General features: G+C 49.3%; 3 protein-coding genes across 4 annotated transcripts; 2 read left to right on the top strand and 1 right to left on the bottom strand.

Moving 5' to 3' along the window:
* Positions 1-8,972: 8,972 nt before the first annotated feature.
* SOX12 (SRY-box transcription factor 12) lies at positions 8,973-11,451 on the bottom strand. The gene is made up of 2 exons (XM_081194895.1): positions 11,309-11,451; positions 8,973-10,751 (listed from the first exon to the last, which is right to left on the bottom strand). Exon 2 carries the CDS (start codon positions 10,269-10,271, stop codon positions 9,297-9,299), a length of 975 nt encoding a protein of 324 aa, XP_081051021.1. The 5' UTR covers positions 10,272-10,751; positions 11,309-11,451; the 3' UTR covers positions 8,973-9,296.
* Positions 11,452-37,232: 25,781 nt separating this feature from the next.
* Positions 37,233-49,333, top strand: LOC308588228 (purine nucleoside phosphorylase-like). The gene is made up of 6 exons (XM_081196653.1): positions 37,233-37,385; positions 38,836-38,999; positions 42,605-42,708; positions 42,889-43,064; positions 46,135-46,325; positions 48,517-49,333. Exons 1-6 carry the CDS (start codon positions 37,363-37,365, stop codon positions 48,765-48,767), a joined length of 909 nt encoding a protein of 302 aa, XP_081052779.1. The 5' UTR covers positions 37,233-37,362; the 3' UTR covers positions 48,768-49,333.
* A 2,646-nt stretch (positions 49,334-51,979) lies between these two features.
* On the top strand, positions 51,980-65,871 carry LOC308588186 (uncharacterized protein C20orf96). Of its 2 annotated transcripts, none has more exons than XM_081196565.1 (11): positions 51,980-52,091; positions 53,526-53,630; positions 54,899-55,037; positions 55,229-55,356; positions 57,144-57,302; positions 59,176-59,275; positions 59,890-60,047; positions 60,160-60,261; positions 61,995-62,081; positions 63,423-63,541; positions 65,571-65,871. In XM_081196565.1, the coding sequence occupies exons 2-11, from the start codon at positions 53,571-53,573 to the stop codon at positions 65,629-65,631; spliced, it is 1,113 nt and encodes a 370-aa protein (XP_081052691.1). In that variant the 5' UTR covers positions 51,980-52,091; positions 53,526-53,570; the 3' UTR covers positions 65,632-65,871. The 2 variants fall into 2 exon arrangements, with proteins under 2 accessions (XP_081052691.1, XP_081052692.1); XM_081196566.1 differs by lacking the exon at positions 51,980-52,091 and adding an exon at positions 52,096-52,197.
* The last annotated feature ends 4,086 nt before the right edge of the window (positions 65,872-69,957 follow it).

Raw genomic sequence — 69,957 nt, 5'->3', positions numbered from 1 at the left:
ATGTAACATTCCCACACAACTGCAACGCAGAGGAATGAAACTCCCAACACTCCTTCGTGTGCCTCCTCTTCGAGAGGTGCGGAGGGTGGCGACACGAGAGCGGGGCCTTCTCTGCAGTGGCTCCCCGTCTGTGAAATGCTCTCCCCAGGGAAGTTTGCCTGGCGCCTCCATTATACACCTTTAGGTGCCAGGCAAAAACCTCCCTTTTGGACCAGGCCTTTGGGTGACCTGACATCCAACACCCTTCTAGAATGTGGCTGGTTTTTGGGAGGACGGTGTTACTGGGTTATTGTTTTTATTCTGATTTTATATATTGTGATCTTTTCTGTGAACCGCCCTGAGACGGTATATAGGGTGGTTTATAAATTCAATAAATAAAATAAAATAAATAAAGGAGAACCTGCTTGCCTCATCAGGGCCAAGGGGGCATATCTGGTCCGGAACCCTCTTCTCACACGAGCTGCCCAGATGCTCCTGGAATTCAGAGACATGCATAGCTGTCAACTTTTTCCTTTTCTTGTGAGGAATCCTATTCGGAATAAGGGAATTTCCCTTAAAAAAGGGAAACGTTGACAGCTACGGACATGTTGCCTTCATTACTGAAAGTGGTAGCTGTTGTTGAAGGGGTCGCCTTTACCATAGCTGTCAAGCATCCCTTATTTGGCGGGACAGTCCCTTATCCCAGCGCCATGTCTCGCTGCTGTCCCTTATTGATGATGTCCCTTAAATAAGCTACTGAAGGTAATGGGGCCCTTTCTATGTCCAGCTGTCCTTTGTCAACAACAAATTGTTGCTTTTTTGTGTTGAATATATGCTATATGGTAATTTATGGACCTAATAGGTATCTAAAGCATTTGCATGCAACAAAATATGTATTTTATCAAAGTAATTGTTGATCCCTTATTTTGGCTGCTAGTCCCTTATTTTCAAATCTGTAAGTTGACAGCTATGGCCTTTACGTGGGGGGGGGGGTGCGGGTGCGGCAGCGTGTGGAACCACCCAATTTTTAATTATTATTGTTACCATTCAGGGTTTTTTGCATGAGCACCGTCAGTTTCCTTCTGCGAAATATGCATTCTGCGGTCCCCATGGCAGTTCCTTAAGATTTCCAAATGTGCTCCCCGGCCCCCCAAGAGCTTGAGGGACAACCAGGGCTGGTCTACTTTGCAGGACTGTTGAGAAGATAAAATTGGCGAAGGAGCAGAAGGTCGACGTCCCCTCCCCTTCGATCTTCAAAGGTGAAAATCATGGCAACACAAGAACAGGCCTTTTCAGTGGTGGCTCCCTGTTTGTGCAATGCTCTCCCCAGGGACGCTCTCGCCTGAAGCCATCATAATATCGCTTTAGGCCCCAGGCAAAACCTTTCCTCTATAACCAGGACTTTGGCTTTTTAATAACCTGTGGCCTTTTAGAATTGGGTGGGAAGTTTTTAATATATTTCCTTCCCTGCCCTCCGGTTTTAATGCATCTATGTGGGTTTCAATTTTTTTGCAATTCGTGTTGCGTTGCAATAAGTCCTGCAGCAGCAGCAACTGGTGGTGCTTCCAGGCTGCTGGGGGAAGAGGCTTGCCATCATTTCCCTCCCGGACATTTGCCTTCTGCTGCCATCAGCCTCCTCTAGAGTAGGGCTAGGGGAGCCAGCTGCGTGTCCTGTAGTTCTCCCCTCTGCACTGCATTGAAGCAAAATTCCTTGGTTTGCAAGACCCTTAACGAAACCTTTAAAGTCGGTTAACTCTTTCTTTTGCTTTTGTGTTTGTAAGCCTAGATTGTTGTTGTAATACTGAATTTATTCTGTGTTTCCCAAACTCTTGATTCCTGGTCATTTCTGAATAGGCTGACATGCAATGCATTTCGTATAATTTGATGTGGTTTTTTTGGCTGCAAGCCACTTTGGACACAGCCGATTGTGGGGAAAGCAAGTAAATTCAACCAACCCATTTAATAAATGATAAAATCATATTTTTTTTAAAAAAAATCAACAGCCGACACAGCAGAGCTCCAGACCAAGAACACACTTTATTCCAGGGTTACAACCACCATTTCACCATTTCCCGAGCTAGCCACAGAACCACACGAATGGCTCAAGTGCCGTTAACGTCCCCCTTTTCCAAAAAATTTCTACAAGCCTATTTTTTTTCTTCTTCCAAGACGACGGTCACTACTAACACGACATTTACCAAGAAGGAAACCCAACAGCGCTTTCTAGCACCACTTTGCAGGTGGGACGTGATTATTATCATCATCATCATCAATCATCACCATTATTATTATTATTCATTCTGTTGCTGCACCTGCGGAGAAAAACTGTCAAGCATTGGGAGAGGTTTAGAAGAAAGGGGTGGGTTGGGGGTGCGCTGCCCCCCCTCCCCAGGCCCTCTGCTGGCCACAATCTGTGGAGTTTGTACCTGAGAAAGAGTTTTATTTTTATTTTTTTATTATTATAATATCTTATTTTTAAGTCTTCGACAAACCACACACCCACGCACGCACACCCACGGAAGCAAAATTACAGGCGGCAGGACTGCGGAGGAAGGGGGGGGGGAAGAGGTTATTCACAGCGGAAAGGAACCGGCGGGGGAACAGAAGCAAGCTCCAGACATCTCTAACATCGCACACATTTCTTCTTCTTCTTCGTGTGAATTCACCACTGAGCACCATTTTTTTATTTTTACGTTCTCCCCCTTACAGACACAACACCCCAACCCACCCCAACCCGAGAAAGAAAGAGAGAAAGAGAGAGAGAAAAATCATATAAACTGCTCCGAGAGAGAGTCAGGGCAAGAGGAAGCATTGGAGAGAGAGTTTGTGCTTGGAAGTCAGAAGGAAGGGCGGCAGGCAGGTGGGCAGTCGGCTTACGGACCACCTGCCCGGCCTCCCCGGGGTTGTAGTTAGAGACGCAGCAGGTTTTGATCCTGCCGGACTCTGGGTCCTGAGGAAGGTTTTCTATATTTATTTTTGCCTGAAGACATTTGTAAACTCTTGAGTAGCACTTGAGGCCAGGCTGGTCCCCATGGGCATGGGGTAGGGGGCCCCTGCGGGCAAGGCGAGAGAAACGCCCGTCCGAACTGAGGACGGGCGCGAGACAAAAAAAAATAAATAAGGGGTTTTTTCGGGGAGCAGACACTGGCAAAGATTTCGGAGGAGCTGGCATGGTGGAGGGTTTTCTGCATGGGGGCGGATTCTGCACCCCACTGTCCCCTGCTTTGAGAAAACCAGAGTTCTCGACACCTGAGGCTCTCCTTGGCACGGGCGAAGCGCCAACCAGAGGGCCCTGAATGTCAAAGTTTCCTAGCCAGGGCTTTGCCCCAAGACACGTGACGAAAGACATGAGTAGCTTGAGGCATGGGCAGAGTGTTTTCTGCACCACGCTGGGTGAGGAAGTGGTGGCAGGGCTCCCGGGTAGAAATCAAGTGTTTGTCAAGCTCCAAAACCTCTCCGTATGACATTTGGTACGGCTCCCTGTTTCTGGGAAGGAAATAGCAGGTGGGACTCGGGTTCAAGATCCCAGTGGTGCAGCTCCATACCAGAAGAACGTGGGCTGAAACGGAATACGTACTTCACAGCCATCTCCCCGGTTGAGCTTGGGCAGGAACAATTACCAGCACAACCTGGAGGTTTAAACCTGCAGCCTTCTGCACTCAAAGCAGTGCCTTCCCTCCGAGCCCCTGCTCTGCATGCAGAAGGCCGTAAGGGTCACTGCGACGCATGCAATTTGTGCATCCGCGTCATCTCTGGATTTCCCACCGACACCGGGGGAAACCAGAAGGACTGCCAACTTTTCAACCGCCTTTACGGGGCAGCGCGATACGGGGATTGGCTCTCCACGCTCGGAACAGATTCTGGCGTCTAAACAAACACAGGAAATGGCCTGATCCTGGGTCAAGCTATGGGCACATCTAGGCTGGCGCAGGAACACACACAAGAAGGAAGTTGCCTTGCATCAGACCATTGGTCCATCTAGACCAGTATTGTCCACACTGACTGGCAGCTGCTCTCCAGGGATTCAGCCTCTCCCTACCTGAAGATGGTTTTGGGGACTGAACGTGGTGACCTTCTGCATGCAGGGCAAATGCTGTACCCCTCAGCTAGGACCCTCTCCAGAGTCTTCCCCATCACCTGCCATCGAGTCCTTTTTTAAACGGAGGGCACCAGAGATTGAACTTTGGCATGCAGGCCAGGCACGGAGGAGCATGTGGGGGCAGCGATGGGGGAATCGGACCCACAGGAGAGGATCTTGGCAACTCCACAACTGCCCCCCACGGGGCTGCGTCACGAAGGGTCCACGGACCCCAGCATCCCCACGGAGGCTGCAAAGACCCTGGAACGCATCTCTCAGGCGTGGCTCTACCACTCCGATTGCAACCTCAGGAGTGGAGGCCTTTGGGCTGTTTGGGCAGCAAGCTCCATCCCCAGAATAGCAGAACTTTAGAGTTGGAAGGGACCCCGGCGGTCATCTAGTCCAACCCCCTTTCAATGCAGGAATCGCAATGCAACAGGGAAACGCACAGCTGCAGAGAATGCAATCTGGCTTTTCACATGCACTAGCCAAGTGAGCGAGATCCAGAGCAGCAATCAAAGGGACTCAAATGCAAATCCTGACCAAGACAAGTCTTAAGTAATAATAATAATAATAATAATAATAATAATAATAATAATAATAATAATAATTTATTATTTATACCCCGCCCATCTGGCTGGGTTTCCCCAGCCACTCTGGGTAGCTTCCAACAGAACATTAAAATACAATAACCTATTAAACATTAAAAGCTTCCCTAAACAGGGCTGCACAATTCAAAGTGTTGGTGCTGACCTTTAAAGCCCTAAACGGCCTCGGTCCAGTATACCTGAAGGAGTGTCTCCATCCCCATCGTTCAGCCTGAGGTCCAGCTCCGAGGGCCTTCTGGCGGTTCCATCACTGCAAGAAGCCAAACTACAGGGAACCAGGCAGAGGGCCTTCTCGGTAGTGGCGCCTGTCCTGTGGAACTCTCTCCCACCAGATGTCAAAGAGAAGAACAACTACTAGACTTTTAGAAGATATCTGAAGGCAGCCCTGTTTAGGGAAGCATTATTATTATTATTATTATTATTATCATCGCCTACCTCACAGGGTTGTTGTGCGGCAATAAAACAGGAGGAAGAAGAACCCCATGTGCCATCGCAAAACTCCTGGGATGGAAGGCAAGATAATCACTTGGCAGATCCAGAGCTCTCTTGCAGAGAGCCAGGACAAAGCAAAGCAGCCACCTTTAAACCTGCAAGTAACATTCAGACAATCTAGCATCCGAATGATATTTTGCAGTTTACCTGAACTGCATCAAAAAAAAATTCATCAAAAAAATCTCCATCCTTGGAGGCTTTTAAGCAGAGTTTGGGTTGCCATCTGTCAGGGATGCTTTAGCTGAGATTCCTGCCTTGCCGCGGGTTGGACTAGATGACCACTGGGGTCCCTTCGAACTCCCAAGATTCTACGATTCTGTGATCTCTGCTGGTGTCCAGATGAGGATAAAGGGATTGTCCCAAGCGCAGCATTGGTCCTTTGGGAGTTCCTAGAGCTCTGGGAATGCGAGGGGGCTTTCTAAGATTAGCAAATATAATTAGCAAAACTCGCTGTGTCTAAAATAAACGGGGAATGGAGATTGCTCTAGGGAAGGGATTTTTTTGTATTAAAAAAAAAAAAAACCAGCCCTGAAAACTAGGCTCAGCTGTTTTGAGGGGTGCAGGGAGACAAGAAGAGGTCTGGGATCCTGCAAAGGCAACAATCGGTGGCTGAATTTCAGCCACAGATAAGGCCTAGCCTCTGCTTTCAGCGCCAGGGTTCAGCAATTGAGCTCTTGCCCTCATAATACATTTCTGAGCTGCCAGTCCGTGCAGGCAGTATTGAGGCAGATGGCTTCAAGGTCTGACTCAGTATAGGGCAGCTTCCTTTGTTCCCACATAAATGAGACCCGAGCAGAAAAATGCCCTGGTGGATTCTGCCTCATGGGGCTGCAAGGGACACCAAAGGTCATCTAGCCCAACCCCTTGCTATGCATGTTCATTCGCATTTGCGCATGGCGTTTCTGGGTGCCCTAGTGCCTTGCAGAGAGTAACAGAGTGAGGCAGCTGTGGAGGGCAACAGCTTCTGCCTTTCCTTACACTCCCAGCTGCCCAAAAGTTGCTCATTCATTGGCACAATTTATCCCCATTGCTGAACACAGGCTCCTGAATTGCAGGCGGACGCCTCCTCAAGTGCCGTGCTTGAGTGCAGATTCCTGCCTTGCCAGGGGTTAGACTAGATGACCGTCAGAACCCCCAGCCAACTCTACAATTCTATGATCCCGGGCCTTGCAGAGGGAGCAGCCCTTTTGGATAAAGCCCATTCGCCAGGCGGGCGGCAGGTCCTGTACAATTTGTAAACCAGAGCCTCGCTTCCAACGGCAAGTGGCTGATTCCATGAATGGCACCTTCCTGCAGCATTCCCCAACCTGGTGCCCTCCAGGTGTTCTGAACTACAACTCCCAGCTCTCTGAGCACCAGCTGGGGAAACAACTGCTGGAGCTTTTGCTCCCCGTGGACGTTTCCACGCTCCAGCCAGTTGCACACATAAAGTTTAAATCATGCCCCACACACTTTGCAATAATGAGCTGCAATTCCTGTATTGCCGGGGTTGGACTAGATGACCCCTGGGTCCCTTCCCACTCTACAGTTCTGATTCTATAAATGTGAACATAAAACTTAATGCCGGTCAGAATGTCCATTTGGCTGGCAAATGCTGTGCTCTCCCCTAGCCAGAAACATGCACAAATTTAACAAGCCCAAAGAGGTCCAAAATGTGGTTTACAATGCCTTCCAGGTGTTAAGTCAAGTTTCAACCCCAATTTCCTCATCTAGGCCTGCCTTCCTTCCCCTAAGTAGCCTCTCCCCCCAGGCAGATAACCTCCACATGCTGTATGTACAGCAGACCACAACTCCCATCAGCTCCAGCCAGCTGCCCTAGAATAAAACTACAATTCCCAGAGTTGCTTGCTGGAGGGAGTAACCCTTTCATAAGTCACCTTAAATGTGCAGCGCAGGGAACGCCTGTATTTGGGAATGGGAAAGTGAAGCTGGAGTTTTGCGATCTGTAAGGCTAAACTGGGTTAATTGCCACGGCTTGGGAATCACAGTTCTGCAAAGCTCCGGGCAAGACCCAGAGGAAATGGATTTGTATCCTCAGATAACTAGAATCCCTGGAGTTTACTGCAGAGGGGATGTAGATCAGGGACAGAACACCTGCTCTGCATGCAGAAGGTCTCGGTTTTAATCCCTGGAAACTGGGCTGGGAGAGAGAAACATGTGTCCGAATCAGGAATTCAGACTCATGAGGACTGGGGTCTTGACTTGTTTTAAAAAGAGAGGCCACAGTTCAGTTGCAGAACACCTGCTTTGCATGCAGAAGGTCTCGGGTTCCATCCACAGCAGGGCTAGGGGACGTCCCCTGCCTGTCACCCAGGAGAGCTGTTGCCAGTCAGTGTTGGCAGTATTGAGCTAGATGGACCAAGAGTCTGACTCAGCGCTAGACATTCCTCCCTACGGAGGGGCTTCAGCCAGGGCTATGGGTGCTGCTGTGTGCCCATCTTTCCCCAGCGACCACAGAACAAATCTGGCTGTCCAAAAAAGGCACCGAAAAATGCCAATGTCGGAGGCACGCTTCCCTGCCAAGAAACCTGCCTTCCCTCCCCAGGTGGAAGGGGCAGGACCTGCCTCGCTACTTCCACCGGGAGCGGTTGCCAAAGGGCACCTCCTTCCACCTCGCTGCCCAACCACAGCCCATCGCCGTGTCTCCCAGGCAGCTTTCAAGGCTCCCTTGCCAGCCGTACCCTCCTTGCAACGAGCCGGCTATGCCTTGAGCCCGTGGGATTTCCCTGGCGTGGGCACAGGGAGGTGGGAAGGTGCTGGCATCACAGAGGGACCCAACCCAGGCAGAAAACCTCCTTGCTGCTAGCCAGCCACCGAGACTTCGACTGCCCTCCTTTCCGCCAGGGAAGCCGCTGGGTAGCCTCTGCCGACAGCCAGCAGGGAGGCTGGATTTGACCTTCGGTGAAAGTCACGGCCCCCTGCAGGTTGGGGGAGTTGCCCTCTGTCCGTCTCAGGTGAGCCTGAGCTTCCCATCCCAGGGACCCCCCACCCTGAGAGATTCCCTGGCGCTAGCAATCTCCTTGGCCAATGCCCAGAGAGGCTGGAACGTGGCAACACAGAGGGAGTGGCAAGGAGGGAAGGATGCCAACAAGACCCCCGGTCTGCTTTGGACGCAGCACGCAAGAGGAAGGAGGGACCCACAGCTGATGCCCGTGGCATGCGCCTCTAGGGGGAATTGGGGAGGGTGGCATTTTTGGGTGTCGGTGACAGGAACCGGCTGCCCACGAGAAGAGGGCATGTGCAAGCATCGGATCCACGTGAACACCACGTGGGCGCCGCCCGGCTGTGCTTTTCCCCAACCCGGTTCGGGAGCGTGTTTTTGTGCGGAAAAGAAAACAAAACAAAAAAGTTATTGTGAAACGAGGACCCGGAAGCCCTGCCCACACCGGGTGCAAGACGGGCGGCAAAATGTTCCTGAAAATCTCTCTGAACGCGACGCGATCCAACGTGGAGGATCTCTTTCCTGGGAGCCATTTAAAATGGAACAGAAGGGGGAAAGGGTGGGCAGTTGGGGGGGCGGGTGTCAGGTAACCGAAGGACAGAATACACACCCCACCCACACACCACCACCACCCGGCTGCCCACCGCAAGACAAGCGCTGAAATGGCACGGAAATCAACGTGGAGAATTGGAAGCTTGCAAGAGGAATAAGGAACCGAAAGCAAGGAGCGTGGGCAAGGATAAGAAGAGGAGAGGAATGGATCGGTGTGGAAACTGAGGGGGGGGGCGACCTCCGCCTTGGATGGCGGAGGAGCTGGGAAGCAGCTGCAAGGAGGAAGAGGCGGGGGACGGGGGGGAGACGGCTGGAGAGGCTTGCAATGGGGGGGGGGAACCTGATTAGACAGTCAAATTTCATGGGTAAATACACACTACATCGAGCCCGGATCCCTCCGTGGCTTGTGGGGGGTGAGAGGAGATGAGGAGCCCAGCCCCGGCACGCCATCCCTGCCGAGCCAGAGCGTGCCGGCAAAGTGGGTGTGTGCGGAGCGGGGGATGGGCTGATGGAGAGCTCGCCTTTGAATGCAGCCAAGGCAAGAAAATGGAGATACCTGATTCCTGCATGTAAACAGCTGGGTTTCTTTTTCTTTTTCTGAGACAACCTGATTGCGGAGAAGTGAGAGTTTACCTGGCTAAGGGATTCAGTACGTGAAGACTAAGTCTGAGATGCTCGACATCAGCCAGTCCCCAGCGATCATCTCAGTCACCTCCGGGGTGCAATAATCCGGGAACTCAAAGTGAGACGTGGCGCCCAGGGGGAAGAGGTCCAGGTCTTTGTCGAAGACGGACCAGTCCGGCGTCCCGCAGGGCGTGTTGGGCTGGGCTCGGGCGGGCAGGAAGCTCAAGAGCTCTTCTTCAAACTCTTCGTCCGACGAGGCGAAGGAAGACAGCGGGGACCGGGTAGACGCTGGAGAAGGGGTCTCCGAGGACCTTGCCTGGTCCGAAAAGGACTTGGCAGCAGCAGCAGCACCAACCTCGTGGTCCTTTGGGTCGCCGGAACTGCCCACCCACGCTCCTTTCTCGCCGCTCGCCGGCAGCACGTGCCAGAACTCTTTGCCGGGAGTTTTTGGGCCGTCGTCAAAAGGCGCCTCCATCAGCCGCGCTTCCAGCGGGTCGTCATCCAGCTCGGGCGTCGAGCGTCCCTCCTGGCTGCCGCTGCCACCCTGCTTGGGGGGCTGCCTTCTGCCGGACGCCACCCTCCCGAGGACGGAGGGCTTGATCTTGACCGAGACCCTGGGGCGGGACTTCGCAGTGCCCACCTTGCCCTTCTTCCTGGGCCGGTACTTGTAGTCTGGGTAGTCAGCCATGTGCTTCAGTCGCAGCCGTTCTGCCTCCTTGACAAAGGGGATTTTTTCCGAGTCCTGCAGGAGCTGCCAACGCCGGCCAAGGCGCTTGGAGATCTCAGCATTGTGCATGTCCGGCCATTGATCCATGATTTTCCGCCGCTCGTTCTGGGACCACACCATGAAGGCGTTCATGGGGCGTTTGATGTGCCCGCTGGGAGTCTTGCACCAGCCCGGCTCCCCTTTGGCATCCTTCAGCAGCAGGGCATCCTTGGGGCACACCTCCCGCTTGCCCTCCGACCCCCGGCTCCGCACGCTCCTCTGCTGGACCATCCTGCCCCCCTCGTCTTCCACGTTCCAGGCGCCGCTGAGCCCCGGGTTATTTTCTCATCATCCGGCGAGGGGTGGGCGGATCTGCCGCTCGCTCGTCCGGGTGCAAGAGCTCCTCTCTCTCTTCCTCCACGCCCACCCTGGCTGCCGGCGAGCTCTGCCTGGGCGCCCACACCCCCCTTTTAACTCAGTCGCTGAAGCAGCTGGCTGGCAAATTGACAGAAGTGGTTGTGGCACTTCGGTTGTGGCACCTTCCGCAGGCGCCAGACGAGCGGCGAAGGGAGCCGGGCCGGCGGTGGAGAGAAAGAAAGAATGAAGGAGGGAGAGAGGGGTGATCTTTGGCAAGAAAAGCCGGCCGGAGGGCAGGAAGGGGTGGGTGGACGTCCGCTTCAGGCAGGCGAGCCCTTCAGGTGCCGAATCGCTCGGGGATGCGAAGGAGAGTCACGACTTTGCTGCTCGGCTGCTGAGCTTCCAGGGCAAGACCTGAGAACGAAGGAAGGGAGGGAACGGCAGAGGGTCTCGGTCTTTTGCCCCTCGGCTGCCCTCCACGCCTCTCTCTCTCTTTCCCCAGTCAGCCAGCTCACGCCCACCCCTCTCGCTGGCTCCTCTCGGCTGCCTTCTCTTATAGCCCATCCCCGCCGACAGCCCCCTCCTCCTCCTCCTCTTTCCCCCCTCCCAGACGGGCCCCTCCCCTCCTGCACAGTCTAGGGGCTGCTGCGCACACATTGCTCGCTCGGAGTAAACACCCAGGTGCTCATTCTGTCAATGGGAAGCCCCGCCCACCCGGGGACGTCATTGGTTGCGGGGCAGGAATGGAGGATTTGCATCCCCCAATAGGGGCGCAACGGGGAAGGAGTTGCTGGAGAGAATGTCAAAAACTTTCTCGCCTCCGCCACCATCCTAAGCACAGACCACCGCCCCCTCCGCAGCCCACCCGGAGCATATCTGTTACCTGAGACCGGACCCCCTAACAACGCTCTCTCTGCTTCCTCGCCCCCCCCCCCAGGATTGACCCAAGGCAGGGGGTTTAATCGCCAGACCTTTCCTGTGCCACTGTCTGGCTTTCTATTCCCGTCAAGTTCACAGGCAAACCTGGTTTGTTTGCTGGTTTTTTCCTGCAGGGAAAAGAGAAAGGAGTTTTTGCAAAAAATATTTCAGATTCCTCAGCATCAGGAAATTGTGCGCAAATATGCTGTGTGCTTGTGTGTGTGTTTGGAGGAATGGATCGAGAGAGAGAAAAAAGATGTTTTAAACATTGACCCAAGACAGCACGGGCGAATGCCAACTTTTCAACTGCTGCAAAACAATGCCTGCAGATGTGGCGGCTGTTAAAAGGCAGAGCTGCAGAGGTCAGCGGGAAAGTTGGCAGTCCCTGTACACCTGGGAGTTTTCAAGATAGTGTTTGGTCAGCTGGGCACTGGAGATTCAGAATCCAGCTCAGGGGCCGACAACCTCCCTTCCTACACCCAGTGCAAGACCCCAAGTTAGTGCTAGGATTCTGCGACAGGCACAAGGCGAGGGGACGCCAAAGGCCATCTAGCTCATCCTTGCTGCGCCCACAGGTCAGTCTATTCAACCTGCAATGTGACACGTGGCAATCACTTTCCTGCACGAGCTAATTTGGCATTTTTTAAACTGCTTGCACTTTCAGAAGAGCCATAGGTCACGGGCAGAGCATCCATCTTGCAAGCAGAATCATAGAAACATCATCATCTATTGTTTATACCCAGACCATCTTAGAGTTAGAAGGGGCCTGAGGGTCATCTAGTCCAACCCCCCCCCCCAATGCAGGAATCTCGACTAAAGCATCCAGGACAGATGACCATCCAACCTCTGCTTAAAAACCTTCAAGGAAGGTCTCAGGTTTAATCCCCAGGATCTCCAGGTATGCCTGGGGGAATCTCCTATCTGAAACCCTGGAGAGCTGCTGCCAGCCAGTGTAGACAATACTGAGAGGCCCCAATGGCCTGACTCAGTAGAAGGCAGCTTCTTATGCTCCTAGTAGTAGAAGAAGTTTGGCTTTGATATCCTGCTTTATCACTACCCAAAGGAGTCTCAAAGCGGCTAACAATCTCCTTTCCCTTCCTCCCCCACAACAAACACTCTGTGAGGTGAGTGGGGCTGAGAGACTTCAGAGAAGTGTGACTGGCCCAAGGTCACCCAGCAGCTGCGTGTGGAGGAGCAGAGACGCGAACCCGGTTCCCCAGATTATGAGACTACCGCTCTTAACCACCACACCACACTGGCTCTTCTAGTATGCTCCTAGAAAGCTTTACAGTTCACTTTGGTAATGGCACTCAACACACAACGCTGCGTTTTATAATCTCCAGTGCTCTAACCAGGGGTCAGCAACCTTTTTCAGCAAGGGGCCGGTCCACTGTCCCTCAGACCTTGTGGGGGGCCAGACTATATTTTTGGGGGGGAATGAATGAATTCCTATGCCTCACAAATAACCCAGAGATGCATTTTGAATAAAAGCACACATTCTACTCATGTAAAAACACGCTGATTCCTGGACCATCCGCGGGCCAGATTGAGAAGGAATTGGGCCACATCCGGCCCCTAGGCCTTAGGTTTCCTACCCCTGCTCTAACCGACATTATCCTAACAACAGCCCTGTATTACTTCCTCCAAGCTGCAGAAAGTGGCTGAGAGACAGCGGCTTTCCTATGGCAACATTTAAATGGCTGAAGGCATCCTGACTCACAGCTGCCGCTCTTAACCGCTGCTCTTCAAGCGCTCTCGCCGCAGAAACTAGAAATGGGAAAGGCAGCATAGTGTGGTGGTTAATGTGTCAAACTACGACCTAGGAGACCAGGGTTCGAATCCCCACTCGAAGCCCCCTGGGTGACCTTGAGCCAATCCTTGCCCCTCTCAGCCGACCCTTCCTCACAGGGTTGTAGCAGGGGTTAAATGAGGAGTGGGGGAGAGAACCCCGTAAACTGCCTCGGGCTCCTTGCAGGAAAAGGGGAGACGTAAATGCCACAAATGACAACATTTTGGAGGTCCCAAGTCGCAAGGTGGTTAGATTGGTCTCAACTAGGGCCAGGGCCTTTTCAGTACTGGCCCCGACTTGGTGGAACGCTCTGTCCCAAGAGACCAGGGCCCTGCGGGACTTGACATCTTTCCGCAAAGCCTGCAAGACAGAGCTGTTCCGCCTGGCCTTTGGTTTGGACTCGGCCTGACCCTTATGTTTCCCTCCCCTTCTGGTCTTGATCTATGGGCTACTTTTAAAATGAGGCTGCATTTTAAATTGCATTTTAACCTGTATTTTAAATTGGTGGTTTTTAAAAATTATTTATTTATTTATTTATTTATTTATTTTAATTATTATTATTATTATTATGTTTTTACTGTAACTTTAATGGTGTTAGCCACCCTGAGCCCAGCTCTGGCCGGGGAGGGTGGGGTATAAATCAATCAACCGAAAAAACAAACAAACAATACAGAAACAGCTCAGTTGGTTACAGTGTGGTACTGATAATGCCATGGTTGCAGGTTCGATCCCCTTATGGGACAGTGGCATATTCCTTCATTGCAGGGGGTTGGACTAGATGACCCTTGGGGTCCCATCCTTCCCGCTCTACAATTCTACGAAACCTGGCGCTCCCTGGATGTTGTGGACTACAACTCCCATCAGCCCCCTCTTCCAGCCATTCCTGTTGAGGGAACCTGGGCTAGATAGACAAATAGGTAAAGTTAAAGGAACCCCTGACCATTAGGTCCAGTCGTGGCCGACTCTGGGGTTGCGGCGCTCATCTGACTTTATTGGCCGAGGGAGCCAGTGTACAGCTTCCGGGTCATGTGGCCAGCGTGACTAAGCCACTTCTGGCAAACCAGAGCAGTGCACGGAAACGCCATTTACCTTCCCGCTGGAGTGGTACCTATTTATCTACTTGCACTTTGACGTGCTTTCGAACTGCTAGGTTGGCAGGAGCAGGGACCGAACACAGGAGCTCACCCCGTCACGAGGATTCGAACCGCCAACCTTCTGATCAGCAAGTCCTGATCACACCCCTTCGGATAGACAAATAGAATGACCCTAATCTAAGGCAGGCTTCCTTTGTTCCCAGGGTTAGTTAAGACAAAGACAGAGAGCCAAGAATCGAAGAGCTCCAAGTTCGGCAACCTTTACCATCACTGTCTCCGTTCACAAAAGTATTTCCCAAGTCACCCAGCACCTGTGCAGCCATCAGACTGCGGCAAAAGCTGTCAATTTTGACCCATAAGACTCTCTGAATGGTTATTTTATATTTTCATTTGTTTGCATTTAAATGCCGCCCCCTTTCCCCCCCCCAAAGGAGCTCAAGGTGACACGAATGGTTCTCCTCATTTAAGCCCCACAACAGCCCTTTGAGGCAGGCTGGGCTGAGAGGCAATGGCTGGCTTAAAGTCACACAGTCTGATTCATGTCCGAAGGAGGATTTGAACCCTGGTCTCCCAGGTGGACACTCTAACCCAGGCATCCCCAAACTCGGCCCGCCGGATGTTTTGGGATTACAATTCCCATCATCCCTGACCACTGGTCCTGCTAGCTAGGGGTGATGGGAGTTGTAGTCCCAAAACATCTGGAGGGCCGAGTTTGGGGATGCCATGGACTGCAAGAAGATCAAACCTCTCCATTCTGAAGGAAATCAGCCCTGAGTGCTCACTGGAAGGACAGATCCTGAAGCTGAGGCTCCAAGACTTTGACCACCTCATGAGAAGAGAAGACTCCCTGGAAAAGACCCTGATGCTGGGAAAGATGGAGGGCCCAAGGAGAAGGGGACGACAGAGGAGGAGATGGTTGGACAGTGTTCTCAAAGCTACCAGCATGAGTCTGACCAAACTGCGGGAGGCAGTGGAAGACAGGAGTGCCTGGTGTGCTCTGGTCCAGGGGGTCACAAAGAGTCAGACACGACTAAACGACTAAACAACAAAGCTCTAACCACTACACCATGCTGCCTCTGAAGTTAGGCTTGGGGTCGTCAATGTGACATCTTCAGATGACCCTCTTGCCACCCACCAAGGCCCTTCCTGCGTCTCCCATTTTTTTTAAAAAAACTAGGGAGTTTGGCTTCTTTTAGCTGTTTGGTTGGGAGGGCTACCTGTTTTTTGCGGGGGCTGGAGGTCTGGTTTTTTTTCTCCTGTGCTGTATTTGTGTTGGGGGAAAGTGTAGGTGTTTGGCTTGTTTGGGAGGGGAAGGTTCTCAGCATTGCCAGTTTTTCTTCTGTGAAATGGGTATGTTCCTGGTGCCCACACCAGATTTCCAAAGGTGTCCCCGGACTGGAAATGGCTGGGACCCCCCAACACCCATGTACCTGTGAAAATGCCTCTACCTTGCAACCTTTATTTTCAAAACCAATAAAATAAATAAATTGCTTGCCCCATGTCTCCAGGCAAGGAGGGGTGTTAATGGCCCCAGAGGGGACTTCTATTCAGAGTCCCTCTGGGTCATTGTGTTTCAAATGACCCCCCATAAAAACAACAACACCAGACCAGCCAGCCAGATTCTTTCCTTCTGCAAGGCTAGTATAAATCACAAAACCTTACCTGTTCTTTCTGGGTTCTGACACCATTCCGTTGGGTTTTCTCCCCAAAATGAAGCAGATAATATCTGTCTCCCAAACAGCATCCTCAGACTGGATTGTTGCAGCAGTACTGGGGCAGAGGGTGCTTGAAACAGCAAAAGAAAGAGGAACCTCCACTTTTAGTGGCAGTAGACCTCAATATACCAAATGCTATAGAACATGGGTAGGCAAAAACTAAGGCCCGGGGGTTGGATCCGTCCCAATCGCCTTCTAAATCCAGCCTGCGGACGGTCTGGGAATCAGTGTTTTTACATGAGTAGAATGTGTCCTTTTATTTGAAATGCATCCCTGGGTTATTTGTGAGACCTGCCTGGTGTTTCTACATGAGCAGAATGAGTGCTTTTATTTAAAATGAATCTCTGGGTTGTTTGTGGGGCATAAGAATTCGTTCATTTATTTATTTTTCAAAATATAGTCCGGCCCCCACAAGGTCTGAGGGACAGTGGACCGGCCCCCTGCTGAAAAGGTTTGCTGGCCCCTGCTGTAGAATTTGGGGGGCTACCACTTTAAAGGCCCTGCGAAGCTCACAAGCAAGGCTGTGTTGGGTGTTGCTGGAAACAAAATGCGGGGCTAGAGGGACCCCCTGACCCAGGGGGTGCCATCATTTTAGGCCCATGGGCACATTGGGATCTGGGTAAGATGTCCATGGTACCATTGTGCCCACAGGGACCGGGTTAGCAACCCGTACATTTCTGATCCATCAATGCAATAATATTCCCAACTGCAGCCTTAGAACCGTAGAATTGCAGAGTTGGAAGGGACCCTGACAATCATTCAGTCCAACCCCCTGAAATGCAGGAATATGCAGCCGGGAATCAAACCTGCAACCTTGGCATTATCCGCACCATGCTCAATATTGGAGAGGCAGAACTGGGCTGTTTGGGTCACTGGCAGAAACAAGTGATGCTCAGGGAGTGAAAGATAAGATTGCCACTTTTTTTTGTATCTGGAAGAGCTCCTGTCTCATAGCAGCAGCCAATCATATACCTCTGGCCCCAAAAATAGTGAAAATACTTGTTTACTCACACACACACACACACCCCTGGTAGATTTGGCTGGGGCACAGTTGACTCAGAGCTTCCCCTTCAATTCACGCCTCCTCTAAACTATAAATCTAAAGCCGTATCAAACCACTTTAAACCACCACGGCTTCCCCCAAGAGAATCCTGGGAGCTGTAGTTTGTTCAAGGGGCTGAGAGGGCATGGAGACCCCTTTCCTTCTCATAGAGCTACAATTCTCAGAGTTCCCTACAAGGATTGCTTGTTAAAAACCGCCCTGAATTGCAGCTGAGCTCTGTGAGGGGAATAGGGGTGTGTCCTCCGAACTCTCAGCACCCTTAAGATACTACAGTTCCCATGGTTAAAATGATAAGAAAGTGCTATAATTGCATTGTGCAGAAGGGGCCTCTTGTGGCAAAGTTTTTTGCTCAGCTGTGCCCTCGGTCTGCCTTTGCCAACCTGGTGCTACAACTCCCAGCAGCCTTAGCCAGGGTGCCTGTAGTCTGTCCGGGGGTGGGGGCCCCCACCAGGTTACCCTAGGCGGCTCCCCAGACATACCTCCATCCTTTCTTCTCTTCTTGAACCCTGAGTACCTCCAGATCTTGCATTCAGAGTCCTCTGGTCCTTGCATAGCTCTGTGCCCATCCTTGCTGCAGCCCAAATTGGCCATCCTCATCTGGTCGTGGTCAGCTCCCCCCATCAAACTTCCAGTAGAGTCCAGCAGGACAGTCACTGGCTGCAACTTTTGCAGACACCCCCCCCCCCAAAAGTTGACTTCTTACTGCAAGCCTCTTGCTCCCTTTGCAGAGATGTTTTGGGGAGTACGTGGCTCCTCCCCTTCTTCCTGAAATCTCCGCCCCCTTGCTGCCACTAATTCACCCCTGCTAGGTGCAAGACCACGGGGCAATTGGTGGCCAGCTAGCCACCAATTTGTGGCCAAATGTCTATGGCACCCAACCATGCTTTCAGACTGTTGGGCCATCTGCAAAAGCAAGTTGTTTCCCAGCTCCTTGCATTTGCATGCCTAAAGGTGTGGAATTGCAAATTTCGGGGGCAGGTTCTTACAGAAAAGCAGGGAAAAGGAGGAAGTTGCTTCTTCCCGTTGCCACATTTTTAAGGCTGCTCTGGAGATTTGGGCCTTTGTTCCCCTGTTCTTTTGTTCGCTGCAATTGATTTGCAAATCGCCGCTGAACCTCTCTCTCTCTCTCTCTCTGCAAGTGTCCTGCTAACCTTGAACAGAGTTTGGAAGCCTGGGACAGATGGGAGGACACCGGGTTGGCAAAAGCTAAGTTAAGGTCTCGTGAGAAGGTGTGCTTTTAGGTAGCACCTTGGTGTTGAGCAAAACTCCTTTGACTGGCCCAGCAGAGGAGCTCAGATGTTGCAAAGGACTTGAGCTCTGGTCTAGAATCCTAGCATTGCAGAGTTGGAAGGTCATGTATTCCAGTGCCCCACAATGACCCAGGCAGTCTGTGCAATGCTAAAATGACTTCCAGGCTGCGCACCTGGTCCTTCAGGGGCACAGTTACCCCATTCAGGACCAGGGAGCCCCCCCCCCATCCACTCTGGCCCCCAGAAACAACACTTCTGTCTTGTTGGGATTCAACCTCAATCCATTGACCGCCGAAATAAATACAAAAAATTGTCCAGTAGCACCTTAAAGCTCTTCTCGCTTTATTGGCCGAGGGAGCCGGCGTACAGCTTCCGGGTCATGTGGCCAGCAGGACTAAGCCGCTTCTGGCGAACCAGAGCAGCGCACGGAAAGGCCGTTTACCTTCCTGCCGGAGTGGTACCTATTTATCTACTTGCACTTTGATGTGCTTTCAAACTGCTAAGTTTGCAGGAGCAGGGACTGAGCAACAGGAGCTCACCCCGTCGTGGGGATTTGAACCGCCGCCCTTCTGATTGGCAAGCCCTAGGCTCTGTGGTTTAACCCACAGCGCCACCAACTAAATATGTTATGGGTATAAGCTTTCGTGTGCATATGTTATACCCAGAACATACATAGTTGGTCTCTAAGTTGCTGCTGAACAATTTTTATTTATTTATTTCGACTGCGTCATGCCAACACGGCTACCTACCTGAATCTAGAACCATTGACCGCCATGCATTAAATGGGCTTTCCCCAGGAATGCAGCCTAAGACACGTTTGGGACTGTACACCCACAAATCCTATGCTCCATTCATGATTATTCATGCCTCCTGCTTAAACATAAGCATATATGCCACCCTTTATCCAAAGTTCCCAGGCCAGTGTACCACATTAAGGATATGATTTAGTGAGCATAAAAAACCATAACACAGACCATAAAAATAAAATAACAGGCCATAGATTCTTTAATGGTCAAAGGCTTGGGTAAAGAGGGATGTTTTTGCCTGGTGTCTAAAGATATGTAATGATGGCGCCAGGCGAGCCTTTCTGGGGAGAGCATTCCACAAGCAGGGAGCCACCACAGAAAAGGCCCGTTCTCTTATTGGCACCCCTGAACCTCTCGGGGAGGGGGACATATGACAAGTGTAAGGTTGGTTCATATGGGGAGAGGGGGTGCTTAAGTTATTGAGGTCCTGAGCTGTGTAAGGCTTTGTGGGTCAAAACCAGCACTTTGAATTGGGCCCAGAAATTAATTGGCAGCCAATGTAGTCGGGTCAGGATAAACAAATAAGAAGGCAATTGGCCTTGCAGTTCAGGGGCCAAGTCCTAGCATGGTCATTGTGGGCCTTTCTGGGTCATTTCCTCTCTCAGCCTCAGTTTTCCCATCTGCATAATGGGGATAGGAGCTCCCTGCTGCACAGGGTGCTATGAAGCCCAGCACAGTAGAAGGCAACACAGCACACCCTGCAGCTTTTACAGCTCTGTATAACTGATGTCCCACTAGCGTAAAACTAAGGTGCAGAAATTGCTCAGGTGTCTCTTTGCCAATTGCCTTCCTCTCGGAACCCCAAGAATACCACACTGCTTTCTTTCTGCCTCCCTTGTGACACAGCCTGATGCATTAAATTCGCCGTCAGAACCACATCCCAAACTTTTTACCAAACATTGTGTTTTGAACCGGGGCAGATTTCTGGTTTCCGTCGGAAACCACCTCCAGAAGCTGCTAAAACTTGAACCATCCCTTTTTGTCTGCTTGTCTCTCCCACTTTACCAGCCCAACTCCACCAGATGTGTTTCAAAAACCCGCTACTCAGTGCATCTGCTGCCTTTGTAGCCTCAAACTCCAAATTACGGTAGCAACGGGGGCATTTTGTCGAACCCGTCTTGGCGGAGGCATGGAGACAAGGGGAAAGAAAACAGCTTGCAGTAATTTGTTCTTTATTATGCTTATTGTTATCTGGGTTTGAGATTCTCCTCCCAGCACCCCACAGGCTTCTTGAAGGAGACAAACAGAGGCAGAGATTACGCAGCACCGTGGAGATAGGAGCAGCAGCAGCGCCAGGACTGACAGATGTGTTAACATTAATCATGCCCAACTTAAAAGAGTTGCCTCCTTTTCGGTGATTTGTCTCCGGCTAAGTGTGCTGCTGGCTGCAGGGACGCCCAAATGGGGGTGCAGGGAAGGCGCCTGGGTAATGTTGCCTGAGTGACTGGGAGCTTCCTGGGGCAGGTGAGGCTGCCATTGGCTGTTCCGGAGGCGGAGGACTTCCCGGAGCAGGTGAGGTGCTTATTGGTCGCCTGGGCGACTGCAAGGATGCCGGCTCGGGGGTGCTTCTGATTGGCTGCCGGGCTGAGTGATGGGTTATCCGACTGTCTCATCCTGTGGAGGCAGTTTCCGTGGCAACAAGAGTTGCAAAGGAGAACCAGGGGCCTAGGCCGCAATTGGCAGTATTGGAAAGGGGGGGGGGGAGAGAAGATAAAGAATATATGGGAAGGGGGAGAGAGAGAGGGAGGAGTTGTGGAACCCTCTCAAGGCTGCTATGCTTCCTTCGTGGACTGCAGATTTACATGCCTTCCTGGCAGGCCACAGATCAGCCAGACCTCGGTTGATTATATTATTTATTGTCATCTAATAAGGTGTCTGAAATGTAACACAGATCTGTATTTGTCTCCCCAGGTGGTAGCTCTGGTTGAGAGCAGGTGCACAACGGTGCAGCAATAAAACTGCCAGCACATTTGCAAAGCTAAGCAGGGTCCGGAATGGATTCGGATTGGGCGGGGGACCATGTGTTGAGATTCCTGCAATGCAGGGGGTTGGATAGATGACCCTTGGGACCCTACGATTCTATGAATGGCAGCATCTGAGATACTTTCTCACACAGGGCTGGGCAGGGCATAGATCCACATCTACTGGCAAATTGCTTGGTGGCTTCCCCTAGCTTTCTGACCACTGGTTGTTTAACAATAGTGATGACAACAACAAAATGTGTGGTCCCTCTCTACCCCCAGCCCACCCACCCCCAAAGAGACTGCTGAAATGAAGAGAACTGAGTGGGGTGGAACCAGGGTGTGAGTGTTTATTTATTTAAAACATCAATATGCCAGTGTTCTCGAAGCCACCAGCATGAGTTTGACCAAACTGCGGGAGGCAGTGGAAGACAGGAGTGCCTGGCGTGCTCTGGTCCAGGGGGACACGAAGAGGCGGACACGACTAAACAACAAAATGCCACATTTCAGCACCTCTTCTAAAAATGAAACAATTATTAATAGGTAAATAACTAGCCTGTGGTTTATGTCTGAAAGGACCAGGTGCGCAGCCTAGGAGTCATTCTGGACTCACATTTGTCCATGGAGGCGCAGGTCAATTCCGTGTCCAGGGCAGCTGTTTACCAGCTCCATCTGGTACACAGGATGAGACCCTCCCTGCCCGCAGACTGTCTCGCCAGAGTGGTGCATGCTCTGGTTATCTCCCGCTTGGACTACTGCAATGCGCTCTACGTGGGACTACCTTTGAAGGTGACCCAGAAACTACAACTAATCCAGAATGCGGCAGCTAGACTGGTGACTGGAAGCGGCTGCCAAGACCACATAACACCGGTCTTGAAAGACCTACACTGGCTCCCAGTACGTTTCCGAGCACAATTCAAAGTGTTGGTGCTGACCTTTAAAGCCCTAAATGGCGTCGGTCCAGTATACCTGAAGGAGCGTCTCCATCCCCATCGTTCTGCCTGGACACTGAGGTCCAGCTCCAAGAGCCTTCTGGTGGTTCCCTCACTGCGAGAAGCCAAGTTACAGGGAACTAGGCAGAGGGCGTTCTTGGTAGTGGCGCCCGCCCTGTGAAACGCCCTGCCACCAGATGTCAAAAACAGCAACAACCACCAGACTTTTAAAAGACATCTGAAGGCAGTCCTGTTTAGGGAAGCTTTTAACGTTTGATGCATTACAATTTTTTAATATTTTGTTGGAAGCCACCCAGAGTGGCTGGGGAAGCTCAGCCAGATGGGCGGTGTATAAATAATAAATGATGATGATGATGATGAAAGGACAGTGGGTTCATTTCGGGACCAAAAAACAAATTCCTGGCCAATTATGCTCAGAGGAACTCTTGTCTTTAATTCCGGTGTGCAGCCTGTGGCTCTTACAACCCTGTTTTAAAAAAAAGCAAGACAGATCATGTTATGTGAAGTATAAAGGTAAAGGTAAAGGGACCCCTGACCATTAGGTCCAGTTGCAGACGACTCTGGGGTTGCGGCGCTCATCTCGCTTTACTGGCCGAGGGAGCCGGCGTACAGCTTCCAGGTCATGTGGCCAGCATGACTAAGCTGCTTCTGGCGAACCAGAGCAGTGCACGGAAACGCCGTTTGCCTTCCTGCCGGAGTGGTACCTATTTATCTACTTGCACTTTGACGTGCTTTTGAACTGCTAGGTTGGCAGGATATGTGAAGTATGCCCAACCCTTATTTGGTTTGCCTTCTGTACAGAGTAGAAAACTATCTTCTTTGATCTGCTTCTGGGTCTAACCCGTTTTGCTAATACAATTTAAAATATTGTTACATGAAATCATGGCTAGTGTCTATATTGCAGGACAAGCTCCCCATGTCCCATAATCTGCCATTTGGGGATAAGGAAACAGACCTGTCTTGCAGGGGGATAGTAAGGGGATGGGTTGCCAAAAAGAGGTGTGTAAGGCCTAAACCTACTGTCATATGGGGAGAGATGGACCCACATCGGCCCAGGAGCATTGTGGATGTATTCCTGTGCCCCATCTCTCACCCAGTTCCAGTCAGTGTTCAAGTCTTACAGACCTCCAGCCCGAAGCTCTGGCTGATTGTTTTGACACTGACCCATGTTGGGACATTCAGGACAGAGAAAAGAGAAGTGTTAAACTATGGAACTGCCATAGTTTGCAATAGCTCCCAACTTGGATGGCTCTGAAAGAGGATATCTCTGCTTTTTAAGATACTGTCAAAAAAAAAAGCAGAGATATCCTCTTTTGCCAGCAAAGGTCCGTATAGTTAAAGCTATGGTTTTCCCAGTAGTGATGTGTGGAAGTGAGAGCTGGACCATAAAGAAGGCTGATCGCCAAAGAATGGATGCTTTTGAATTCTGGTGCTGGAGGAGACTCTTGAGAGTCCCATGGACTGCAAGAAGATCAAACTTCTCCATTTTGAAGGAAATCAGCCCTGAGTGCTCACTGGACGGACAGATCCTGAAGCTGAGGCTCCAATACTTTGGCCACCTCATGAGAAGAGAAGACTCCCTGGTAAAGACCCTGATGTTGGGAAAGATGGAGGGCACAAGGAGAAGGGGACGACAGAGGACGAGATGGTGGGACAGTGTTCTCGAAGCTACCAGCATGAGTTTGACCAAATTGCGGGAGGCAGTGGAAGACAGGAGTGCCTGGTGTGCTCTGGTCCAGGGGGTCACAAAGAGTCAGACACAATTAAATGACTAAATAACAACAAAAGAGGATAAGGCAAATTCAGGCAGGAGGGGGCTACCCAGACCCTGCAATCTTCATCTGACGCCCTTGTCAGAGTGCCCTGTCCAATAAGGCCTCCTAGATGGCAGTCAGTGGCAGGGTCTTGCCAGTGTTGGCACCCCAAATACAGAATGCCCTTGTCACCTGACTGCTGCTACTTGAATGTCTTTCTGGCCCCTGGAGAGTTTTCTCATTTCCCCCAAGTAGCACATTGTAACCTTTAATGTTGCTTCAGCTCTGTTGGGCTTCTTTTTTTTTTTTTTTTTTTTTTTTTTTTTTTTATTCTCTGCTCTATTTATTCGTAGACCTTTTCAAAATTATCTTATTTGGTGTTTTGTTTCTATTGCGTTCGTTGTGTTTTTAGCTTGTTATTTTTATTCTGTGAGCTGCCTGGAGAACTTCTTGTTATAGAGAAGCCTATAAATAATGGAAGTAAGGAAGTAAATAAGCAAATAAACAGGCCAACTCCTGCAGCTCTGCCTTTTATATTATTATTTTTTAAAAAGCAGTTCCTCAATGTGTAGACGGAAGCAGGACATGCAAAGCTTCACCCCTTCTGCTTATTTCTGTGCATCGGTCATCTTCTGTTAAAGGCACGAGCGCAGGCCAGGCTTTGGTCAGTTGGCAACCGTGCATCAAGGCAGCGTTGGAGGATTTACACAGACCTTTCATAGAACTGTAGAGTTGGAAGGGACCCCAAGGGTCATCTAGTCCAACCCTCTGCAATGAAGGGATCGTTTCCCCAGTGTGGGGCTCGAACCCAAGACCCAGAGATCTACCAGCCCCCTCCTCATTTAACCCCCACAACAACCCAGTTAGGTAGGTCTGACTGAGAGGCAGTAACTGGCCCAAGGTCACCCCTAGTGGTGAGATTTGAACCCTGGTCTCCCAGGTCCTAGTCTAACCACTATACCACACTGCCTCTTCCTTTTACCAAAGGGTAGACAGGAAGATATTCACCCTGGCCTACAACAAAGCTAGTTTTTCTCCACGATATATAGGGACTGATCCCGCAACATAAGCTGGAAAGAAGCTTAGCTGTCAGAATTACATGTGAAGGGGGAATTTTTGTTTCTAATCATGCAAAAATGAAAAGGAATAGGGGGAAAAACGAGGAGAAGAAGCCTGGAGCCTCTTCAGCAAAAATGGTACTTATTGCTATGCAGATATATTCTATATTCCTTTCATTACCATGCTAATTAGTGTTCCTGCCATGGTGTGCCCAGGCAGCTTTCACTAGAGCAAATAGCCCAGCTGAGTTAGATAGAGGGGGGAACGAAGAATTAAGATGATGGAGGAAACTGCCACCCGCCCTGTTCTATCCTCCCGCTCTGCTGAAAGAAGAAGCCGGAGTTATTCAGGCTGCTTGCATCTACGACGCAAGTTTAAGGGCAGATAGGTTGGCCGTGGAGCTTCCAGCTTCAAAAGCAGTCTACCTCTGGATTATACTCACCAAGCCACAACCAGGGATGGAAACGTGTTGTGCCCAAATTCTGCAGGCAAGATTTCTGGGGTGTGGGCGGGTGTGTAGAATGCTAGGCTCTGTGGATCTTTGCCAGAAATCTCGGTACATTTTTACGATCCTGGTCAGAGCCAAGTTTAAATGTTTGCATTTCGTGGAAACGCAGAATTGTAGAATTGGAAGGTGATAGGTGCCATCTCACGCCGGAGATTGCAGGTGCCCACAGCTTTGCCCATTGGCAAATATGTTATTGTGCGTGTCGAAGCACCCACGGCCCCCTAGAATTGGCCCCAGTGCCTAGGGCAGGGGTCAGATAACTTTTTCAGCAGGGGGCCAGTCCACTGTCCCTCAGACCTTGTGGGGGGCCAGACTATATTGGGGGGGGGGGAATGAACGAATTCCTATGCCCCACAAATAACCCAGAGATGCATTTTAAATAAAAGCACACATTCTACTTATGTAAAAACATGCTGATTTCTGAATCGTCCGCGGGCCAGATTTAAAAGGCGATTGGGCCAGATCCGGCCCCCGGGCCTTAGTTTGCCTACCCATGGTCTAGGGTCACCTAGTCGTGCTCACAGCTGTCCCTGAGTGGGCTCAAACCACCAACCTGGGATAGGTCAGTCAGGAAAGCATGCAACTCTTTAAGGGTTGTGGGTTCAAGCTCCATGCTGGGCAAAAGATCTCTGCATTGCAGGGAGGTTGGTTTGGATGACCCTTAGGGTCCTTTCCACCTCTACAGTTCTGTTACTTTATCTTTGAGGTTGAATCCTGACAAGACAGAAGTACTGTTTTTGGGGGACAGGAGGCAGGCAGGTGTGGAGGACTCCCTGGTCCTGAATGGGGTAACTGTGCCCCTGAAGGACCAGGTGCGCAGCCTGGGAGTCATTTTGGACTCACAGCTGTCCATGGACCCACAGGTCAATTCTGTGTCCAGGGCAGCTGTTTATCAGCTCCATCTGGTACGCAGGATGAGACCCCAGCCGCCCTCAGCTTGTCTTGCCAGAGTGGTGCTGCTCTGGTTATCTCCCGCTTGGATTCCTGCCATGCACTCTACGTGGGGCTACCTTGGAAAGTGACCCAGAAACCACAACTAATCCAGAATGCGGCAGCTAAACTTGTGACTGGGAACAGCCGCCGAGACCACATAACACCGGTCCTGAAAGACCTGCATTGGCTCCCAGTATGTTTCCAAGCACAATTCAAAGTGTTGGTGCTGATCTTTAAAGCACTAAACGGCCTCAGTCCAGTATATCTGAAGGAGCGTCTCCACCCCCATTGTTCTACCCGGACACTGAGGTCCAGCACCGAGGGCCTTCTGGCGGTTCCCTCCCTGCGAGAAGCCAGGTTACAGGGAACCAGGCAGAGGGCCTTCTCGGTAGTGGCGCCTTCCCTGTGGAACACCCTCCCACCAGATGTCAAAGAGAACAACAACTACCAGGCTTTTAGAAGACATCTGAAGGCAGCCCTGTTTTGGGAAGCTTTTAATGTTTGATGTATTATAGTATTTTAACATTCTTTTGGAAGCCGCCCAGAGTGGCTGGGGAAGCCCAGCCAGATGGGCGGGGTATAAATATATTATTATTATTATTATTATTATTATTATTATTATTATTATTATTATTATCTTTGTAATGCAGAGTTGGTTTGCCAACAGGCCCTGTGCCGGAACCAGCTCCCCATAGAGCAGATCCTTGGGGATCCTTCTCTACTTCTATATCTATTATTTAAATCTATTATAACCAGTGCTATTTTTTCTAGAAAAAGAGGAACTTCTCTTAGAACGACAAAGGCGCCCACCTGAGAGATGCCGGAACTGAGCTCCTGTGAGCTCCGGTTGAAAAAAACGCCCTGATTATAACCCAGAGATGCATTGTAAATAAAAGGATACATTCTACTCATGTAAAAACACGCTGATTCCCGGACCGTCCACGGGCCGGATTGAGAAGGCGATTGGGCCGGATCCAGCCCATGGGCCTTAGGTTGCCTACCCACGGTTTAGGCGCAGCGGTTCTCAACCTGTGGGTCCCCAGATGTTGTTGGACTACAACTCCCATCATCCCTGAGCTCTGGCCTTGCTAGCTAGGGATGATGGGAGTTGTAGTCCAACAACATCTGGGGACCCACAGGTTGAGAAAGGCTGCTTTAGGGCCTCTCAACCGCCCATCCCATTCTTGATGTCTGAATCCATTCCATGTCCAACTCTATGGGAGACCCCCTCTCCCTCCAAAAACCAGATGCCCCACTTCCTCCAGCTAGAGAGAGGCTCTGCCCTGGCCCTTCCAGGATGAAAACCCGGGTGCCACCTTCCTTAACTGCTGCTTGCTGGCTTGCGCTCAGCCCCACACTGACTGCTGGGGACCTGAGCCAATTTGTTCCCAGGGTCCATCCCAGACTCTTTGCCCAGGGCGAACTCTCTGATGGGAAATGGCATTAGGACCCAGGGCCCAGCAGGGCAGCTGTGATTGGCTGGCGGTGATGTCATCCAGGAGCTACCTAGGTTCTGCCCTAGCCTCCCCCTCCCTCCCTCCCTCCCACCCCCTCCCCTCTTCCTCCCCCCACCCCTCCATTAAACTCCATTTCAAGGGAAAGCAGATTGGCTCGGCTCTGCTGCAAGCTTCAGTTCCCAAGGAGTTAACTTAAAGTGACAGGTGCAGGCGGAGAGAAGCAGATCCCTTCCATGTGGCTCCAAAGGGCTGCCTGAATGTCAAAAGGGATGTTGTGGAGGAGCAGGGATAACCGCAAGCTCGATGCTCGAGAAATGCATGGCTGCGTCTGCCAGGCTCTCGTTGCAAAAAGGACCCTTTTTGCAACATCAGGCAATGGTCCGTCTTGCCAGGCTTGAGCAGGGATGGCGGGAAAGGGATCCCCTCGATCCACTGGTTCACTTTGCAGAAGACCCTTCCTTGCACTGCTGCAGCACGGAGTTGAACTGAGGAACTCCCTGCCACTGGAGGTGGTGGCCACCACCAAGTTGACTGGCCACCCGTTTGCACCCCCACAAAAAAAATGCCAGCTTCATATTTAGAAAACAGGTGTGGAAACGATGAAATTCTTCAAATATAAAATATAAATATTATACGATACGATGCGATACTCTTTATTGTCATTGTCCCATACGGAACAACGAAATTGAAAAATCTACATAAGATATTCAAAACCCGACAAGCCTCCTATCCCAGCTATCCCAGCCTGGTTAGCCCCCTAAAAACTCTGATACCCCATTTTTAAATACAGTGGTACCTCGGGTTAAGTACTTAATTCATTCCGGAGGTCCGTTCTTAACCTGAAACTGTTCTTAACCTGAAGTACCACTTTAGCTAATGGGGCCTCCTGCTACCGCTGCGCCGCTGCTGCGCGATTTCTGTTCTCATTCTGAAGCAAAGTTCTTAACCCGAGGTAATATTTCTGGGTTAGCAGAGTCTGTAACCTGAAGCGTATGTAACCCGAGGTACCACTGTACAATATACTCCCATACAGACTCCTTACAATGCATTTAAAACCAAAATCGCATTTGGATAGAAACCGTTTCTCAGGCGGCTAGTCCTAGTCTTTATAACCCTGGACCTTCTTCCAGAAGGCAGAAGCTGAAATAGATCATTTCCAGGGTGCGCACTATCCTGCGCTATCTCTGCAGCTTTCTTATGGCACCTGGAAGCGTAGATTTGATCCAAGGTGGGAAGAGTGCACCCAATTATTCTCTCTGCAGTCTTGACGACCCTGGACAGCGTTGTTTTTCCCCTGACCGTGCAGCTCCCAAACCACACACAGAGACCATAAGTTAATATGTACACTCTCCACAGTACAATGGTAAAATGCCATCAACAGGTCCTTTGAGAGATTGTTTTTCCAGAGGATTCTCAGAAAATATAGCCTCTGCTGTGCTCTCTTCATCTGGTCTTTGCTGTTTTCTCCCCAGGTTAGGTCATCTCTCAACTCCATTCCCAGAAATCGAAACACCAAGACCTGTTCCACTCACTTCCTCTCAATAATGAGTGACTGAATATTCAATTTACATTTTCTAAAGTCCACAATAATCTCTTTTGTTTTCTTTAAGTTATGGAGTAAGTTGGCAAGTAAAAAGGGGCATTTTCAGGCTCCTGCCAGGTTGCAGCAGCCAATGATCCTCAGTTCCAGGCTCTTGTCTTCAAGGCCTCCCTGGACCCTGTCCTTGTTTCACAGCCCCCTCTGCTGGGTCTGCTGAGGAACTGCATGTCTCCGTACATTGGGAAGAAATCACAGAATCCCTGCCGGGTGGGAAGGGACCCTGAGGGGTCATCTAGCCCAATTCCCTGCTGGGATCACAGGTGAAGAATCCCCGACAGATGGTCCTCCGACCTCTGTTGAAAAGTCTCCAAGAAAGGAGAGTCTCTTCCACCTTCCCCGGGAGACCGTTCCACTATCAAACAGCTCTTAGTATCAGAAAGTTCTTCCTGATTCTTTGGTCAGAATACCTTTCTTATGATTTGAATCCTTTGGCATGGGTGGCACTGTGGGTTAAACCACAGAGCCTAGGGATTGCCGATCAGAAGGTCGGCGGTTCGAATCCCTGCAACGGGGTGAGCTCCCGTTGCTCGGTCCTTGCTCCTGCCAATCTAGCAGTTCGAAAGCACGTCAAAGTGCAAGTAGATAAATAGGTACCGCTCTGGTGGGAAGGTAAACAGCGTTTCCGTGTGCTGGTTCGCCAGAAGCGGCTTAGTCATGCTGGCCACATGACCCAGAAGCTGTACACTGGCTCCCTCGGCCAATAAAGCGAGATGAGCGCCGCAACCCCAGAGTCGGTCACAACTGGACCTAATGGTCAGGGGTCCCTTTACCTTTACCCTGTGGAACAGCGGAAATTCATGAAGCAAAAGGGCTTCCTTCCCACCGTAGACTCCACTGTCAATCTGCACCATCTCCCTCCTCCACTCTACCACCCAGGAACACTTTAATTTCCGGACAGCATTTAGTATTTAGGAGTATGTGGGGTGTTAGGTAGTGGGGGTTGTTCCATCTACGGCAGTTTGCCCACCTTTGGTCCCCACCCTGCACTATGCTCTCACCTGTGGCTCCGAGAAGCTGTCAGCATGTGACAGCGGTCACACCCTGGGAACACCTTTAACTGGCTGGCTGAACCTGGTGAGGGGAGCTGAGGGGAGCCAAATTGCGCTTTGCGCATGCGCAGAAACACCAAACTGCAACCCGTGCGTGTGCAGAGGTGGGTTGCGAAAGCTGCGGGTTGTGAACGTGCATCCCGCATGGTTCACGTTCACAACCCGAGCATTCACTGTATGTAAATCTGGCACTGCCCAAGGAGGTCACTTTGATGCTGCTTATGCTGTGGTTTGACTTCACCCATAGTCTCTTGAGGCAGGTGGGTGCCAACAACAAATTTGGCAAGATTTATTTAAGCGATAGATAGAGACTCCACCCTTCCTGCCTGCCTTTATGACTGTGGGTGGGATGAAGGAAGGTAAAATCTGATCACTCTGTGACTTGACAAAGGAGGCTTAATTTTTCCTAATGGTCCAAGATAGCCGGAGAATGTCTCTTTAAGGGAGCCGTTGTAAGAAAATGGCATCTCTTGAATACATTATGCAATGGGAATCCTATCAGAGCTTGGGTCAGGTGTGATACACCTGGAAGAAAGGATCCATTTGGGAGGGGCACTGATGCGAGATCTTAGCTGTGTGATTTCTGCATTGCAAGGAGTTCAACTAGGTGACTCCTGGAGTCCCTTCCAATTCCTTGATTTTATGATTTCTTGAGACTGCATACACATCAAACATTCAAAGCACGCCCCTCCACAAAGAATCCTGGGAAATTTAGTGAGTTAAGGATGTTGGGAATTGTTACTCTGAGAGATGAACTACAGTTCCCTGAATTTAATTTTTTAGGGTGCTTTAAATGGACTTCAAATGTATGGTGCCCACACAGCCCAGACACACAGACAGAGCAGTTTGGAGACAGAGAGATAGAGAGAGAAACAGAGATGGATCTGTGAGCTTAAGACTGAAGCAGGGGCAGACTTTGGTAATCTTTGGTAATACAGCACCCTGAACGAGGCCAAAATTTGACGCCCTCAAATGGGTCTTCTTGAGTATGGATCTTCTCAGCTTTGTGCCTGCTACTGGGCTCCAAACATCGTGCCTCCCTGCAACAATGCCCAATAGAGCTTCCCTTCTCAGGACTCATTCTGCCTCAGAAGGTGCTGGACCTTCATTGGAGGTCCTTAAACAGTGATTGGACGGTCGTCTGCCAGGGAATATTTCACTGTGATTCCTGCATTTCAGGGGGTTGGTCTGGATGACCCTTGGGGTCCCTTTGAACTCTACAATTCTGAGCACCTATGAGTTAAGACAGGAGCAGGCAACGGCAGAAAGCAGCCTTGTTTTCTGAGCTCCTCGGCGGTCTATCCAAACATATCCCTGCCTTTACTGACTATGGGACTATGGTTACCAGATTTTTTTCCCAATGAATGAGGGGACACTTTTTTAAAAAATACATGCTTTATTATCCCTATTTACACCTATACATCAGCTGTTTTGCTGTCTTGAGAAGTCCAGACAGGAAGAGAAACCTGGGGGTGCAGTTGGAAGCAGAGTTTGAGAACACGACTGTGGGATGTTCACAGATTCACAGATTTGGAAAGGACCTCTGAGGACATCTAGACCAACCCTCTGCAGTAGAGGTACCTCAACTCAAGCAGCCTCAGCTGAAAAGAGCATAAGGCTTCCCTGCTCCAATTTGACTTCTGCAGTTCCCGGCCGTCGGGGACACGCTCTTGTTCTCTCTCACGCTCAGCTGCTCAGCTCTGCATCAGCCGCTGCTCCAGTTGGCCAAGGGGATCGAAGTCCTCTCACCCCTCTGCGCCTTGACCAGCAGAGAAACCACAGCTCTTGCGCCCCACCTGGACAACTGCCCGCTGGTGATTCCCGAGCCTCCTCCAATCTCCCTTCCAACGCTTCTATGGGGAGAGGTGCTGCTGTCCCCGGGTCCAGCTTGCAGGCCTCCCACCAGGTCAACTGGGTGGCCAGTGTGAGGACAGGATGCTGGGCGAGATGGGCTATGGGCCTCATCCTGCAGGGCTGTTCAGGGCTATGCTAGATGGACCAACGGCCTCACTTGGTGTGATGGCCTGGGACTCGGAAGCAGAGGAGACTCAGTCTGCACTGGATCCTTTGCCTTGGGCATCATCTGAGCCAAGTCTGGGGCCTGATCCTGAAGAGTCCCAGTCTGCACAGGTTCCCCTGCAACAAGCACCAGCTGGGCCGAGTCAGGGGCCTGAGCCTGCCCTGGCTCCAGATGCGGGGATTACCTTGTGGCCTCCAGCTGGGCCATCACTTACAGCTGCTCCACTACCGGTTGGGTCAGGGGAGGCTGAGGCGGCCTCTGGGTCTAGTAACCCACCGACGTCTCCCGAGCTGCAGAGACTGAGGTCTGAGAGAATGAGAGACCTGAGTACTCGCAGGAGGAGTGCTCGCCTTCGGGTGAAACAGGGAGGTGAGTCACCGGGGGATCAGGACTGGCCATTACCCCGACAGAGATAAAAGGCTGTTGGACCCCAACCCAGTTTGCGGAAGCAACGTTGCTGTTTGCTAGAACCTGCCTGAGATCCTGTACCTGTCCTTGCCTGGTTTCCTGCCTCGTGTCCTGCCTTGGCCCTGTCGGACTGACTCCTAGCGGAACCTTTGGATTCTGGACCGGTCCTGGACTGCGTTGCACGGGTTACCACAGAGAAACCATGCACCTTGCGCCCCTCCTAGGCAACTGCGCACCACCCACCTGTGACTCCCGAGCCTCCCCCGATCTCCTGCGCCCTTCCCCCTTCGTTTTGAGAATTTCACAGGGTGCAAAAAAAGAGCTTTGCACCTTGCCCAGCAGAGAAACCGCACACCTTGCGCCCCTCCTGGGCAACGGCCGCCCACCTGCAATCTCTCAAAGCGAAGGGGAAAGGGGCAGGAGTGGGGGGGGGCTCAGGAGTCACAGGCGGGTGGTGCGCCATTGCCCAGGAGGGGCGCAAGGCACGTGGTTTCTCTGCCAGGCAAGGTGCAAAGCCATTCTTTCACACGCTTCGATCCCCCACCCAAGTTTTGCCTGTGCAAAAACTACCTTCCCACCCCTCAAGCTGCATGTTACTCCAGGAAAGAAGGGTGTCCTGTTTCCCGGGGACATTTAATGAAATCCGGGGACGTTCCAGGGATGGAATTTGTCCGGGGACAGATTTGCAAATCCGGGGACTGTCCCCGGGAAATGGGGACATCAGGTAACCCTACTTTACTCGCGCTGTCAGCAGCCCTGCAGAATCTCTACGGCGAAAGGTTCATCCAGACACTGAGGTCCAGCTCTGAGGGTCTTCTGGCGGTTCCCTCACTGCAAGAAGCCAAGTTACAGGGAACCAGGCAGAGGGCCTTCTCGGTAGTGGCCCCCGCCCTGTGAAACGCCCTCCCACCAGATGTCAAAGAGAACAACAACTACCAGACTTTTAGAAGACATCTGAAGGCAGCCCTGTTCAGGGAAGCTTTTAATGTTTAATAGGTTATTGTATTTTAGTGTTCAGTTGAGAGCCGCCCAGAGTGGCTGGGGAAACCCAGGCAGATGGGCGGGGTATAAATAATAAATTATTATTATTATTATTCATCCCGGAGCTGCTCCTGGAGATCCTTTGTGGTGATCATTTGCCAGGGACTGCACTGGGTATCTTCTGTGAGCGAAACAGGCACTTCACCACCAGCAGCGTAGGAGCCCATGTGACAGCCACCATCTCCAGCGCAGGAAAGCCGAATCACAAGGAGCTTCTTAAAGCAGCACATGACTATCCCCTGATGGTTGTTACTGCCTTGGCGGAAAGGAGAGGCATGCCGCAGCCAGATGAACTTCCCTTCCGTAATGAGAAGCACCAAGTTTCTAGTCCAGCCTTAGCCAACCTGCTGCCCTCCAGATATAAGCAGCAGTGCAATATCATTGCCCCCAAACTCAGAATTCAGATCTGTTTATTTTCTTTATTCGTAAAAATATTTATCTGCGGCAGTATCGTAAAAACATAACACAGTGGTTTATGACATTATACAAGCAAACAGCAACAGCATAACAAGTTAAAAATAGGTTAAAAGCAAAAAGAAATTAGAAGCAAACATCAATGGACCATTGTGGAAGAGATGCACCCTGAATTTCCTATGTAGGTCTGGTGCAACAGAAAAGTTTTCTGTAGGCATTTAAAAGCTGGCACAGAAGGTGCCTGCTATGGATCAATGTGAATTTATTTACACGTGTGCACAGGTATCATATAGGTGGTTGCAACAGTGTATTGCTTGACAAGCACTCCAGTCTCACCATAAAAAGAATATAGCGTTAGCTACGCCTCTCAGTTTGGTGTCATCTGCAAATCTGATGATCATCCGCTCAATTCCTTCATCCAAGTTGTTTGCAAAGATGTTGAGCAACAACGGGCCCAGGAACGAAACCCTGTGACATCCCCCAGGATGACAAGGAACCATTAGTGAGCACTCTTTGGGTTCCACCACTAAGCCCACCTAACAGTTAAACTATGGAACTCCCTCCCACAGCAGACAGGGATGGCCATTGTAATAAACGAAAATCTGCCCTTATTCCCTTATGGGGGACACAAGAGCCCTTTGTAGTTTCTCCATCGGTCGGAGAAAAGAACAGAGGCCAACCAGAGAATATTGAGAAGCAAAGCAGCTAGTAAGCCTGATCATTATTGAACTGTTTCAACAGGGTGCTCCCCTCACACGCAGAAAAGGGGGAGGACCCAGAACCCAGGTGTGCCTGCCCTTATATAGACATTTTAAATTGCCCCCCCCTGGAGTCCAAGACCACCCCCAGAAGCATCATACCTACATCACAGAAAGGGCGGTCTACAACAGAAGTTGTTTACCTCCTGTCTGGCAAGTTACCTGTTAATGCTCACTTGACTGGATACCCTGGGGAGCCTAGCCAGTCTTTTTGTAATGATAAATACTTAGTTCCTGAGCCAGATCACAGGCTCACCCTATTCATACACAGACATACCCTCAAGACAGGATTTGTGAAAGAAGACAATGAGGAGGCTTTTCCATTTTCCTTTGACTTTGCAGAGAAAACATTTGGTCAGTTTGGGAGCCAAAATCGCTCCAGGACTGCTTTCCTGTGCTGCTTCAGACATGTGGTTTATATATTTATGTATGTGTTTACTTGGTACATTTATGAACATTTATTATATATAAAGGTAAAGGGACCCCTGGCCATTAGGTCCAGTCGTGGCCGACTCTGGGGTTGCAGCGCTCATCTCGCTTTACTGGCCAAGGGAACCGGCGTCCAGCTTCCGGGTCATGTGGCCAGCATGGCTAAGCCGCTTCCGGCGAACCAGAGCAGCGCACAGAAACGCCGTTTCCCTTCCCGCCGGAGCGGTACCTATTTATGTACTTCACTTTGACATGCTTTCGAACTGCTAGGTGGGCAGGAGCAGGGACCGAGCAACGGGAGCTCCCCTTGTTGCGGGGATTCGAACCACCGACCTTCTGATCAGCAAGTCCTAGGCTCTGTGGTTTAACCCACAGCGCCACCCTTATTATATATATAAGACCTTATTTTTTTTAATTTCAGCCACATTTCATTTCATTTCAACCTGGATGGCTTTAAAAGAGAACTAGACAAATTTGTGGAGAGAGCTATTGATGGCTACTAGGCAGGATGCCTCTGCCGTGCCTCCACAGCTGGAGGCAGGAATGCTTCTGAATGCCAGTTGCTGGAAACCCCAGGATTGTGTTCGAATCCTGCTTGCTGGTTTCCCATTGGGGCATCTGCTTGGCCACTGTGAGAACAGGTTGCTGGACTAGATGGGCTTTTGGCCTGACCCAACAGCCAGCTCTTATGTTATGCCTTTGCTATGAGTGTCCTGGTGTCCCCGGGACGTGGGTGGCGCTGTGGTCTAAACCAATGAGCCTCTTGGGCTTGCCAATCAGAAGGTCGGCGGTTCGATTCCCTGCGATGGGGTGAGCTCCCGTTGCTCGGTCCCAGCTCCTGCCAACCTAGCAGTTCGAAAGCAGGCCAGTGTGTCAGGAGTGCGTGCAGCAGCCAGGCCCTGTGACCAATAGGACTTTGCAGGACTGGGGCTTTCTTAAGTTTGTTCTCAAAAGGCAAGGTGCTGCCGCACAGGTGAGGCTGATTGGTAACTCACAGCACCTGGTGGCAAGAGCCGGGAAGGGATAAAAGGTCAGCATTTCCCTTTGGCTCTTTGCCACAGCAACACGCTTCCTGCCTTGCTGGGTTTGGCTTCTTGCTTCCTGATCTTCGGACCCCTGACTTCTTGACTCCTTGCTTCCTGACCCTCAGCTTCTTCACTCCCTGCTTCCTGATCTTCGGACCCTCGGCTTCTTGACTCCTAGCTTCCTGGCCCTCGGACCCTCGGCTTCTTCACTCCCTGCTTCCTGACCATCGAACCCTTGGCTTCTTGACTCCCGGCTCTCTGACCCTCGGACTTTGGGCTTCCTTACTCCTGGCTTCTGGACACTTGTTCCTGCTCCAACCCTGCCAACTTGCCGCTGGTCCCAACGTTCTCCGCCAGGACTTCGACCTCCCGTAACACAGTGCAAGTAGATAAATCGGTACTGCTGTGGCAGGAAGGTAAACGGCATTTATGTGTGCTCTGGCAATTGTCAGTCCTCCGTGCACCAGAAGCGGTTTAGTCCTGCTGGCCACTTGGCCAGGAAAGCTGTCTGTGGACAAACGCCGGCTCCCTCGGCCTGAAAGCGAGATGAGCGCCACAACCCCATAGTCACCTTTGACTGGACTTAACCTTTTTTACCTTGCTGGTGTCCCCAACGTGGCATTGGTGGGAAAGGGCTGCAACACAAGGGATTCTCCTGCAGGATACAAGAGAGGGCAGCTAATTCCCCCATCATGGGTTTATCATAGGACCTCCCATCTGCCTTGGGCCCACGGGACGTCCTGGCTGCATCCCAAAGAGGAGATAAGGCCCTGGGTGGCTTCTGTGAAGGAAAGCCCAAAGGGGGAAAGATCCACGCCTTCCCTTCCAGCTTTCACTCTGCAGTTCTGCAGCCAATGACCAGCCCCCAGGGGAAAACAAAGCCTTCTCTGTGCGTATAAAAAGCTGGCTTCCTGGGCTTTAGAAGCAGTGGGGGAAGGTTGTGGTCAGGTGTCCTGAGGAAAAGCTCTCCAGCGCAGATCTCCATCCTCGCTTCAGAGTCTGCGTTCATCTGCAGTCCAGGATGCAACCCACCGAAAACTTCAGGTAAGCACAAACCAGGAATCTCCTCTCCTCTCTAGACTCCTTCACACTTCTTGGGATTTTTAGTGCTGCTTATGCATGCACCCCCCAGGTTTCCACCTCTTGAAAATGCGATCACATTCGCTGCTAAAATTTACTTTTCCCACTTTTAAAAAATAAATAAAAAATCTTACCATATGTTCTCTGGGAATACAAATCCAGATTAAATGGGGAAATATGTGACAGCATCTTGGTGAGCGGTGGCGTGGTGTGGGTCCTGCAATAGAAAATCAAGTATTGCATGCCTGAGAGACGGATCCAGTTTCGCATTTAAATCACCAGGGGACATGGTGTTTAAAGTGCGTCTCCAGAAGGCCCCTCGCTGTGTGAGCAACAGCCTTTAAAGATATCCTTTTATAAGGTCTTGTATGGAAACTTTCAACTGCAAAAAGAAAAAATGAAAATAAGATTCATTTTTTTTAATGCTTACATTGAAATAAAAAAATTAAGGTCTTACATATATAATAAATGTGCCAGGCAAACACTTACATAAATGTTTGGGCCACATGTCTGAGGCAGCAAAGGAGGGCAGCCCTGGATCCATTTTGGCTCCCAAACTGACCAAATGTTATCTCTGCAAGGTCAAAGGAAAATGGAAAAGCCTCCCCATTGTCTTTTCCTTCACAAATCCTGTCTTAAGGGTATGTCTGTGTTTGAATAGGGTGAGCCTGTGACCTGGCTCAGGAACTAAGTATTTATCATTACAAAAGACTGGCCATGCTCCCCAGGGTATCCAATCAAGTGAGCATTAACAGGTAACCTGTCAGGCGAGATAAACAACACACTCAGATTTCTGCTGTAGACTGCCTTTTCTGTGATGTAGGTATGATGCTTCTGGGGGTGGTCTTGGACTCCAGGGGGGGGGCAATTTAAAATGTCTATATAAGGGCAGGCACACCTGGGTTCTGGGTCCTCCCCCTTTTCTGCGTGTGAGGGGAGCACCCTGTTGCAACAGATCAATGAAGATCAGGCTTACTAGCTGCCTTGCTTCTCAATATACTCCAGTTGGCCTCTGTTATTTTCTCCTACCAATAGGGAACCTACATAAGGACTCTAAATGGGCTCTTGGATACCCCATAAGGGAAAAAGGGCAGATTTTTTTGTTTACAGCACCAACAGGTGAGGAAAGGGCCAAAGCCAATTTATAGAGAAAACATTTGTCAGTTTGGGAATCAAAAATGGTTTCAGGTCGGTCTTCCTGTGCTGATCTATGCACGTGCTTGGTTGGTACATTTATGAGCTTTTACTATATATCTAAGACCTTAAAATTCTTATCACATTGGAAACAGATTCCACGGCTGACCATCCCTACCTCTGGGGTTGGGCTAGATGACCCTCAGGGTCCCTTCCAACCCAGCACTCCTATGATTCTGATTCAGCCTTGCTGCCCTTCTTTTCCAATCTCTCTTTGCAGCTTTGAGCTCTGCAGAGAGACGGCCGACTGGCTCCTGGCTCGGACCAGGCAGCGGCCCAGAATCGCCATCATCTGTGGCTCTGGACTGGGACCCCTCGCTGACAGTTTGAAGAACCCGGAGTCTTTCAAGTACATGGACATCCCCAACTTCCCGCACAGCACAGGTATGGAGAACATAGCTGTCAACCGTCCCTTATTTGGCGGGAAAGTCCCTTATCTCAGCGCTGTGTCCCGCTGCTGTCCCTTATTGATGATGTCCCTTAAATTTCCCGGGTTTCAAAGGAAGCAGCTCCTCTCCCTCCCTCCCTGCCGGCCAGGGAGGAGGGAGGCTCCAACTGTGTTGCTTGGCTGCGTTGCTCACCCAATAAGGAGTCTAAGAATGACGGGGGGTGGAGCTTGCATGCCTTGTGCCAATCAAATCGGCCGCGTTGCCTGGGGACTCGCCTTTGCTCAGCGCTTCCCAGCGGAGAGGTGACGGTGGTTTTCCTTGCTGCATCCCCTTTGCCGGGTTGCTGTGCTGTGGGAACCACCGCTTGAGGCTTCGTTTGGCTGCTGGCTGGGCTTTCTGCCTTTGGCTTGGAGGGGCTCAGAAGTTGAACATACCTGTGCTCGGAAAATCCCTTATTTTGGCTGCTGATCCCTTATTTTCAAGGTTGCTGGCCCCTTATTTTCAAATCTGTAAGTTGACACCTATGATGGAGAACTATCCTTGCTGCGTGCCGCTGCTCTGCAATTCCTCCCAGGGTCTTTTCACGCCGTCCTGGGGCCTTGGGTCTGCTTCCCCGCTGGCCAGCCGGAACTGATTGTGCATGAATTGTGCAGGTTGTGATCTGATTTCTTTCCGCAGGGCCTGTAAGACAAGAGTTGTTCCACCTGGCCTTTGGCTTGGAGTCAATTTGATTCCCTTCCTCTTTCTTTTTTCCTTTCTCCTCCTGTGATGAGGCTGCATTTTAATGTTGTATTTTAATCTTGTTTTTAAGTTGTATTCATTGTTTTTATTATTGGTTGTTAGCCACCCTGAGCCCGGCTTTGGCTGGGGAGGGCGGGGTATAAATAAAATTATTATTATTATTATTATTAAGCAGAAAAAAGCTGCAACAAGAGATCAGCTCCATGATTTGGGGCCGGGTGGGCTGTCGGCTTAGCTTGAGGGCATTTTCACCCAGGGTGCTAAAATCCTGCTTTGCATTTCTCAAGCCTTGCATGTGAATGGGAAACCCATCATAGCAAGGATCTACCTCTGAGTTAAAAATAGTGGTATCTGGCTACCCTCTTGTGGCGAAATGGACACATCTGCACTTTTATGATGATGAATGGCAGAGTGCATGTGAATTTTCCTACCTGGTAGTGCAAAAGCTGTGTAGGTAACTGGAGGGTTTGTGTGTTGAGAGAGAGAGAGAGAGAAGAATTTGGATTTGATATCCCGCTTTATCACGACCCGAAGGAGTCTCAAAGCAGCTAACATTCTCCTTTCCCTTCCTCCCCCACAACAAACACTCTGTGAGGTGAGTGGGGCTGAGAGACTTCAGAGAAGTGTGACTGGCCCAAGGTCACCCAGCAGCTGCATGTGGAGGAGTGGAGACGCGAACCCGGTTCCCCAGATTACGAGTCTACCGCTCCTAACCACTACACCACACACTCTGAGATTATGTTAGGAACCTAGGCTCATCTTGTGCTTTGATGAATTCATCTGGGTCCAAGAGCTTTCCTTGTCATTCCATAGCTGTGCCTTGTGAAAACCTGATCTAACCCACTGGATTGAAGCTTGGTTAAGCAAATCTTTCTTAGGATTTTCCACGCATAAGATCCAATCCAGTGGGTAAGTTTGGATTTTTGCAAAGCAGAGGCACAGAACAACAGGAAACTCTCTCAGACCCGGAGGAATTAATTGGTGCACAAAACAATTGAAATTTTGGTCAAGCAAAATTGTGGACAAGCTATTGCACTCCATGGTGTTAGCATTCTCAGCCCATCCAGGAGACACTGGGAATTCAACCTGGCATTTTCTGCTCTTCCACTGAGCCCTTCGCTCAATGGACTTCAATGGACTTTGAATAAATGTGCAATTAGTTTTCTTGTTTTGAATTCTGTTGCATTGTCTTCCTGAGTGGTTCATGCAAACCACTGTTCTGAACAATGCTGAATGAAGGGCAGGTGGCCTTAGGGATGAATTTATGGAACCAAGGGGGCGCTGGCCCAACAAAGTTTGGGAACCACTGGTTTAATAAACAATGGCTTAGTTGCATGCAGTGTGCAGGGTCTCTCTTTTTCTCCTTAATAAATAATTATTATTATTTTGACTTAAGAAAATTATACAGGCAGCAACACAAAGAAGCCTAAATTAACATTGCCTTCTACCGATAAGAAATAATAACTATTACAATAATGAAAATACTAAAAATACATTTACTTCCCCTTTTGAACTTCTGTTCTGGTTACAATATATTACTATTCTACAGTATAAGAATCTATTATATCCTTTGCTGTCCCATATATTATTTTATTTCCCAAATTCAACCTAACCCTCCCCTCCTCCCCACTGCTTCCCTTCACCTGTGTGAGATCTTCCCATCGTAATATTTTTTTCTAGTTGCTTTAACAAAATAGAACAACATGAAAACTGTTAAATTATAATGACTTCTTTTGTCCTTACACGCTTAACAATTGCCCATTAAGAGTTCTGCTTTAACACCATATTTCTTCATGTATTCCCCTATGCATTCCCATTCTGTGTAGAATTTTTGCTTGGAGCAGCCCCTGATTGCTGCAGTCATTTTTGCCATCTCGGCAAACTCACAAATCTTGACTTGCCATTCTGTCATTTGTGGTACTTTTTCTGTTTTCCAATATTTTGCCATAAGTATTCTTGCGGCTGCGGTTATATACAAGAATATATTCCTTTTGTCCTTGGGTATGTCGTTTGTTAATAAACTCAATAAGTATGAGTCTGGTTTTTTTTGAAAAAGAGCTCCTGAGGGTCTTTTTGATCTCCTCATGTATCTCGTTCCAAAATTGTCTTACCACCTTACACCCCCACCACATATGGTATAAATTTTTTATTTATACCCAGTCCTTCCTGGTTCAGAAAACCAGGCTCAGGGTGGCTAACAACAAATTTAAAACACTTAATTGTAATACAACAATAGAAGCAGCGCCTTGAGGATCTCTGGTCATCGCCGAGATGCGAGTCTCAGTTCTGCTCCTGGTGGACCTCCAAGAAAGAACCACGATTGGGAGAAGGGGCCTCCAAGGACATTTTGTTACGGAAAAGCAGCAATGTGAGAGCGAGCTGCAGGTGGCTGGAATGCAAAACAGGATGTGAATGTTTGGGACTGTACCATGGGAACAAAGGGACAGTCTATTCACTGTATTGAGCACCGGATCTTGGCTCAGAGTGTCATCTGACCTGTACTGGAAGTACAGGTGTGGAGTTTGTCTCTCTGCTGCTGGAGTTTGGAGAGTGCAGACGCGTTTCTCTGTACTGCTGCAAAGACAGAAATAAAGCGATGTAAATATATTTCTGTCTAACTCTTTCCCCTCCCTGGGGGAGGCAGGGAGGGCAGGGAAGAGTGGTGTGTTCTTCTCACGCTCGAGGAGGATCGCCGATAGTGACCTAGCCTGTATCCTGCCGGGAGACGCAGACAGGGAGGTCAACAAGGACATTAAGCCGAACGCCTGGAGAGTGGCCAGTTTCCTCTGATAAGGCTTAATATCCGACACATTTGGGGTGTGTTAATCTTCTCTTTCTGCTCTCTTCCTCTCTCCACAGTGTCGGGCCATGAGGGGCAGCTTCTCTTTGGGGAGCTGCAGGGCAAGCCGTGCGTCTGCATGAAGGGGCGCTTCCACATGTATGAGGGCTACTCGCTTTGGAAGGTAGGTGGAAGGGTTGAGGTGCCCAAAGTGTTACTCAAGTGATGGGCGCCAACTTGGATGGCTTTAAAAATGGGCAGCAGGCCTGATCCAGCTGCCGGGCTCTTCTCACCCTCGTACGGAGAGAAGGGACACCTCCCCGCCACTGATGTAAACGTCCCTCTGCTCTGCGCTCTCTGTCAGGTCACGTTCCCGATCCGTGTTCTCAAACTCTTGGGCGTTGAGACGCTGCTGGTGACCAACGCAGCCGGGGCCTTGGCGGATTCATACAGCGTCGGGGACCTCATGATTATTCGGGACCACATCAACCTGCTAGGCTTGGCCGGGCTAAACCCCTTGCTGGGGCCCAATGAGGAAAGGTGAGTACAGGACTTCCGGTTGGCTGCCCGATTAATGGCAGACAGGAGCTTTTTCGGCTGAAAGAGCCCCGGCGCTTTGAAGATTGGGGTGACATGCAGAGGAGCTTTTTGCATGAGCATGGGGTTCTGGATAGTCTTTTTCTGGCTCTCAGAACTACCCAAATCACATTCCCTCTTCCCAGGCCACACCTCTCACCAGATCTGCTTCACATTCCCCCAATGTTTCAGGATAGCTGTAATGTCCTTAATCCCCTGATAGTTGTAAGAATGGAATGAACACACACACACTGTATTTTAGGCTGTTTTTTGTTCCATCAATTAAGTGTTTTAAATTTGTTGCTAGCCGCCCTGAGCCCGGTTTTCTGAACCAGGAAGGGCAGGGTATAAATAAAAAATTATTTATATTATTATTTCTTACACACACCCAATGCAGTTATTTGTGCATTGATAACAAAAATTAAACATTTACTTCCCTTCTATATTTTATTATTTCTATTTATTGAATTTATATACCTCCCTATACTCGGATGTCCCAGGGAGGTTCACAGGATAAAATCGGAATATAAAACCACAAAGTACATAGTAGTCAAAATAAAAACGGCAACAACCCAATAGCCCTGCCCCACACATTTTTAAAGGGCATAGTGTTACGGTAAAATCTGGGTGTGAGGCTGCTCTGCCACCCAGCTCATTGGACTAAGTCCGTGGGTCCCTGCGGAGGAAAATGAGCTCAGCCGAAGACAGGAGCAAGCTGCAGAAGATCCAAGTTTATTGTGCAACAGGTTCAAGGCGAGTTTGAACAGCGAGAAAGGGGTGACATGAACTTTTAAAACTTCCCTCCATGTCCCAGAATACAGTGCAGAATACATCACGGTTACATCATGAATACATTAAGAAGAAGTTGGGTCACACAGATTAACATATGGAGGAGGGAGGGGGGAATATGCAGAGCTGGAGATATGTGCGGATAAGCACATCCTGAGTACTGGTGATGAGAAGACAATGGTCCATGTATGCATGGTCTGCCACCTGGCATTGCCCGGAGGAAAGGCTTGGCAGAGTGATTTGACAGGATTAGAGTCTTCCTGAGAGTGCGTGACACCTCGCTTGAGGGATTATGGAGGACAGGGGAGGTGTCATGGAGTCCTAAAAAAACTGAGTCGATTGGCACCGAAAGCAAGAAAATCAGTGCTGTGGTTGATTTTATATGAATTTTTAAAGATTTTAGTTCATTTTATATTGATAATTGAGATCGGAAACAAAATGGATACATTGTAGCAAGATTTGACACTTTTGTGAGTTCACAAGTTTCGGTTCCATTGTTCTCCCAGCGGGGAGCCGTCAGCAGCTTGTGAAGAGGTTAAATGAGGCGTGCAGGAGCTCGCTGAGCTAGCTCTGCAAGACGAAGGCATGGTTCTGATTGGGTAGAACGCAGCCATTCAACAGAAAGGGAATCCAACTTTACACGGTCTACCCATAATAGAACTAGAGCGGGAGGGAAGACATAACATGTTTGGGCTTATTTTGCCCGTAATAGCGGATCATCGTAAGGAAGGGGGGAAGGCACTTTATTTATGGGGCTTGGGGTAAAGTGTGGTGCTTGTGCAATGGTGTGGGGGCTGAGGGGTCCATGTGGGGCTGGGTGCCCTTGAGGTCATCGCCTCGGACCCTCTGGTGACCGGCGGAAGGGGTGAAGAAGGCATGCCCCCCCTCCGTATCACATAGGCTGTAGGTTAAAAACAGTTAAAACACTAAAAAAAAAGTTTTTAAGATATTAAAGAAAAATGAATTAAAATCAGTTTAACAGAAGAAGCAGTATACTCTGCTGGGCTGTTCCATGGTTTCCTCCAAGTTACCAATTACTGCTGCACGCTGTAATCAAACCACACCTTCTTTTTCTCAGTTTACTCAATGTAACCTTTACAACTGAATTTAAGCCTACTAGCAATTTAACTCGTTTACAGTCATTCTTCATATGCTCTACATTTTCCAATCCTCCTTACATATTGTTTGATCTTGATCTCTGGTTCTGCTGGTTAGATTTCCTAATTCTGCAGACTCCATCAACTTCAGCTGGTCCTTCGTGGGAATTGCTCCTTCCCTCCATTTTTGAGCATATTGGATTCAGGATGCAATAGTTGCACACCAAAACAAATTCTGCTAATTCTTTGGGACACTAGGGGAGGATATATCATTTCGTTATTATCCTTCCTCATGAGATCAGCAGTCCTTTCCTGCCTAAACTTGAACATGAGTCACAAAGAGGCTTACAAACTAGAATAAAAAAACCAATAATATAACAGGACATCACAATTACAACGTAAATCATACAGAAAAATTAACAAATCACCAGCAAAACAATTACAGTAAAACAACCACCTTCTATAAAACACTATTAACGGAACAACAAACAGAAACGCTAAATAGCATAACCCCAACAAAAGTCCTAAGATTCACAAAGCACTTCAGCAAAACAATATTAACGGCTCATCTTCCTTTTTCTCTTTCTCTCCCCCCCCCTTTTTTCTTTTTTCTTCACCCTCCTCTTTTCCTTTTTCTTTTTTCTTTCCCATAATGGCTTATGTTCCATGCCATGTGCTTTGATATTTTTTGTAGTTTCTTAGCTTATTATTATTAAGGAATTTTCTTTGGTGATTTTGGTTGTCTATATTTATCTGTATTTGTTTAAAGCAAAATAAAAGTATTAAAAAACAACAATATTAACAGCATTAAGAAACTAACAACCCAAAACAAACTAAGCACTGTTGAATTGGCACGCACACTCTCCCCTCTGTGAATCACAGCCTTCCACTCAGTTCATCAAAAGACGCATAGGCATAATGCCCGTGGCAGCAGCTCCCTTCCAAAGGCAGGTGGGAAAAGCCATTGCCTGATGCTCAGCATAAACATCCAATTCCCCTCATCACAGCAGCCTCTGGAAGGGATATATCTGGTACATCTGCCTACCTCCTGGCTGGCTGGCACAAGTGGCTGCCTATTTGCTTGGCCCTGGCACCAAGCCACCACGCCCGTTTTCCTCCCTACTCAGAGCACCCCCTTCTTTCTCCAGGTTCGGACCTCGCTTCCCTGCTCTTTCCGATGCGTACGACAGCCAGATCCGTGCTTTGGCCATGGACACAGCCCGGCGCCTTGGCTACAGCTCTTTCGTCAAAGAGGGGGTGTATTGCATGGTCGGGGGCCCCAGTTTCGAATCGATCGCAGAGGCCCGGCTCCTTCACGTGCTGGGGGCGGACGCTGTGGGTAAGAGCTGGAAGGAAGCTGCGTCTCTTCGCGTCCGGTAACCCTTGCCCTTGTTCTGCACCTGCTAGATGGCCATCTTCTCTATGGCCAGACTTTACCAACCCGGGACCCTCCAGATGTTCTGGACTACAACTCCCATCAGCCCCAGCCAGAGGCCAAAACCTCTAGAGAGCACCAGGTTGGCAAAGCCTGCCATGGGCTTTATGCACCTTGTTTATAGCACTAATTTGGTTGCAAATTTTGCAGTTAATAATAATAGTAAATTTTATTTATACCCCTTCCTCCCTGGCCAGAGCTAGGGCTCAGGGCAGCTAACACCAATAAAATCACAGTAAAAACATAATGGGGGGGGAAAGAGGGGGGTGCAATTTAAAATACAGGTTAAAATGCAATTTAAAATGCAGCCTCATTTTAAAGTAGCCGATAAATCAAGACCATAAGGGGAGGGAAACATAAGGGTCAGACAGAGTCCAAACCAAAGGCCAGGCGGAACAGCTCTGTCTTGCAGGCCCTGCGGAAAGATGTCAAGACCCGCAGGACCCTAGTGTCTTGTGACACAGCGTTCCACCACATCGGGGCCAGTGCTGAAAAGGCCCTGGCCCTAGTTGCGACCAATCTAACCTCCTTGAGGCTTGGGACCTCCAAAGTGTTGTCATTTGTGGACCTTAAGGTCCTCCACGGGGCATACCAGGAAAGGCGGTCCCATAGGTACGTGGGTCCTAGGCCTAGTTGCTATGGAGGGGGGATTTTTTAGCAAGCGCCTGCACTCATTGTTTAATTCTACAGGTTAGCCCCCTGCCCCCACTACGTGAATCCCACTTGCATACAACTGAATTTACACGGGTGACTACGAAATAGATTGGCATTCCCTTGCTCAGGGCCCGGAATGTAACCCCCACATAACTGGGAGGCAGCGATGCTTGTATTTGCAAAAAAAAATAACTTCTAGAGAGTACCTGATCTCAGACAAATGCACCACAGGAAAGATGCATCTGGGTTGCTCAGGGGCAAAGGGAGGGCAAACTAGAGATTCCAAGGACTGCTAGAAAATAAGATAGACGTGCACTGAAGGGGAGGAGAAACCAGAAGCTTTATAGGACCTCAGGGATTTTTATTGCCTGGTGTCCAAGCAACTCACTTAACCATCAATCACAGCTCTGACTTCACTCATTGGCTAAAATCACTGATAGGCGGGAGCATCCAGGCTGGTTCATTTAACAAGAATTGCTTAGACATGTACCTGGGCATTTAGCTTCATATCTTTCTTTGCAAGAGAGCTAAATATTTCCTTTAACAAAATATGAAAGTTCTGAGTATGAAGTCTTTGCTGAGGGGGCCAATGGCACCAGGCTGACAACTCCTGAGCCATGCTCTTCTTATGCAGAGGTGTAACTTGTTGTTGTGAGTCCTGCACCAAGCTTACACGAGATTGCGCTGTTGCAGGAATTTATGTATAGGTTGGGGGGGGGTTGCCCCTCCAGCAGATATCATGCACATGCAGCCCACTATCAAAATCAACACAATCGCTTTTGTGATTTGTCCCCACAAAACACTTCATTGCAGTTTCTTCCTATCTATTCAAAGGGCCTTTGCTGCACGATACCAAATGTAAGAATTCACTGATAAATGTATCTCTGTACTGGCTCACTGGGAAAACTTCAGAAATGCATATAGACGTGTGAGCTCAGCTGCTCAGCAGCCCCTCTGCCTGAGGGATAATCCCTGGCATCCTGATACCTGAGTGCCAGACAGGTAGCCATTCCAGAAATAACAAATCCAGATGAAGACAAAAGGGTGTGATTAACTTGGCTGGGAAACAGGGAAATGTACCGTAAATATCTCTTTTGTTACACTTGATGGGTGTTTGGTGGAGGGCAAGGGGAACCATGGGGCAGGGTCCAGGATGCTCAGATTCCTGCCACCAGTCCTTCCTTTTCATGATGTAACTGTGATGTAGTTGGGGGGGGGGGTAACATGGGGATTAGCAGCTAATAAAAGTTTGGGGGCTCTTTTGTTCTGGGCTTCCATCTTGTTCCACCTTGAGGCAGGTGGGAGTCCTGTCGCGACAGTCTTCAATAAAGACCAAGCCTACCGGCTGCTGTTTTGCTCTGGTATTCCTGGCTGGTGTCCTTGTTTTTTGTCCAAGGGAGCCCTCAGATTTCTCTGTTAACAGCGCCCTGCTTCCTTTCAGGGATGAGCACGGCAGCAGAAGTCGTTGTGGCCAGGCACTGTGGCTTGCGGGTCTTTGGTATCTCACTGATCACCAACAAGGTGACAAAGGACTACAACACGAAAGAGAACGTCGACCATCACGGGGTCCTCGAAGTGAGCCGGAGAAGAGCTTCCACGCTCCAGGCGCTCATCACAGCCCTGGTGGGCAGGCTGGACTATTGCAGCAGCGGCGGCCAGAAGGACGGCGAGACCTATCAGAATGGAGTCTAAATACGCCAGGCATCGGCTCTGGACCCAGGAGTGTGCTGGCAGCAAGGGGAGAGCCGCCCGCTCCACATCGTATACTCCAAACAAAATCTGGACTGAGAATCCAAAACTTTGACCAAGCCTGTCTCAATCAAATCACCAGCCTCTGCCAAGCTAGTGCCCTCCAAATGTTTTGGCCGGCAACTCCCAGGTCTGACAGTCCAAAACATCTGGTGGGCACCAGGTTGGCAAAGGCAGCTTGACACCAACCCTGCAGGTGTCTTAATTCTTTATTGTAAGCTGGCCTGTCCCTTGTTAGCCCCACAAAGCCCACTGAGCCTGGGCAAACCAGCGGTGGTACATTGATGACAGTGTTGGACTAGGACCCGGGACAGACCCAGATTCAAATCCCCACTTGGCCCTGAAGCTCACTGGGTGACCTTGGGCCAGTCACTGCCGTTCAGCCTACCCTACCTTGCAGGGTGGTTGTTGCTGTGAGGGTAAAATGGGGAGCAACAGCAAATGTATACATCATCTTGAGCTCGCTTGAGAAAAGGTGGGATATAAAAGTAATAAACTGTCCATATCAACTGCTCTGTGCTATCCTGGAGGAATAAATATTGTAAAAATGCACATGGGATTTAAAAGCTAACACAATACACCATGCTAATCTTTGAGTGGAGCAAGGTTCCAGAGGTTCCAGGTGTTTTACAGACTGCAACCTTTCCCTGGCCTCCCCAGGTCACAGTCACAGCCAACTCTGAAACTAATTCAAACTCTCCTTTGTCTTCCAAGTGAACCTTTGAGTCGAGGAAGGGCTCCCTCCTTTTTGCATCTGGCACAAAGTTCCCTCTCTTTGGCTTTCCCAATGGCTCATTACCTTCCCTTTGTCTTTCTTAATACAGTACAGTGGTATCTTGGGTTACAGACGCTTCAGGTTACAGTCTCCGCTAACCCAGAAATAATACCTGGGGTTAAGAACTTTGCTCCAGGATGAGAACAGAAATCGTGCTCCGGCGGTGCAGCAGCAGCGGGAGGCCCCATTAGCTAAAGTGGTGCTTCAGGTTAAGAACAGTTTCAGGTTAAGAACGGACCTCCGGAATGAATTAAGTACTGAACCCGAGGTACCACTGTAGTCCGTCTCCCAGGCAATTTCCAGGCTGGCCTGGCTATTCCAGCATTAGAATCTGTGCTGGATCCGGGAATTAGAAGCAGGGTCCAAGCATTCACGCTAACCCTGCAAACCTGGGAACTGCCATTCTAGGCGGCATTACAGCTGGGGGAATCCCTTTATTCTCAGCATCTTATTTTAAAAAATGCATAAGAAATGAGTCTTGTTATGGGAGGGCAGATGGAGGTGGCAACTATGGGAATTAAACCACATTCAATTCAGTGGGCCCCCTGAGCCTTGGAAAAAACCAGGAGCCTTGGGGACATATTATTAAGTTTCAATATCACCCTTCACCCGAGGATCACCGGGTGTTTTAAGATATAAAAACACACAAATACATAACATAGTAACAAACAAGAGCAATTATCTCCTGGGAAAAAAACCACAGAGAGAGAGAGAGAGAGAGTTTAGAAGGCCATAGTTTAATTTGCCAATACAGTGCACTATGTGGGACATGGGCAAGGCCCAAGCAGCTCACTGGGGGAGCCCCGGCCTGGCATGCAGAAGGTCCCAGGTTTAATCGTCAGCATCGTCAGGTGGGTCCGACTTGAACCCTGCGATCTTCATCAGAGGCCTTTCTTCATGTGCTTCCTCCGCAAGAGGTCTGGAGGGCAGCAATAGGAACAGGCCTTTTCTGCAGTGGCTCCCCTTTTGTGGAATGCTCTCCCCAGGGAAACTCCCCAGGCACTTTTGTTACATATCTTTAGGCTCCAGGCAAAAACATCCCTCTTCTCCCAGGCATTCAACTTATTAATGTCCTGTGGTTTTTTAAATGTGGTTTTTTTGGGGGTGGGGTGATCAGTTTGATTTTGTTTTGTGTTCTCATTTTTTATTTTTATACTGCGAATTGCCCTGTGATCTTAGGATGAAGGGTGGTATACAAATTTAATAAAAAGCAATAATCATGCTGTGCAGGAAAGGCTCCTGTATCAATACCGCAATAAATTAATTTAACGCTGAGCAAAAAAACACACTTAATTCAGCATCTTGCACACTCTGCATGGAGCTCCAGGTGCGATGGACAAGGCTCCCTGTCTGTAAATCTGGACGGCTGCTGCCAGTCCGTGCAGGCAATGTTGTTGTTTAGTCGTGTCTGACTCTTTGTGACCCCATGGACCAGAGCATGCCAGGCACTCCTGTCTTCCACTGCCTCCCGCACTTTGGTCAAACTCATGTCAAGAACACTATCCAACCATCTCGTCCTCTGTCGTCCCCTTCTCCTTGTGCCCTCCATCTTTCCCGACATCAGGGTCTTTTCCAGGTGGCCAAAGTCTTGGAGCCTCAGCTTCAGGATCTGTCCTTCCAGTGAGCACTCAGGGCTGATTTCCTTCAGAATGGAGAGGTTTGATCTTCCTGCAGTCCATGGGACTCTCCAGAGTCTCCTCCAGCACCATAATTCAAAAGCATCCATTCTTTGGCGATCAGCCTTCTTTATGGTCCAGCTCTCACTTCCATACATCACTACTGGGAAAACCATGGCTTTAACTATACGGACCTTTGTTGGCAAGGTGATGTCTCTGCTTTTTAAGATGCTGTCTATACAGCGCTAAATTGAGCAGCAGCCTGACTCGGTATACAGCAGCTTCCTACCTAACGGGGTGGGAAATTGCGGGGCTGAAACTCAAGAAGACAAGGCGTTTCCTTCGGTGCAATTTGCTTTGCAGAGGAGAGAGCGGGGAAACAGACAAACGAACATACAATAAGACGCTTTTGCCGCGTCTGCAACCGGCCGCACTATCTCGAGAAACGCACGTGTGCGAAAAGGCGATCGCGCATGCGCGGAATGTTGGAGGGCGGAGGCGTGGCCACTGCCGGGGCGGGGCTTTCCTTACCCCCAGGGACCGTCCATAAAGTACCCGATCCCTGGAGGCGAAGAATTCTGCGGGGAACGCGAAAGAGGGAAGCCGAAATCTCGGATACAGAATTACATGTTTCCAAAGGGTTGCTGGCAGGGAGGATGAGGAGGAGGAGGTGATCCTTTCCACGCCGATGGCTCTTTAGGGTGCGCAACGCTTCCGAGAGCGTGTGGTACTTTGCGGACGGTCCCCCCCGCTAGACTCATCCACCCCGGCTCGGCTTCCGTACTTCCCTCGGTCGCCATGGAGACGGCGGCCGGCCGCGCCGGTTGCTAGGAGACGCGGGAGGCTGGGCGAAAGCGCGACGGGGAGCGGCAGCAGGTAAAGGCCGCATGGAGCCTCCCTGGCCAGGGGCAGTCTATCCTTGAGGGAGAGCGGCGCTGGCGGGAGACACGACTGGAGCCCGGCAGGGCAACGGGATCCAAAGGTCCAGGAGAACAAGCGGGGAGGCTGCGCTTGGTCCGCCTCTCTCCCGAAAAGGGCCATACAATGTTTTATTATTATTATTACTGTCATCATCATCACCATTATTACTGTTATTAAAATAATTTTCCATTTAAACATATATAATCACATCGTTATTGAGGTTCACATCAGATTGAGGTTGAATCCTGACAAGACAGAAGTACTGTTTTTGGGGGACAGGAGGCAGGCTGGTGTGGAGGACTCCCTGGTCCTGAATGGGGTAACTGTGCCCCTGAAGGACCAGGTGCGCAGCCTGGGAGTCATTTTGGACTCACAGCTGTCCATGGAGGCGCAGGTCAATTCTGTGTCCAGGGCGGCTGTCTACCAGCTCCATCTGGTACGTAGGCTGAGACCCTATCTGCCTGCGGACTGTCTCACCAGAGTGGTGCATGCTCTGGTTATCTCCTGCTTGGACTACTGCAATGCGCTCTACGTGGGGCTGCCTTTGAAGGTGACCTGGAAACTGCAACTAATCCAGAATGCGGCAGCTAGACTGGTGACTGGGAGCGGCTGCCGAGACCACATAACACCGGTCCTGAAAAATCTTCATTGGCTCCCAGTACGTTTCCGAGCACAATTCAAAGTGTTGGTGCTGACCTTTAAAACCCTAAATGGCCTTGGTCCAGTAGACCTGGAGGGAGTTCTCCTGGAGGGAGAAAGGTTGTTTTCTGCTGCTCCAGAGAAGCGGACACGGAGCAATGGATCCAAACTACAAGAAAGAAGATTCCACCTAAACATTAGGAAGAACTTCCTGACAGTAAGAGCTGTTCGACAGTGGAATTTGCTGCCAAGGAGTGTGGTGGAGTCTCCTACTTTGGAGGTCTTTAAGCAGAGGCTTGACAACCATATGTCAGGAGTGCTCTGATGGTGTTTCCTGCTTGGCAGGGGGTTGGACTCGATGGCCCTTGTGGTCTCTTCCAACTCTATGATTCTATGATTCTATGACCTGAAGGAGCGTCTCCACCCCCATCGTTCTGCCCGGACACTGAAGTCCAGCTCTGAGGGCCTTCTGTTGGTTCCCTCCCTGCAAGAAGCCAAGTTACAGGGAACCAGGCAGAGGGCCTTCTCGGTGGTGGCACCCGCCCTGTGGAACGCCCTCCCACCAGATGTCAAAGAGAAAAATGCCAGACTTTTAGAAGACATCTGAGGGCAGCCCTGTTTAGGGAAGCTTTTAATGTTTAATAGGTTATTGTATTTTAGTGTTTTGTTGGAAGCCCAGCCAGATGGTCGGGGTATAAATAATAAATTATTATTATTATTATTCTCCACTTTTCTTCTTTGTCTCTTTAGAGCCTGCCAATTTCCTTCCCTCCCGCCTGGCCACGGGCTCCAAAGATGGCTTTCCAGAGTCCAACTATCTTCCCCAAGAGCCTCATCAGCTCCATAAGACAAACTGTGAGTCCCAGAAAGTGGGGAGGGGGTAATTTTACAAAACAGTACGGCAATTATATTGTAAGTCTCTGTGAGTTTGCATTTTGTAAACAGAGTGACTAATTAGCCGAATAAATAAAAATAAAACAACTAAATCCAGTTGGCCCACACTTCTTTCTTCCCTGAATGTATTTACAGATATATTTTTAAAAGTACTTGCATACAGTTATATCATAGAATACTGTATTAAATGTGTTTGTGGGAGAGCGATTAAGGATTCATTTTATTAGGTATTTTGTTTTTGTTTTACTATGTATTTTGAATTCTCATTTTGTCTTCTGTTATCAACCACCCTGGGATCTTTGGATGAAAGGCGGAATGCAAATTTAATAAGTGCATAAATAAAATAGATATCAAAGCATTTTGCAGGAATATCTATACACAATAAAAAAAAATAGAATTGGAAATTGCAGAAAGATGATTTCTTTTTTAAAAAATGATATTTATTACAGTTTTTAAACAACAAACAAACCACCAAACATATAAAGTACCATCACCATATAACAAACAAAAAGAATCAAAGTAAGATTGTAAGATAAACAAAGAATGAGAAAAGAAAATACAAATAAAATGAAGTTATTCATAGATCATATTTTCATAATCATATCATAGCTGATTTGACAGTTTCATCCTGCGTATTCCATTTCAACAGCAAGTTGACCTTGGTCCTAAGACCAAGCAAGTACCTTGGTCTTAGGTTCTAACAGTTCTGTTTCTAATTTCGATTTTTCCACCTGGAAACCTATTTTTTATCTGCCTTAAAGACCTCCCTAATCTGAGCATAATGTAAGCAGAAAGATGATTTCTTAATTGCCTGCATAAGATTGGTGGCATAAAAACATTCAAGGTGTTGATATGAACCTATAAGGTTCTATGTTTGAGAGATCACCTTGTCCCTTATATAACCAGTAGGTCATTGCATGTGTTGGTCTCCCTTGAGCTTTCTCCCAGTTGAATGACTACCAGCTATTTGTGAGAAGCAGCAGAGCCTTTGTGGGTCCTCTGCCATTCTTGGGGAATAGGCTGAGGTGCGGAACACTAGATTACACCCTCTTCAGACAGGCAAGGAACAGTTTGCTTCACAATCAGAAAGGCACTCTGCACATGCCCAGGGATACGTTTGCTTTTAGGGCCTTTTTCCGTTTGGTTTTTTTTGTCTTAAAGAATGTTCTTCTGCTGAATATTGTCTGCTTCCTCCATATGAGCCTGTCCCTTTCTTGTGTCACTTTTAGGATTACAGCAGATGGCAAAGAGACAATGTGGCACGGAAGTCCGCACTAAAATTAAACATGCCTCCAATTTCGGCATCAAAGGACTTGAAGAAGAAAGGGGGTGTCAGTTCTCCAGAAAAGCCGAAAGAGAAGAAAATAGGTTGGGAAAGGTTTTGCTTGTGTGCCTGGACTCCGGCCCCTGGGCGGTGGAGGAGGAGTTGGTTGCTACCCCAAACTCTTCCGGGCTGGAGAAACTTTCAGCACATTCTCCCCTTCTCTGCCATGTTGTCCCCAGCAGCTGTAAACTGGGTGTTTTACCCAAAACAAATTCATGCCACTTTTCTGTTTCAGAATGGGCAACAACTGCAAGGACGGTTGTGAGAATGATGCCCTCTATGCGACAGAAGTCCACTTGGAATCTAAATATGACAAAGGAAATGGCCCGGGCCAAGAGACTGGAGAATATCAGAATCATTCAGGTACATAAAGCGATACCCTGCGTTGAACCCTGCGGCATCAGGTGCTGCTGATACAGACATAGGGATGGTCTAGAAACATAGAATTTTAGAGTTAGAAGGGACCCTAAGCGTCATCTGCTCCAGCCCCCTGCAATGCAGGAAGCACAACTATCGAACCCATAACAAATGGGCATCAAGTCTCTGCTTAGAAATCTCCAGTGATAAAGAGTCCACCACCTTCGAGGGAGTCCATTCCACTGTCAAACAGCGCTAACTTTCCATTTTTCCAAAATAAAGAGAGCCAGTGTGGTGTAGTGGTTAAGAGAGGTAGACTCGTAATCTGGTGAACCGGGTTCGCTTCCCTGCTCCTCCACACGCAGCTGCTGGGTAACCTTGGGCCAGTCACACTTCTCTGAAGTCTCTCAGCCCCACTCACCTCACAGTGTGTTTGTTGTGGGGGGAGGAAGGGAAAGGAGAATGTTAGCTGCTTTGAGACTCCTTCGGGTCGTGATAAAGCGGGATATCAAAGCCAAACTCCCCTTCTTCTTCTTCTTCTTCTTCTTCTTCTAACCCTCAGAAAGTTCTTTGTAATGTTTTGTTGGAATCTCCTTCCTTATACGTTGGTGCCCCCGCAAGACGAATGCCTCGCAAGACGAAAAAGTCGCTAGACGAAAGGGTTTTTTGGTTTTGCGTTGCTTCACTAGACGAATTTCCCTATGGGCTTGCTTCGCAAGACGAAAACGTCTTGTGCTTTTTTCTTAAAGCCGCTTGAAGAGGTGCAGTTGCGACGGACCGTGCTTCGCAAGACGAAAAACATCACAAGACGAAAAGACTCGCGGAACGAATTATTTTCATCTTGCGAGGCACCACTGTAATTTTAATCCACTGGTTCAGGGCCTACCCCCCAGAGCAGGAGAAAACAAGCTCGTTCCATCTTCCATGTGGCAGCCCTTCAGATATTTGAAGATGGCTATTCTGTCTCCTCTCAGCCTCCTCTTTTCCAGGCTAAACATACCCAACTCCCTCCATTGTTCCTCATCCGGCTTAGTTTCCAGACCTGTGACCATCTTGGTCACTCTCCTCTGCACACCTTCCAGCTTGTCAATATCCTTCTGAAACTGCGGTCCTGGACACAGGACTCCATGTAGTCAAGTAAAAGCCTTGGGGTGTTCCCAGAATCAGGTGTAGATTTGATTTCTGCAATTTTTACCAGAAACTCCAAATTTGGTGATGGGAACCAGTTGCGCAATTTCCACGACAGTGCAAAAGGGAGGGTTGCAGCATTCTTGGACTGCTGGCATCCTCCGGTTTTGGGTGGCGTTAAGAAGAGGTGAGCTGAAAAGAACAAGGAAGTCCCAACAAAGAACAGTGGCAAGAAAAACTGATGAGCTATGCGGAATTGGCAAAGTTAACATATACGTAAACTACGAGAGAAGGACAATTGTGACTTTAAGGAAGGATGGGAACTTTTAACAAACTATTTATAAAGACAACAAAAGGTCTTGGATTCCTTGGCAGGTTTTGAATAAACATTCACAAATATATTAGTAGAACATAGGATAGATAAGGTAATGATATGCACAACTTTTTAACATGCAGAGAATAATATGTGCAAACAAATCAGAGAGGGGAGCTGAGAGAAGTTTTAGGAGGGTGGGAGAGGGAGGGATGGGAGGGAATAAAAAGGGGGATTTTATTGATTGATAATTTGTTTTGTTAAAATTGTTCAATAAAAATATATTTTTAAAAAAAGAAGAAGAAGAAGAGGTGAGCTGTTTGGTAACCCCTTCCTTCCAAAAACTCCCCAGCGGTTTATCAAGCACAAGACAAACAGCTTGGAAGAAATAAAACGCCATTCCAACTTTCTCCTGGAGAAAAACCGGGCGCTGATGGAGGAGATCAAGGAGATGGATGCAGACACCGTCGTCCAGGCCAGGGGACTTCTCCAGCAGTACGACATGTTTGGGGTAAGGCTGGTGTAGTTAGGAAGTGGGCTTAGGCACCTGAATCGCTCTGCGTCAGGGCCATGTGGCTGAAGGTAAAGGGACCCCTGACCATTAGGTCCAGTCGTGGCCAACTCTGGGGTTGTGGCGCTCATCTCGCTTTATTGGCCAATGGAGTCGGCGTACAGCTTCCAGGTCATGTGGCCAGCATAACTAAGCCACTTCTGGCGAACCAGAGCAGCGCACGGAAACGCCGTTTACCTTCCCACTGGAGCGGTACCTAATTATCTACTTGCACTTTGATGTGCTTTTGAACTGCTAGGTGGGCAGGAGCAGGGACTGAGGAACGGGAGCTCACCCCGTTGCGGGGATTTGAACCGCCGACCTTCTGATCGGCAAGTCCTAGGCTCTGTGGTTTAACCCACAGCGCCACCTGCGTCCCGCCATGTGGCTGTACCTGGCGATAATTGGCATGGAAGGGAAGCTCCTGAATCCCAGCCCTTTGCTTGAACTAAGCAGCTTCTCTGTGCTTCTAGAAACATAGGAAGCTGCCTGATACTGAGTCAGAGAATCATATTATAGTAAATTTGGAGAGTACACCCAAAGGCCATCTATTCCAGCCCCCTGCAACGGTCCATCTAGCACAGGATTGTCTTAACTAGCGGTGACTTCCCAGGGTTTCAGGTCAGAGTCTTTTCCAGACAGGAGTTCAATATGGAACTTTTTGCAAGTGAAGTGTGTTCTCTGCCACTGACTTAACAGCTCTTCCCATATATCCAGGAGCGGTTGAAGTTCGTACAATTAGATTATAAATTGCCCGCCTGCAATTTATTGGGCAGCCTGCTGTGAAGCATTCTGAGGCAGTGAAACCTATCACTATGGAAAACAATCTTAGTGCAATCTTATGCACTACGGTTGCAACTGAAATCGTTGGATAAGAAGTCCAACAGCTTTGCTTGCAATCCTTAACACGCTTACTAGGCAGTAATCCCCACTGAGCACAGCGAGTGTTAATCCTGAATGCTGTGCATGTTTTAAATATTTTGTTTTGTGTTATTCGCTCTGAAGTATTATAAAATCCAATTTACGTAGTGCACCACAGATATTGGCATTGTGATATTGGCAGTTTTATTTTCAGTCCCTTTCCCAACAACCCCAACATAGATTTTGACTTTTCCAGAGCTGCTGCAAACTGGGGTTGTCATTTTCATCAAGCTTTCCACTATGACTCCCAGGCACTTTCCCTGGCCAGTCACCACTAGTTCAGACTCCAGGAGTGCCTTTGGGAAGTTAGGATATTTTTCTCCCAGCCTGCATTGCTTGACACTTGCTCACATGGCCATTCTAATCCCCAGCCACCCAGTTTGGAGGGATCCTTTTGGATTTCTTCCCAATTGACTTTTCTGTACAAACTAGCTCCACTGTTTGTCCCTCTCAGTCCTCAAAATTATCTTAATGTGTTGGGGTTCTCCCTTTCACTCCACCGTCTTTGGCTGGGGAAACCCCTTAGAACGTAGCTTGGCACATTTGAGATTACGTCTGCAATGGGGAGGTGGGAGTAAATACTACCAAAGTCTTTCTCTCGTCTATTCCTTTCTGCTTCAATTAAATCTAGTCTCCAAGACGCGATCAGGCTTCAGGCCTGTATTCTTTGCTTCATGATACTTGTTCTTCAGAGTGAGAAATCCGTCTTTTAAAATATTTTCTCCAAGAGCTCTCAGTTTCTGTTCCTTACTCCATCCTACTGCCACTGCAGAGGGCCTTCTCAGTAGTGGCACCCACCCTGTGGAATCCGGGTTGACTTTTCTGTACAAACTAGGAGCTGCAAGTGGTTCATGAACTAGCTTTGGTTCTTGGTGGTCCCAAGAACTGGTGCCTTTTGCTCCTGTCTCTGCAGACAATTATCCGATCTCTTCGGGACTCAAGTCAGAACCAAGCTGGTGTAGCAAAAGCAGATCTTGCGGCAGCAGAGAAAACGGTGGAGAAGAATTTGGGAAGTAAGCAGCACGCGATCTCAGATACCCTGCCTGCTCCCAGCTGGGTGGGGCAGAGAAGGAGCCCAAACCAGTAAACCCAAGGAGATCTTTGGATTTAGCTGTAGTGGAAAGTTAGCAGAAAACAGAAAAATACAAATCATAGTAACAAATGCAAACAATGCCCTGCTACACACACAGTTTTAAATACCATAGATTGTTTTAATTAGCCACAGGCCTGGGAGAAGACGAATGTTTTATTCTCTTGTTAATTCTCCTGTTTTAAATGTGCATTTTATATTTGACCTCATTTAGCAACGTTTTCTTTTGAAATGTTTAAGATTTTGTTTGTTAACTTTGTTTGTATTAAATATGTATCCTCCTTTGTAATTTTTATTTTGAAATCTTTAAGACAATATTTTAGTTAATTATGTTGGTTTGACTGTATACTTTATATTTGACTTTCTTCAGTAATGTTTTCTTCTGGGTTGTTTTCTTTGACATTTTAATGTGGTGTAAACTGCTTTGAGATTTTTTCTTAAAAATATAAAGCGGTATAGAAACAACAACAACAACAGCAGCAACAACATTTGCTTTCATCTTCTTCCTCTTGCCTTGCCCTCTTCCTCCTACTCCAGAACTGGATCAGGAGATGAAACGCATGCAGGCCAAAGTGCACGTCCTCCAGGAGGAGCTCAACATCCTGAGAACCTACATGGACAAGGAGTACCCGGTGAAAGCCGTCCAGATAGCCTCTCTGATGCGCAGCGTCCGAAACCTGAACGAAGAGCAACAGGTGAGCTGAGGGAGCCCTTGCTGGCCTCTGCCTTGTCTTCTTGGGCACAGGGCTGGCAGCAAAGAGCCCTTGGGTACCAGTTTGATCCCTTTTCCTGCTTTGCCGCCCCCAGGACGAACTGGAGGAGATGGAGGATGTGTTCAAAAAGTGCCTGGACAATATGGCAACAAAGACGCAAAAGGAGCGGGAGCGCTTTTTGCAGCGCGTTACAGAGGTCCGTGGGGCAGGGCTGGTTGTCTGTGCTTTGCCCAGTGGATGGGTCTGGGTGGGGCTGGTTAGGGTTGTCTACTCTCTGTGCAATGTGTCTGGGCTTCCTCACTTGGCCAGAGGCCCAGAGAGATCGTCTCCTGGGCTACAAGCTTGTTACCACGGTGGAAAAAAGCAAAGTTGCAGATTTTACTTGAGGACTTTTTTGTAAATTATTTCCCTACATTGGGAGTTTCCAGTGCAGTGCCCACAGGGTCCAAGACAGGTTAGCGGAGCCAACAGGTGTGGCAGCAGCAAGTGAGAGGGAAGAGAACTCCCTGCGACCCAGTTAGACCATTGGCCCATCTTGCTCATTGTGGTCTTCCTCTGACAGGCAATTTTCTTGAGGTTTTCAGACAGGGCACAGTCCTACTTGTAGATTGACCTGGGACCTTTCGCACGCAGAGCACATGCTCTGCCTTTGAGCGAAGGCTCTCAAACGCTCCCTTCCCCGGTGTTGCTGTTGCAAACAAACCCACAAACCTTGGCAGGTGCTTTTAAGTAAAAAGCAGAACATCAGGGGATCTGATCACAGTTTTCTCATGCCATTTCTGTTTGGGCCACCACCAGGCCCAGAGAGTAGTGGCCTAGATCCACCGATGACCCAATGCAAGATAAGGCAACTGTGTACATGTTGTTGGGATGCGATCAAGGAAATGGGGGCAATTGGCAGGCCCCCAGCTGGCTCCAGCCCACCGGCCAGCAGCTTGGCAAACTCCGGTTCTTGGATCAGCATGTAACTGTGACCCGAGCTTCAGAAACCTTCAGAAGCTGAGCACGCAAGCCAGCAAAGAAAACAGCTCTTCACAACAGAAGGGCAGGTTAGGGGCTGTGTAAAGTGTATTTACAGGTATTTTATTCAGCATCAGAACAGAGGAAAAATATGTCTTCTCCCCTTCGTGTCCAAGCAAACAGCATAAGCAAAAGCTATATGGGTGGCGCTGTGAGTTAAACCACAGAGCACAGGACTTGCCGATCAGAAGGTTGGTGGTTCGAATCCCCGTGACGGGGTGAGCTCCCGTTGCTCGGTCCCGGCTCCTGCCACCCTAGCAGTTCAAAAGCACGTCAAAGTGCAAGTAGATCAATAGGTACCGCTCTGGCAGGAAGGTAAACAGCGTTTCCGTGCACTGCTCTGGTTTGCCATAAGCGGCTTAGTCGTGCTGGCCACATGACTCGGAAGCTGTATGCCAGCTCCCTTGGCCAATAAAGCGAGATGAGCACCGCAACCCCAGAGTCGGCTGCGACTGGACCTAATGGTTAGGGGTCCCTTTACCTTTTTATACTCAAACGGAAGTTCCCAGCATGCTGTGCTGGAATGTAAACAGGCATGTGACACACAACAGCCTGTTCCTCTTAAGGTGGAACAGAATATCTTAACACATATATGCATATATAATTCAAAATATCTGGGAAATGTTCTTCTGTCTACTGGAGCAGAAAGTGCAGGAGGAATAGTCCGCCCCCCCAAAAAAAAATCTCTGGCATTGAGATTCATGCCCTCTGAAAAATGATTTGATCTATGATAGTCAAGTGGCAGCTTGAGTGTCAATTGAGCCACAGCGTGCGGCTTGGCAAAGCGATCTGTCGAACTGTCCTCTGGGAACTCGCACCTTCCAGGGGCGCAGGGTACCCTCTTGTTGACTTCCAGGATCCTTTGTCCATCTTTGCTTCTAAATTGCATTTCCCCCTTTCTCTGTGCAGAAGAAACTGATGGAATACCAGGACGGCCTTCACCAGATGGATAAGAACAATTTGGAGCTGAAAAGACAAATAAGCAAACAAAAGGAGGCAAGAGGCTTGGGGACGGCAGCAAATGGCTCGGCGGGGAATTCTGCCAATGTCTGGGCTAGGGTGTCAGGGCTGGAGCCAGGTGAAGCAGAGCCAGTTGCCAGCGAAGTTCACTTTTTATTCAAGGAAGTGAACATAAAACTCAGCAACCCTTCCCAATAGGTCTTGCCCCTATAGAGCAGGACTGGCGGCCCCTGCTTTCCACCCTTTCTAAGGCTCCTCCTCTCCCAGATGTTTCCCCAGCAGCCCCAAACTGCATCTGCGCAACTTTGGTCTCTGTCTTGCCCTCCTCATTGTCCTGTGTACTCTTGGAAACAGGGCGGGGAGGGGAGAGCTTGTCTCAGCAAGAGAGGAAGGCTCCCTGGATTCTTCAGCAGGCTCTTAATCTCCGCCCCCTCTGCTTCAGCCTCAGAGTCTGAACTGTTCTCTGTCACCGGCTCTCCGTGCTCACTAAACCCTGTTGCTCCTTCAGCATCCAACCCTTCCTCCTCTGACCCCTCCTCAGTGTCCCACCAGCAATCTCTGGGCTCTGAGCCTTCCTCCTTGGTGGGGTGGGGTGTCTTCCCTGAGTACCAGCTGGTACCTCTCAACACTCCTTGTCATAGAATTGTGGCATCGGAAGGGAACTCGAAGGCCATCTTGTCCAGCCCCCTGCAATGCAGAAATCACCGCTGAAGAATCGCTCACAGGTGACCGTCCAACCAGTGAAGGGGAGTCCAGCACCTTCTGAGGTGTACTGAGTCCTGAGAAGGCGCTTAGTGTTCCTGGTTACTCCACCCTGACTGGTCCCTACTCCCAACATCCCTGGGGAACGATCTCACAACTGGAGCTGGAATGAGGGGAGGCTGGTTTTTGGCATGGAGGTGCCTTGGGAGGGAGTTCTATCTTTCGCGATGAACGTGAAACGCCACCCCCGGTGGATTGTCGGCTGAGATCCTGAGCCGAGTGTAGTTTGAAGGTGGAGCTAAAATAATTGGATCATCATTTGGAGAGAATCTTCCACATCTCCGGCTCGGCCTGATGGTGGTAGCTAAACTCAGGCAGAGGTTTTCTCTACGACTCGGTGGAGGCAGCAATAGGGCACCCTCAGAGTTACCTGTGAGTAAGCGGTGAACTTCAGATCTGGAAGCCCGACATGTTTAAAACTCCGTGGAGGGGGAAGGCAATTTGGAGCAGGGGAATGGGAAGTGTTTGTGGCCGGCCTGCGAGGGCAGGAGTTGTTACAACAGCAGCAAGAAGTCTTGTGGCACCTCAGTGACTCGTGGGCTTGTTATGGCGTCACCTTTCGTGGGCTAGAACCCTCTTCACCCATCTCCCTGACTTGCTGCTTTCTCCTTTCAGGTAATTGCTGGACTGGTGAAAGACGTCACCGCGTTGCACAAGAACCTCAACACGCTCCATCACTCCACTGGGGATCCGCGGGAAGTGATCTTTGCAGACGTCCTCCTCCGTAGACCCAAGTAGGTCCCTTAGCCTGTGTCCCAAGCAGTAGCATTTTCTGGGGGCACTTTGGGCCATCCTTTCACGCTGAGCGAGCCCTGGGGTGTGTGTGTGTGATGCGTTGCATTGGCCAAGGGGTTGCACCAGGGACTGAAAAGCAGGAGAAGCAGGGCGGCTCTCTAGCAGTTTACATGGTGGAATAAAGGAGTCTGCAGCTTCATAGTCTCTTGTGGGACCCTGTTTTTAGGCAATGAGAATTGACTGGGTCACTTTGGTTCCTGTCCTCCCTGCCAGCTTCCTGCTGCCAATCACAAGGACATAAGCAGATCTTAGTCTAGGGCTTAGCAATATCTGGTTTTCAACAACGTGATAGATCACCAGCTAAACATTACTATATACAGTGGTACCTCGGGTTAAGTACTTAATTCATTCCGGAGGTCCCTTCTTAACCTGAAACTGTTCTTAACCTGAAGCACCACTTTAGCTAATGGGGCCTCCTGCTGCTGCCTCACCGCCGGAGCCCGATTTCTGTTCTCATCCTGAAGCAAAGTTCTTAACCCGAGGTACTATTTCTGGGTTAGCGGAGTCTGTAACCTGAAGCATCTGTGACCTGAAGCTTATGTAACCCGAGGTACCACTGTATAACGATATAGCACAATGTCTGAAATAAGGTGGAGCTATGTAGAGACTTTGGCTGCCTTCATGGTTTTTCCTGTGTCTTGATTTTTGCCGGCGCCGCCTCTTGTGATGCGCTGCCCCCCCTACATGAGGCAGGGGAGAGCTGGGCCGGCAGAGTTGAACAAGGGCTGCAGGAATTGAGAGAAGCATTGGCTGGATTCACGGTTTTCCCCACATTGTGATTTTGGCATGTGTTGCCAGGTCTGAAATGATGAAACCAGTTTTGGACGCTATATCGATATATCTCCCATCCCTAATCGAGTCCTGCATCCTGTTGTCACAGAGGCCACCCAGATGTGTGTGAGAAACCTGCTGGCAGGATCTGAGCCCCCGAGCCCCCTCCCCTCCTGGCATTCAGAAGCATCACTGCCTCCGAATGTGGAGGCAGATCAGAGCCATCTTGGCTAGCAGTAGTAATAATAATAATTTATTATTTATACCCCACCCATCTGGCTGGGATTCCCCAGCCACTCTGGGCGGCTTCCAAAAAAATATTAAAATACTGTAATACATCAAACATTAAAAGCTTCCCTAAACAGGGCTGCCTTCAGATGTCTTCTAAAAGTCTAGTACTTGTTGTTCTCTTTGACATCTGGTGGCAGGGCATTCCACAGGGAGAGTGCCACAACCGAGAAAGCCCTCTGCCTGGTTCCCTGTAACTTGGCTTTTCGCAGGGAGGGAACCGCCAGAAGGCCCTTGGCGCTGGACCTCAGTGTCTGGGCAGAACGATGGGGGTGGAGACGCTCCTTCAGATATACTGGACTGAGGCCGTTTAGGGCTTTAAAGGTCAGCACCAACACTTTGAATAGTGCTTGGAAATGTACTGGGAGCCAATGTAGCTCTTTCAAGACTGGTGTTATGTGGTCTCGGCGGCCGCTCCCAGTCTCCAGTCTAGCTGCTGTGTTCTGGATTAGTTGTAGTTTCCGGGTCACCTTCAAAGGTAGCCCCACGTAGAGCGCATTGCAGTAGTCCAAGCGGGAGATAACCAGAGCATGCACCACTCTGGCCAGACAGTCTGCGGGCAGGGAGGGTCTCAGCCTGCGTACCAGATGGAGCTAGTAAACAGCTGCCCTGGACACAGAATTGACCTGCGCCTCCATGGACAGCTGTGAGTCCAAAATGACTCCCAGTAGCCTTCAAGAGCCCTCTCCTCTTTCACAGTCTTGTCTAATCCTCTTTTAAAGCCACCCAGGCCATCACTGCCTCCTGGGGGAGCGAGTCCCATAGTTTTTACTGCGCTGCATGAAGACTTCCATTTTGTGAAAGAGACAAGGGACACGGCAGTTTTGCTGCTGCTCTTCTGCCTCTCTTTTCTGCCTCAGACATTTGCGCTTCCTCTCCTCTGATTTGCCCTTTGCTTTTTCCTTCCAGGTGCACCCCAGATATGGATATTGTTCTCAACATCCCCACGGACGAGGATTTCCCCCTGTAGCTGCTGGAAACGAGATTGGGATTATGCACCTCGATCACGCAACGCCCTCCCTGTAGGCCTCTGGGAGCCAATTTCCCTCTTGCTTTGCTGAGCTGCACCCAAAAGCAACGGCCTGCCTTACTCCCGGCCCGGCGTCTTTATACCTTCCTGCTAAGAACTGCTGCAGGGTCTTTCCTTGGCATCCCTGCCTGCAAATATTCCACCATTAGATTCTATTAAAGCCAGTCCTATGTGTTCAAAGAGAGTCAGTGTCTCAAATAATCACAACTCCTCCATGGAAGTCGTACTATCCACGCTGCACTGATGGTGCAACATCTGCCTCTTTCGTTTCGGTTATTATATTTCTGTGCTGCTCACACAAATCGCAAAGTCGCTCACAAATGATAAATAACGAGAACGTAATGGAAAGCCCCAGATACAACATACATCTCATAGAATAAAGGAATCATCAGAAAAACAGTTGCAAATAATCAGTCAAACTCTTTGTCTTCTTTGGCGATCAATCGTAGCCAAGTAAGATGGTCTTCCATAAACACAATTTTAACAATGAGTCCGTAAGTCACTGTGGAGGCCAATTCTGGATCCACACATCCTTCCACAGTGGGGACATTGCTTTCCGGGCAGGAGTTGATCACGGTGTGGATTTGCCAAGCATGCCTTCCTCTTAGCACGTTTCTCCCTTGCGTCCTGAGTTCGAGTGTCTTCAAAGCCCATGACACCTTTGGTAAAGGCTTGACTTGGGTAAATGGCTTGACTAGCTTCCCATAGAATCACAGGGCTGGAAGGAATCCCCAAATGCCATCCAGCCCAACCCTCTGCAGTGCAGGAATGGCCGCTGAAGAACCCCTGCCAGGTGGACGTCCAACCTCTGCTTAAATGCCTCAGGTGGAAGAGAGTCCACCCCTTCAGAGGGAGCCCGCTTCGCTATCAAAGCAGGTTCCGTGTTTCTTGTGAAGGAGGTTGGTGCCGTTGGCCGTGGTTAGCTAAGGTGGTTAGGCAGAGCCTTTGTGCACAGAGGCAGTCTATCCCTGAATAGCAGCACATGGTGAGAGGGAGCAGAGGGACATTACGTTCATGGGGCTCTTGTGTTCTTGGACTCCGTGAAGGAGGGATTCCACCCCCACCGTTCTGCCTGGACACTGAGTTCGAGTGTCCTGAGTTTGAGTGTCTTCAAAGCCCATGACACCTTTGGGAAAGGCTGTTCTCCCGCTATTAAGGGTCTTGTGTATGTTTTCCCCCCATTTGACCTGCTTGCAATCATGATCCGTGTTGCAGCTTCCTATACTCTGAGGTCAGATGCCTCAGAAACAGCACTCCGTAATTCCGTTTCCCAAAGGTGTCCCAGCTGGAAGTTGAATCTTCAACACCGCCTGCTTCCTGTGCACTTGAGGGTCAGCTTTGGGGGTCTTGGGTAGGTGGCGTGAGACCCACAGCTTCCCGCCTCAATGCTTCACAACCACCACCCCACATCTGCTGCCTGAAGTGGTTGCCTCACATTGCCTAGCGCTAGGGTTGCCCCTGGTGAAAATCTCTCCCCCCCCCCCCCAATATGGCTGTTTATTTCATTCCTCTATCATTTTCTAAGGAGTGCCTGCCTCCCCACAGTTGCATTTTATGTTCACGACAACCCTGTGAGCTAGTTCATGTTGAGAGAAGCGGACTGGCCCAAACAGTGGCGTAGCATGGATTGCCAAGTGCAAGGAAAGTATTGTGCCTTCTAACCGGTGCCTCCTGAGGCTGGGATGCCACCACGAGTGTCGCCATCTGCCCATCTTCCCACCGATGGGGGTGCCACGCAGCTGTGCGATGCGAGGGCCCATCATCTCCCGGCAGCTCCCCCCCCCAACACTACTCCTCTGGGCCCAAAGTCACCCCATGAATGGAATCCAAAACACAGGAAGGAAATCAGGCTCATTCTCTTTCAATTGTTCCATCGCCACAAGCGATTTCAGCTTTCCTCTTGGGACAGTCTTCCCCGCCCCACAACCGTGTGCTGATCTGGGGGTTCCCCAGATGCCCCTGAGCCAATTTGGAGAGTGGGGGGAGTCCTATTATGCTCATGTGGCTCCTGGTGGAGTACAGGGTCAGGATTAAGGTCTGGTTTTGACCTTCAAAGCCCTATGCGGCCTAGGACCCACGTACCTACGGGACCGCCTTTCCTGCTATGCTCTGCGGAGGACTTAAGGTCCACAAATGACAACATTTTGGAGGTCCCAAGTTGCAAGGTGGTTAGATTGGTCTCAACTAGGGCCAGGGCCTTTTCAGTACTGGCCCCGACTTGGTGGAACGCTCTGTCACAAGAGACTAGGGCCCTGCGGGACTTGACATCTTTCTGCAGGGCCTGCAAGACAGAGCTGTTCCGCCTGGCCTTTGGTTTGGACTCAGTCTGACCCTTATGTCTTCCCTCCCCTTATGGTTTTGATCTATGGGCTACTTTTAAAATGAGGCTGCATTTTAAATTGCATTTTAACCTGTATTTTAAATTGGTTTTCCCCACCCCCTATTATGTTTTTACACTGATTTTATTGGTGTTAGCCACCCTGAGCCCGACTCTGGCCGGGGAGGGCGGGGTATAAATAAAAGTTGTTGTTGTTGTTGTTGTTGTTGTTGTTGTTGTTGTTGTTGTTGTTGTTGTTGTTGTTGTTGTTACACTGGCTTCCGCTGGCACACCAGCTTAGCTGGGTCCGAGCCCTCTGTCTTTGTACTTTCATCCTTCCAGACGGTGACACTTTATGGTTTAAATTTCTTATTCTTCGTTTCCTTTGCTTTTTCATGCTTGCATTTCTTTCTTTTTTAAAAAAGGGCATTTTTAAAAATACCTGTATCTCTCCCGTCCCGTCCCCCATGAAAACACACACACACACACACACACACACACACACACACACACACACACACTCTCTAACACAAACACATTGTGCACCTTCTGAATGCGGAGACCCAGGAGCGTGTTTGCGTTACAGTCAAGATTCTATGGGATATTTTGTGTCGGCAACATCAGCGGAAGACAACTGTCTTCCAGCGACGTCTTCTCCATCCTGCACATCTGCCTGCAGCCTCTGAATCTGCCGCTGGGTGGAGACTGCCAGTATCCTTTCCATTCAGAGAAATCTGCTGTGCTTTCTCCTTGTCCATTTTAATGACTCAAATGTAGGGTTGCCATGTGTCATCTTTTCCCAGGATATGCCCTCTTTTTCACGGGCATGAAACATGATGTTTTAATGTATTTTAATCTTGTTTTTAAGTTGTATTTCAATCAACTTGTTTTTATATCGGTCGTTAGCCGCTCTGAGCCTGGTCTTGGCTGGGGCGGGAGGGGTATAAATAAAATTTATTATTGTTGTTGTTGTTGTTGTTGTTATTATTATTATTATTATTATTATTAGAGTCGTCACAGCTATATATTGTTAAAAGTAGAAGTCGGCAAATGTGTCCTCTATTTTGCTTTTCAAAATATGGCAACCTTACTCAGATGCGTTCTTTTATTGAGGAAAACTTACTCTAAATGCACGGGGGGACGGACCAGTTTCCCCTCAGTCTTTTTGAAAACGGCATGTATTTCTTGTTGAAGCTCCCACGAAACATTCATATTCATTAAGGAACTCTGACTGGGCATCCTCCTGCTCTCATTTTTTAATTGTTCTTATAATGTGATCACTGTACATGATTTGAATATGTCATTATTGATTATGTATACCCAATGTATCAGCCGCCTGGGGGGTTTCACTGTTTGTGTTTTGGTTGTTGGTTAAAATAAATAAATAAATAAATATTTTTTTTTTAAAAAAGGAAGGTTTAGACCACATTCTAGTCCATTGTGTGGGGTTTATTTTGTAGCCTGTGCTGTGCTCCCAATATTTTTTGATTGTGTCAAGGGAGGTTGTGGGATTCTAGAGCAGTATTTTGTATATTGTGGATGCCATGTCCCTTTGCTGTCAGGAGAAGGTTTCTAAAGGTGGTTGAGGACCTAGTGGCTGCTGAATTTACTACTGCGTTGTTTAAGAAGGCATGTAGTTGGTGGCGTGTTAGCCAGGGTATTCGGGTGTCCCTTTGCCTTGCATTTCTTGTGTCAATAATAATAATAATAATAATAATAATAATAATAATAATAATAATAATAATAATAATAATAAATTTTTTTATTTATACCCTGCCCTCCCCAGCCAAGACCGGGCTCAGGGCGGCTAACACCAGGTAAAAACAATTGATTAAAATACAACTTAAAAACAAGATTAAGTACAACATTAAAATGCAGCCTCATTTCAGTAGAAACACAAATCAAAAACTTTTTGGGGATGAAAATGATAAGGGTTTGTAAAAAATTTT

The sequence above is a fragment of the Podarcis bocagei genome, assembly GCF_964188305.1.
Source record: "Podarcis bocagei genome assembly, chromosome: 5".
Classification (NCBI taxonomy): Eukaryota; Metazoa; Chordata; class Lepidosauria; order Squamata; family Lacertidae; genus Podarcis; species Podarcis bocagei.
This window is presented reverse-complemented; position numbering and strand designations above follow the sequence as displayed.

What these genes read in the sequence shown, in the direction of transcription:
- SOX12 (XM_081194895.1), bottom strand. Translation starts at nt 10,271, where the DNA reads ATGGTCCAGCAGAGGAGCGTGCGGAGCCGGGGGTCGGAGGGCAAGCGG.
- LOC308588228 (XM_081196653.1), top strand. Translation starts at nt 37,363, where the DNA reads ATGCAACCCACCGAAAACTTCAG. An exon ending in CAACCCACCGAAAACTTCAG is followed by an intron (nt 37,386 to 38,835) that starts GTAAGCACAAAC and finishes CTCTCTTTGCAG; the next exon opens with CTTTGAGCTCTGCAGAGAGA. An exon ending in AGGGCTACTCGCTTTGGAAG is followed by an intron (nt 42,709 to 42,888) that starts GTAGGTGGAAGG and finishes GCTCTCTGTCAG; the next exon opens with GTCACGTTCCCGATCCGTGT.
- LOC308588186 (XM_081196565.1), top strand. Translation starts at nt 53,571, where the DNA reads ATGGCTTTCCAGAGTCCAACTATCTTCCCCAAGAGCCTCATCAGCTCC. An exon ending in TCAGCTCCATAAGACAAACT is followed by an intron (nt 53,631 to 54,898) that starts GTGAGTCCCAGA and finishes TGTCACTTTTAG; the next exon opens with GATTACAGCAGATGGCAAAG. An exon ending in GGTGGAGAAGAATTTGGGAA is followed by an intron (nt 59,276 to 59,889) that starts GTAAGCAGCACG and finishes CTCCTACTCCAG; the next exon opens with AACTGGATCAGGAGATGAAA.